Raw genomic sequence first — 72,089 nt, 5'->3', positions numbered from 1 at the left:
ATTGCATGAAACCACATAGTAAAAGAGAATTTACACAATTTTATGTGATTTAATATTTATTCATTAAACAAATAAACGTAGTTTGTTGCTTGCTCAGTAAGTTTTCTTTTGGATTTAGACGTCAGACACTTATTGACATGCAAAATGTGAAAATCCAAAACGTAACAACCTTACAAACAATATAAAATCTCGTATACTTTCCTTGGGTGATAACTGTAGTGAATTCTAGTTTTCCCTCTCCTGTCACATTCTTGTTTTATATTTTTTTAATCAAAAAATATTTTTACATTTTGTTGTTCAGGCGCAAGCAGAAAACATAGCTTTACAAGCCAGTTTAGAATGCTCAAATAGCTATAAACAAAAAATGAACAAGGTAATTTGAATTTTTTATTAAGTTGCTAAAACAGTTACTTCCTTATGCGTTCTTTGTAGTTTTGTAATGACCGATGTCACAACAAAACAGCCTTTAAAGAGAAACATAAAAGCTTAAAAGCAGAAGTTCTGAAAAACTTTGATAGCGAACCACATCTTGGTGACGCTGAGTTTCTTGCGAAGTACAGGAAACATTTGCGTGAATACGTGGACTTGGAGTTTGCGGTGTTCAAAAAAATTAACAAAACTAATCTGGTTTGTGGAAACTATGTAACTATCTGTAATTTTATGTTGATTAAGTTAACAAAACATTTACCGACTTTCACCTGGTATTCAGCTAAGCTTTCTTAGGGTAAACTTGACAATATTGTGCCGAATTTAGGATCTTACATATAATAATCTAAGATGCAAGTCAAAGTAATTTTTTAGTATTAAACTTATTACCTTAAAAAAATTAATATACAAACTTGGTTTAAAGAAACATTGGAAAATGACTGTTAACGAAGCTGTGAGGGAAGCCAAAGAAAAGTACAAAGTGGAAATGCAGAAAGTAAGAGTTTTTAATTTACCTTCATTTTGTTTGGCAAACAGTGATCCCAAATGCTTTTTATCGCTTTTTTATCGATGGGATATTTCCCACTAGAGGGAAATTAGTCGGCACCAAAATATACAAAAGTTTTTTTTTTTCATATTTAGAAAAAAAAATATCATGCTCTGTATTCACTGTGTGTCGCAAAATTCTTAGCAATTGGTCATCGCGACCGAAAAAGTTAAAAAAGGATGACAGATATGGTGCAAAAATTAATTTCTTACAAAGAAATCTAACAAGAAATAAGGATTCCATTATAACTGAAAGTGGGAAATAAGATAAAAACCTTTAATATTCAGGTTGTCAATGAACAGTGTTTAGAAGTGACTCAGCTTGAAGAGATTGAAAAAGGATGTCGAGAAGAAACGATTCAATCTTACGAGGTTTCTACACAAAATCTGCCCCATGAACCTGAGATTAAACCCGCAAGACAATTAGAAAATTTGTTGACTAAACTGCGTGAACATTTTAGGGAAGAAAACGCAAAAAATATTGTAAGTATTGTTGTTACACAGGTGACATTTTGTTCAGTTTGCATCAATAAGTCACAGTTTAAAGTGCATATGACACGGTGATGGCAACTTTGCGTAAAACTAAAGGTTCATCTACAACAAGCATACATCCAAAATTTTTCGGTTCTCCGTCAACTAAAAAATGTAAAAAACTGCACGAAAGGTAGCGGCGACCAAGAATCGTAAACCTTTTGCGCTGAGGAGAAAAGGACATCACACAATGCATTGTTTGCATAGGAGAAGGCGCCTTATATTGCAGATATCGAATAGTTTCAAACACAGGAGAATCCAAAAATTTCGTCACTTAATAGGTCTGGACATGGTATTACATAATACAAATATATGTCACTGTGACGTCACAAACCAAAGGCTTATTTGTCCATGATTTTCGAAAGACCATAGGGTGTAACAGAAACGACATTACTCGTACTTCGATAAGACGGGGTTGGTGCGTTTCTTTGTTCAGTGACATTACAAGACGTTGTTTTGGGTATGATGTCATAACTTTAATCTCACCTTTGTGTTAACTTTAATTTGATGTTTTCAACATTTCCAGTTACGAACTATATTGCGAAAAATGCATTAATGGTTGATTGTGCCTAGTTGATCAAATCATTTATGAAGCGAACGCGTAGGCAACGGTACTGCCAGGCAAAAAGTGGCAATATAAACTGTGTTGCATAATCAGCTAATTTGGTCGGGTTTTCTCGGCGGTGTTTGGCAGCCTCAAAGTTCAATTACTTACATCTTTTGCTGTGAGTGAACAAAACGGCAATGCTTAATTGACGGTTTGTGTCTGTCGTGTTTACAAAAGTTCATGCATCACGTTGGCGATCATAAAAGCTTTAAAGTGCATATGACACGTAAAAATAAAACATGTTAATAATCAAACTAAGAGATGTTCATAACTTTAAAACATTTTTGGCGAAAAACGTAGGTTGATACGGCGACTGGTTTCTGAGAAACAGCTGATCAAAGTCGCACTTTGGCGTCATGACATCCCACCCAAAATGGCGTCATGTAATGTCAATGGCGTCATGTAATGAAAGAAACGCACCATTCCCGTCTTATCGAAGTACAGAGTAATGTCGTTTCTGCTATACCCTATGGTCTTCCGTTAATTAGGGACAAATAAGCCTTTGGTTTGTGACGTCACAATGACATATTTTTGTGTGAAGCAAAACCCTGTCCTGACCTTTCAGTAACGTAATCTGTGGATTCTCCTATGTTTGAAACTATTCGATATCTGCAAAAAAAGGCGCCTTCTCCTATCTAAACATTGCATTTTTTCAACGCAAGCGCCTCCTTTTCTCCTCAGCGCACAAGGTTTACGATTTTTGGTCGCCGCTACTTTTCGTGCAGTTTTCTACATTTTTTAGTTGACGTAGAACTGAAAAACTTTGGATATATGTTTGTTGTAGATGTGCCTTTAGTTTTACGCAAAGTTGTCATGGCCGTGTCATATGTACATTAACCACAAGAACCACCTGACCCAGTAATTGTTTTATTATTACCCAACTCTATAAGACTTGATAGGCCGACACAGCGGTCATCTGTCTTCAACTTATATTAACATCAAAATCCGTTTGTTTCACTTGTTCACTTGTTGTGTCCAGTATAATGCAAAACTATATTAAACCAGCTGCATGGTGTACACACTGTTTCGACCTATAAGGTCTCACCAGTGCAGCTTTTGAAGTGACACTGTGCTAGCTTTTACACTAGCGGGCACACTGATTTCCAAGTACCTTTCGCTCTCAATTATTATGGCTTTTTTTGCTTATATGCTAAACCAGTTTTACAATGTTTTCATTGCTGCCAGTACTCGCACGACTAAAGCGCCTTCTATGATGTCACGGAACAATAATCTCGTTTCCGCACCATTTCGTTCGCAACCTTTTAAACGCGACTTTGATCAGCTGTATCTCAGAAACCAAGTCGCCATATCAAGCCACATTTTTCGTCAAACATGTTTAAAAATTATGACCATCTTTTAGTGTATTCATTAATATGTTTTATTTTTCCGTGTCACATGCACTTTAAAATGTAAACTGTAAGGATAGCTCATCTCGAACAAGTTTTAGCGGCACTAGCCAACAACGCGGGGGTCAACAACTGATCACAACATGAACATAAATTTTGCAATGATTGTGTTTTAGGAAACACTGAAACTAAAGCTTGAAACTGAAGCACAAATTTCCCTTGAGATTTACAGAGAATTTATGAACGAGGTAAGTCAACGCGAAAAACAAAATTAAAGTAAAACATAATCAATTGTTCTGTGTCGCAATCAAACATGAAACACTTCTTAATTTTGTCACAGAAATGGAACAAAGAGTTGCTCAATGGTGATCTTCTTGATGAAGCCCACGAATGTGCAAAAAGAAAAGCAGTCTCAAAGTTTGATGAATTAAATGCTGACAACAACACAAAATGGATTAACATGGAACGCGAAATCCTCCAAACAAAAATTGAAGAAAATAAAAAAATATACCATCAAGTTAGCGCACTAAATAAAATATATCTCTTTATTAGTGCGGATGAAATAAAATTACTTTTGTCTTTTAAATAAGCTGAGGATGGAGCAAAAGAAAATATGTGATGCTCTGCATGCAGCAAAGCAACGTTATAGACAAAATATGGATATGGTTAGACACAAAATTTAATTTTTAATATCTTCAACACAAATAAATAAAGGTATCTTACTAGTATGTGTAATGTTTGAAGGTATGTGGCACCGGTTACAAAACACCGGAAACTCTGAAACAACATCATAAAACCAGCAAAAAGTATGCAAGGGATGCTCTAACTGGAATGGAACTCAAGGACAAACAATTTAAAACAATGATCAAGAAGGAACTTACTCGTATTGAAATGAGAAACAAAGAATTTAAGGTTGATTAAAAATTGGCAATTTTTATAATTTGTTGGTATAACAAGACAGGATCAATAATGATCGAACTATAAGCGCCCAAAGAAGAAATTTAAGGGGGTGGGAAGGTGCGAATTTTTCTTTGTGAATTTTTGTTTATAATTCCCTGCCCTGCTAGCAGTTATCTTTTTTTTAAATGCTTCTAACCTTTTTGTATTTAACTAAATTTAGGAACAAACGATTCGAGAATTTCGAAAGAAAAAGTCAGAAATATACCGCAGATATCAACAAAGAATGGACGAGGTAAATACGCCATGAAACCTATTTTGTAAGCAGTTTGATGTTAACAAAACAAAAACAAATTATTACTAGAATATGGCGAAGTGTATGACGCGAGACTCATTACGTGAAGTTCATTCAAATAACAACTCACTTGCAATGAAAGAATTCGGAAAACTTTCTGCAGGAGATTTGTTCGACGATTACAATTCTATACAACTTGAATTGCAGGAAGGCATAAAAAAATACTATGAAGTAGTTCAGAAAATGAACCAAGAACGCAAGGCAAGTGTAACAAAATCATACATAGATTATATTTTCAGTAAATATGCGAAAACAGTAGCGCTTGTTTTTATTTCATATGATGGTTCCTGAAAAATAACTTTATTGTCCTATAAATTAAAAAAGGTTACATTAAATTTCATACATCAAAAATTGCTCTCGGTAATTCTATTTCGGTTGTAAGTATGTTGGTGGATGGATCCCCCAACACGTTTAGCACTTTTGAAAGGGCACTGAACGTTTTTTTTGCTTCGAGTAAAGGGTTAATTACACTGTACAGCAAGTTTGTAACCGTATACCTTTTATTATCAATATATTGCCTACCACTTAATCTCAACACAAGTTCGGCAAATCATACATAGCCAAGAACATAGGGATGACATAGAACTTTTTGGTTACATTCCTTGTGAGTAACACAAATAACCCGTACATAAAAACAGTCATGTCGAAGCAAATGCACTCTAGTGGTTTGTTATCAAATGTATTTCAAAACGCAGAAAAAGTTGAAGGAAAAATATGATGTTGAGCTGCAGAGACAAATTGGCATTTACATGGGATCAATAAAGGACGTAAGTGTTTTTTTTGAAACCAGGATAAGCCTACAGCGGATGCTAATGAACGTTTATCAAGGCCCAGTGGCACGATCTGCTGAAAAATATGTTCGTTTTTGACTTAATTTTAACTTCCATCCTCATTTTATTTGGATGACCGGCGAAGCTGGGTTTTGAGTTCTATTTTTGGGGAATGGAACAGAAAGTTTTAATACCACTGACAAACGCAAGACCACATTCATATGGACAAGACATAAAGGAAACTTATATTAAAAAACAGCTTTGCATTAAAACGACGCAAATGTCAAATTGTAGAGTCATTCTCATAGCGGATGTCCGGTCATAAAAATGCAAATAGGAAAGTTTTTAATTTTTTTTTATTTGTAGTTGTGTGAGGGAAAATATGTGAAACCAGCGGCTTTAGAAGAAGAACATCTTAGACGCATGAAAATGGGAAAAGATCAATTATCCGCAGTGTTCACAACAGAATCTTCACTCATAAATGATAAGTTTGTTGAGAAGTTCAACAAAGAAGTCGAGGACTTTTACGAGAAAGTGAAGAAATACAACGAACACAACAAATCTATATTTCTAAGAGTTCTTATAAGCGGTGCAAACTATGGTGTAAATGCAGCAATAAAGGGGGCTGATATTGGGGCAGCGATTGGAAAAAAATTTGGTGATACGGGCCGGGTTATTGGGACTGGCGTTGGTGCAGGGTTAGGTGGTGTTGTCGGGTTTTCAACGGGGGTTGCAGTAAAAATCAGATCATCAAAGTTATCGTTGGACGAATACTTCAATCAAAAAACTACTGGACCCAAATAGAAAAATATTAAACATACCAACATTTTTAGGAACGAGAAAAAGTTTTTTCGCAAAGAATATCTGTATGGAGCATTACTTAAAATAAAATTGAAATGTTTATTATTTACCTTGCATGTTGCATTGTGTTAAAGTAATATGGTCGGGTCGTATTATGTATATAATAGCCGGTTATCTTGATCTTTTTATTTGTGTTGCATCCGCTCACCCAATGAATTCTGTATACATTGTTGTTCGATCTGCTTGAAGTTTCTTTAATCACCCGCTAGTGATACATGTGTGTTTCGTATCAGTTGTATATTTTTTGGTTCGTTGTCAGTTAATTTTGTGTTGAATACAAATAAGTAATGGACTTTCGAGAAGTTGCGTAACCTAAAAATATGCTCTTGGTTGGATGCAGGGTTGTTTGAACCAGTTGGTAGTTTTAACGGTAGATTACGGAATCTCAACAAATTGAACAAAGATGTGAAATGTCTGTAGGATTTGAAATGTTTATGTTGTGTTGGTCGTGAGTTTATATTGGATGACCTCGTCCTTGCAGGAGCGAATAAGTCAATTGACAACCAACGCGACGTCCATTGTTGAGAGTCTATCAATCTAAGAGTTGAATTGCTCGGAAACGCTTACCTTAAAGGCTTTAAATAAACCGAAGCAATCTTTTAATACAAAATCACAAGTACGAAACAAAAATTTTCTGTATTAAAGAGCAAGCTTCTGTGAATTCGTGTTGTGCGACCTTGTTTTAACTTTCAAAGTTTGCTGCTTGCTGTTCTATTAGATACTGGTTGACGGTTAAGATTTCAGAAGTTTTCGCAAGTTAAGGAAAAAACACACCAGCAGAATCAACAAATGTTGCTCTCGGGTTTCCATTTAATACGAAGTGGATTCGAAATACAAAGAATTTAGTTTGTCTATAATGTCCTAGAAACTAAAACACATGTTGAATTTTGCAATATACCTCTGATCTTTATTCTATCCACATCACTTTCAAACGTGTTTTCTTTTAAACGCAACAACAAAATGAAAAAAAAATTGTCGTGGGACATTAACTATTATAATTCAAATAATAATTGGAATGTGTTTGAGGTGCAAAAGAGCATAAACTGTTGAAAGAGTATACATATTTAAACGTTACTTTCTTTCGTGTTTGATGTATTTATAAAAATAGTTCGTTTCGAAATTGCGTGTGTCTCTCGTCACAACCTCGCCATACAATGATGTTTTAATGTGCCAGAAGAACAGAATATTAAATTACAATATGCCTGGCAGCAACAGAACCAGACGGAAGCTAGATAACAAAAGCAATCGCCAGTTAACAAAATTTTGGACGCGGGTTACTCGGCCACCTTACGAGGTAGCGGAACCACTTTTTACACGTAAAAGTTCATAGGCTGACCTAATTAACGGTTCCATAATTAAATAAAAGGATATTCATTATCGGTTATGAATATGATTTGCGTGTTATGTCATAAGCTGCGATATGCGTATTATGTCAAACAACATTCGCCCGCTTAAATTTAAAGCACAGCGTTTTACCCTTAACCTTTTAGAAATATCAAAATATTTGAACAGTTCGTTTGGAAAAGAGCAAAAATTAGATGAGTAATGTCGAGGTTCATTATGATAAATGTCATGTAACAGACAACCACCAAATCCTTAGAAACCTTACAATAACTGATAAAAATATTTCTTCCAGCAAGAGAAATATATCGTTCGCACAAAAATATACCAGGAACCACGTGATGTGTTTTGCACAGGATGGGTGGTGGTGGGGGACGTTGAGTTTCGACAACAAACTACTGTGCGATGGGAGGCAGCATTGCAGTCGTTGGTTCAAACATCTTGATACACATCAATATTTCGGCCGCGACGAAGATTCTTAACTTTGCCATCATCGGATACGCTGCTACACAAAGGACAGACTTGTATTCCCCAATCAAAAGAGCATTACACGGAACTAAGTTAAAGTAATTTTTTTCCAAAAAAAGTTAAAGAGACGTTAATTGCAATAGTTAACTACGATTTTAAATCACTTCAAAGCTGTATTTTAACTATAACAGGCAAATAGATATCGTTTTTTAGAATCTTTTGCGCACAATTGACCAGAAAGACAGTTTTAGTTCCGACAGATTTTGTAACAGTCAACGAATGTCAACGAATCGAATGTTTGTGACCTCACAATCAACTGCGATGATTAAAGTGACGAAATAACTGCACAAGGGACAAATGGCATGGACACTGATAAAACCAACGGTAATCGAGTCTGGAATCCCACGTGAATTGTGCCAAACTCGACGCTGCTCAGTTTGGATCATGGAACATATTTATCATTGCTTTATTTACTCATAATCATTCCATGCGCGAGTTCCTATACCCAACACACGTTTAATCGTGACGAACAAGAAAAGAAAATTCAAAAAGTTTGGTGATGCGTGAGACCATAAAAGTTAACACTGAATCCCTATGTCTAAGTTGTCCGCTCGTAATTGGCTAAGTTTTAAACATAACCAACTCACAGATAACTTTTAGTGTCACGCATGGCACGCATCGTTATTATTGCTTGTCTTCAAGATTGATACCTTAATTATGCTAGAATCCCGCCCTCTACTGAACATGGTCTTTCAATCACCGACGCCAATTTATTGGGATAGGAAGTTGATAATTTGAAAACAGAACGTTTCCGATGTCGACCCGCTAAATTTTCCAGTTGACGAGCTGACTTTAATCGGAAACTTTTCCTTTTAAATTATTGTGTTTCAGAGTTGTTGGATAAAACACGAGTGTTTTTAGCAGTGTTTGATGCGTGCGTCCAATGTGTCAATATTACAACATTGTGGCATACGAGCAAGGTGGGCTTCACCATTAAAATATTCGTTTTTTCAACATAAAAATCCTTCAACTGACAAACATAAAAATCCTTAAATTGACAGATGATGAGGAAAACCTTTTCAACGTTGGTAATGATTGTGAATTTTTGATGCATCTAATAATCCTTTGACAAAACGACGTCTTTGCCAGGATGTTGACCAGCCGTGGTAAGAAAATGGATCAGGAAATGCCAGTTATATATGTCAGGCAGTAAAAGAAATCCATGTCATTTGTATAAAAATGTCTGTCTATGTTTGGTTGCTGTCGAGATTTTGGAAATCATATCCAAACCCTAATTTGGAATCAATTGGAATTTGCTCTTCTGGCACTAAGATTTCTAAAATGTTTATTAAAACCGGCGTTTCAACTAGCATCCGGTAACTCTTCCTCACAGTTATCTCAATAATAAAGCATCAAACGCATAAACTCTAAGAACTCAAGAAAACCGTAAGAAAAACACAAGAAAAAAAGGGAATGGATAACATTGACACCGCTTGTATCGTCACGTGGATGGTTGCTTCTTTCCCATTTTCCTTTGAATGAACATGTTCCTATATAACATATACATATAAATGCGTTGTTGGGTTTGTCGTGATTTGTACTAAATGATCCTTTGACTGTTGTGCAAGAGACAGGGGTATGAGATGGTAAGTGTTTTACCAGCTTCACGTAAATCTTTCGCCAACCGACATGTACTATATTTGGGATATGTTGTAATACTGACAAGACGTAGACATATTAGAATGCATCCTTGTCGAAGGGAAGAAGTCAACACCATTACCTTACATTCTGCGACTATCTCATCCTTTATTTACTCATAATCATTCAATGCGCGAGTTCTACCCAACACACGATTAATCGTGACGAACAAGAAAATTCATAAAGTTTGGTGATGAGTGAGACCATAAAAATTAACACTGAATCCCTATGTCTAAGTTGTCCGTTTGTAATTGGCTAAGTTTTAAACATAAACAACTCACAGATAACCTTTAGTGTCAAGCATGGCACGCATCATAATCATTGCTTGCCTTTGATTCCTTAATTTTGCTGAAATCCCGCCCTCTACTGAACATGGTCTTTCAATTACCGACACCAATTTATTAGGATAGGAAGTTGATAATTGAAAACAGAACGTTTCCGATGTCGACCCGTTTAATTTTCCAGTTGACCAGCTGACTTCAATCGGAAACTTTCCCTATTAAATTATGGCGTTTCAGCGTTGTTGGATAGAACACGAGTGTTTTTAGCAGTGTTTGATGCGTGCGTTCAATGTGTCAATATTACAACATTCTGGCATACGAGCGAGGTGGACTTCACCATTAAAATATTCGGTTTTCCAACATAAAAATCCTTAAATTGACAGATGATGAGGAAAACCTTTTCAACCTTGGTAATGATTGTGAATTTTTAATGCATCTGATAATCCTTTGACACAACGACGTCTAAATTTGCCAGGATGTTGACCAGACGTGGGCAAGAAAATGGAATAGGAAATGCCAGTTATATATGTCAGGCGGTATAAGAAATCCATGTCATTTGTATAAAAATGTCTGTCTATGTTTGGTTGCTGTCGAGATTTTGGAAATCATATCCAAACCCTAATTTGGAATCAATGGGAATTTGCTCTTCTGGCACTAAGATTTCTGAAATGTTGATTAAAACCGACGTTTCAACTAGCATCCGGTAACTCTTCCTCACAGTTATCTCAATAATAAAGCATCAAACGCATAAACTCTAAAAACTCAAGAAAAACGTAAGAAAAACACCAGAAAAAAAGGGAATGGAAAACATTGGCACGCTTGTATCGTCACGTGGATGGTTGCTTCTTTCCCATTTTCCTTTGAATGAACATGTTCCTATATAACATATACATATAAATGCGTTGTTGGGTTTGTCGTGATTTGTACTAAATGATCCTTTGACTGTTGTGCAAGAGACAGGGGTATGAGATGGTAAGTGTTTTACCAGCTTCACGTAAATCTTTCGCCAACCGACATGTACTATATTTGGGATATGTTGTAATACTGACAAGACGTAGACATATTAGAATGCATCCTTGTCGAAAGGAAGAAGTCAACACCATTACCTTACATTCTGCGACTATCTCATCCTTTATTTACTCATAATCATTCAATGCGTGATTTCCACCCAACACACGTTTAATCGTGACAAACAAGAAAATTCATAAAGTTTGGTGATGAGTGAGACCATAAAAATTAACACTGAATCCCTATGTCTAAGTTGTCCGTTTGTAATTGGCTAAGTTTTAAACATAAACAACTCACAGATAACTTTTAGTGTCAAGCATGGCACGCATCATAATCATTGCTTGCCTTTGATTCCTTAATTTTGCTGGAATCCCGCCCTATACGGGACATGGTCTTTTAATTATAATTTGAAAACAGAACGTTTCCGATGTCGACCCGTTTAATTTTCCAGTTGACCAGCTGACTTCAATCGGAAACTTTCCCTTTTAAATTATGGCGTTTCAGAGTTGTTGGATAGAACAAGAATGTTTTTAGCAGTGTTTGATGCGTGCGTCCAATGTGTCAATATTACAACATTCTGGCATACGAGCGATGTGGGCTTCACCATTACAATATTCGTTTTTCCAACATAAAAATCCTTTAATTGACAAATGATGAGGAAAACCTTTTCAACCTTGGTAATGATTGTGAATTTTTAATGCATCTGATAATCCTTTGAGACAACGACGTCTAAATTTGCCAGGATGTTGAACAGACGTGGGGAAGAAAATGAATTAGGAAATGCCAGTTATAAATGTCAGGCGGTAAAAAAAATCCATATTATTTGTATAAAAATGTCTGTCTATTTTTGGTTGCTGCCGAGATTTATATTTTGGAAATCGCATCCAAACCCTAAAGTTGGAAGATTGCTTACGTAGAGAAAGTGGTTTTAAATCATTTCCGAAAAGCATTGGTGGGATTGACAAATATTTTTGATGTAGGGTTAGAATATTTTATTAGTTAGGGTTCGAGCAGGTACGAGAGTAAAATAAAATGCAGGATTCCTTATTAATTGTTTTTGAGACAAAATGTCCCTTTAAGATATGGTTTATAAAGAAAGCTGGTTTTGTGAATAATTACGCAAATTAAAAACATTTGGTGTGAAATTGTTGGTTGATCAGCGGGAGGATTTGAGACAGGGTTGGATTCGCCTTGTTGACTTCAGACTAAACATGGAAGCAAGGTTTGTGGGACCAAAGACAATATAGAAACATGACAATGTAAGATATAAACTCTTTGTGTTTTATCAGGTATTGGTTGAAGGTAGTTGTTGCTGGAATCCTGATCTCACTCACTTCAGCTAGAAGTAGGCATTTTGTTGTTACATGAGTTTTTAATAAACTACCGTTTAGAGGTTACCCAATGGTAATCTCTCTTAATCTATTAAAAGAGGTTCGGGTGAAAACACTTAGAATCCTGCAGCTTTGGACTGCGGCACTGATCTCTACCAGTAAAATCAAATAAATTTTGCACGAGAATTTCTATGCACACGGACAGTATGGCGAACGAGGGCAAAATCCACCAGCTTTAAACCAGGAATTTCCTCCGATCCTTAAGGCATTTGTTATCGGTTCGTGTAGGAAGAACAGAATATTCATTTACATAAAAAAAACAATTTAGGAATTTCCCACGTTTTATTCACGCAACAACGAACACAGGTTGCAGACGCACTTCAGCTAGCGATATTTGTTGTTATTCCACTTTGTATTGGGGATGCAAGGAAAGCTCCCGGGTTTTAACCTTTACTTGCCGCGCTCATATAGCAATAATTACAGGTGTGTTGCTAATTACTGTCACCGAGTTTAACCGTCTATAACTTTATTTCTATAGACGCTAGACGAAAACCTAAAACACAAAAGTTGTTTGAAACAGCCCACTCGTTTTATTAAGTTTTTCGCTAAAGTTAGAATTTAAATATCATTTACTTGGGTTTATAAATGTTAGCGAATGATTTCAAATCGATTTACGTTCATGTGTTTTGTGCAGATTTCACTTGCGATGATGGGAGGGAGGTGTGGCCTGATTAGTTTTGTGATGGTTACACCCATTGCATGGACGGAAGTGATGAAAAACCGGCCAACTTTTCCACTTATCCTGAAAACTTCACCAGTCCTTACATGAGGTGAAAGTACTTGAAAGGAATAGTTTGACATTAATGTGATTTATTTAAACCAAACCTACAACATTTACAGATTATTAGCTTTGACGGCTCTTTATGTTTAAACATTTACAAACACAAATCTCGCGAAACTATTGTTATATGACGTAATACATTACTTTTGTTACAGTTGCGACAACAAGTATGACTACAACGGAAACAAAGTATGCGCTCTAAGAGTAAAGGAGTTTTGCAAAGGAATAATCCAATGTGTGAACAAAAGCCTCTGTGACTTTAGCTGCCCCTCCCACTTCCAGTGTCCGAAATCAGCTTGTTGGAAACGTTCGACTGTTTGTGATGGCGATCCTTGCAATGACTGTCCAGCTTTCCAACACTGGAATAATGGACATGGATTCAAATGTGTTCGGAATGGCAGGAATTGCAATCTTCCGCAGATGTTTCTATGGGACGGCATTGGCGATTGTGATGATAAATCTGATTTGTGTTACACCTCGGAGAATGGAGATGTCAGGTAAAAACATTTTTGAACATATGCGTTATCTTTGTATTTTGATATATTTGTCGGTTAATTCTGTCGTGGTATTACGAATTAATAAATATATAGTACAAGACATGGAATATGTTTTTCTACAGGGATGTTCGTAGTTCTCACACATTTAATCATCGGTTATGTTTCCAATGTACAAACGACCCCATGATCATCTCAAGGTCAAGTGTATGTGATGACGTCATTGATTGCCCTGATAAAAGTAACGAATGTTTTTGTCAATCTGGGAAAATCGAGTGTGGCAAATTTCATTAGTAAGTAAAGAGAGATTTGTTTAATCTTGGCGTTGCAAAAATCAACATTTAATTAGTGGGAACTTCGTGTTGCGCAACCGACACAAGCAATACATGTCAAGGGGTCAACAACTGCCACAATAAATTACGTTTTATCGACATGTAGGGAATTCCCGAGGTAAATTGTGAGGACTTGTTAGTCATAAGGCACTTTATCGCGCTTGCCGTTTGTATCAAGAGTGCATATCTTAACGAGTAAGGCATGGGGCTAAGGAGTTGCAGGATTAAGAATGCAGCCACAATTTGGGCAGAAAGTCACGTAAATAGAATTCCATGTTGACAGTAATGCCTGCGACACGTGATATTGCTTCGTCAGCTTGAATGATACAACATGTTATTACAGGGAGTTGATGGTTACATACGATAACCTGGAAGCGGCTGACCGTTGTAGTAATGTCCCCAGTTTTTAACCATCTGGCCTGGATGATTAAAAACTTTGTTACTTTTCGTTAGAAGCAAAGGAACAACAGCACTGGGTGGGACAAGTTGTAGTAACAGAACCAGTGTGAGTTGTTTTGCTTCAGTGGAGAACACGCAGGTGTTGCAGAATTCCGAGTCCTGAGTAAAATTCCCATATATAGGTTTTAAAAACTTTTGTTTAGAGTAAAACCCATCTGCACTCAATTGGAATATTTAGTCATAAGATAAACGCGAAACATTCAAATATTTGTAGTGTTGATGAGGAAGTGAAGAATGACTGCTCAACAACAACAACAACAACCAACTACATTCAGGGGAGGTGGGAGTGTTACGTAAGTGAGAATGCATAACTTATATTGTTTAGACGAAAGTCAGTTAATATGAAAAAATGTCTAAACGAAAAGCACAAATATTCCAGCGTATTTGTCAAATGATTCAATGCACAACACTTTTAGGCCTGGGGCGGTCAAAGTTTTGCCCGCATAATTTTTGCGGCTCACAACAAAAATGCGTCAAAAACACAGTTATTTTATTTAGGTCGTAAATCAGAGGGTACATCTATGAGTACCGTATTTACTCATTAGCAAGTTTTACCGTTTGTGAGGTATACATTCGTGGGTGGCGTATATTATTTAATGTCACGCCGATATTTTGGCTGCGGCTCTGAGTTTCAATGAAATTTACCTGTAACTCGGTCTGCCGTACCAATACGTTTTATCGAACACAGTTATCAGCGTACCTGACTATTTTAAACGACAGATTTGTTGACAATTATTGTTGCAGGGCACCTAAGTTTTGCCTTTAACATTTACGTGCGCTTGCATTCGAGTAAATGCGGTACAGAGTTTCGCGATTTCTATAGAAATTTTGAGCATCACAAACCATCTCTATCTGTTTTACTTATTCTGAACTTTCATTTTTATTTCGATTGTGATTTTAATTAGTTGATCTTTTTAACATCTTTACTGTGTAATCTATGCTGAAGTTTTGATTAGTAAAGCCTTTAAGTTTAGGGTAAAGAAAATATATGAGGTTGGAAACGTGATTACTAGGACTGACCCATAGCGCAATCATCAAAAACACGTAATTGTGAGAAAACATATAGTTCGTACTTACAACATCATCAGTATTCTAAAAACAACAAACATACAACAAGTGAAAACATTCAAACACACACATCCAGCAGGCAGTAGAATGTACTTAATTTCCAGCACGAAAGAATGACAGAAGCAGAGCATCAGTCGGCGTTGTTAACGAAACCTCATGTAACAACCACGGAATCCTGACAAGCCTTACAATAACTAATAAAAAAAATTTCGTTTAAAATAATAACAAAGTAATATTTCCAGCATGAGCAACAAATCGTTCGCTCAAAAACATACCAGGAACCACGTGATGTGTTTTACACAGGGTTACTGGAGGAGGTTGTGGAAGAGGTTCGACAACAAACTACTGTGCGATGGGAGGCGGGATTGCGGTGGTCAGATCTACACTCCTGACACACGTCGAGGATTCGCCCATGATGAAGATTCTCAACTTTGCAAACATCGGAAACACTGCGGCACAAAAGACGGATTTCTCAATATTCCTATGTCCAAAGTATGCGACGGTTTCATCGATTGCTTCGATGAAAGTGACGAATATCCAGAAGAATTGTGCACAAAGGAAGGAAGATTCTACTGCCCAACGTTAAATGGAGCCAAAGTAAAGTTATTTCTTGTCGACACATTCACAAAAAGCGTTGCACGGAATCAAAGTAAAAATATCCGTTGCTGACAACATTTGTAGTTTCTAACTACTGTTCTAGTATTTTAATAAAAACTAATCGATTGCTACTTATAGCTAAAAAGATTTGTTTATTTTTATTTTCTTTGCCATTATCTATTGACAATTTTGTTTTGTTGCCCACAATACCTATTATTTATTCACATTGATGTCAAAAAACGTCAGGTAAATACATGCTTTAATAATAACTTGTACAAGTTTATATCATTCATAAAATTTAGATTTCTGTCAACGCATCGGATGTTTGTGATCTCACAATTAACTGCGATGATCAAAGTGACGAAATAAACTGCACAAATGACGGAAGGTTTTATTGCGAAAACAAACAACCATTGTTCGTTAGGAAGGAGACGGTAAACACATGTTAACAAATTAAGTGTTTTTTGTAAAGATTTTTTTCTAAAAGATTTTTGTAAGTCTGCCAGCTAATTAAATATCAAACAATCATTTCGAAACCTGATTTTTATGCCAAATAATGCTGGGCGCCGCTGATGTCAGATACTCCGGAAATTTGTCTGCCAATGACCTTATCCGGAGATCAAGCGGAAGTTGCACCGCAATGGGGGTATTGGTTTTGCTTTCAAGCGAAACATCGGTGTTTACTATGGTTCTGTTGACCATATTCCGACTTTATGCTGTGAAAAATGTAAGTGAAACAGTTGTATTTGGTTAAGTAAGCCATTGCCAACTTCGTTAAACCGGTGCCGGGCCTCCCAAAAATTTTATGACAACTTTCTCTCCGGAAATCTTTTATTACTGCCACAACTATAGCTAGATTCTCAGCCTCACATGTTAAACTAAAAGCTTAGCAAACCCCACAATAGTTGAAATTACGCAGTTTTGCTCAATTTTGTAACAGCTGGGTAGAGAAGAGGGGACAATTTTAAGTCGGATGGGAATGCAATAAATATCAATGTTTTCTTGTGTTTCAGCCATTCGATGCATCCTTGAAACCGGAATTGAAAACTGTCATCATTTCCATTATCCTCTCCTGGGCATTCTCGTTTACAATTGCTTTTATTCCACTCACAACTCAACTTCAACATTTGTTTGAAACCAAAGCTTGGATGAATGAGAATCCATTTTTCGACAATGTAGCAGTCGACTTTTCTAGTAAGAAATTGTCGTTGGTGGTGATACCAGTTTCGAATCACTCTATAGCGTTGCGTATACAGGTATGAATAACTTCATGGAGCGATTTGTAACTTTCCAACACAACTTCACAAGCAACGATTCCCAAGAACTCAACACTGCCCTCATGCGAGTGAATGATGCTAATTCCTGGATGGATTTTATGGATATTCTTGAGGATTACAATTACACAGAGCTATTTGATATTTCTGGATATTTGGGGTTCGTTTTTATTCGCGAGAAATCTTCAATTTTATCGCCACAAAATTGTTTGTATGTAGATATTACAGCAGCAGCAGTGTTTGCATCAGCAAACTGTATGTAACAACCAAGGATAAGGCATGGGGATATTCAATCGCCATCATTACTCTTAGCTTCCTGGCCTTTATGTTCGTGGCAATAACGTATTTTTGGATATACAAGAAGTCAACTGCCAGTGCCAGGCAAGTGAACAAGACACCTAGAAATGAAAGGGCGGAAACACAAAACAAAAGTACGAACACTCGTATTTGCAGATATATTGTACCATTAATGTGGTTTGTTTGGGCAGATATGCAAAAGAAAATCCTCCGACTGATAATTACCGATTTTCTCTGCTGGGTTCCAATTTCCATTATGGCATTTGTAAACTTCAGTGGAGTCCCTATGCCACCAGTGATATACGCTGTGTCAGCAATTATCCTGCTCCCCATCAACAGCTCTCTAAATCCCCTCATCTACTCCAACGCCCCGAAGCTGCTTTATGATAAAGTCTGGGATGGCTTAAAGGCCGTTTTAAGGCTTCCACCACAGGAAGAGCCACAGGAAAATGTGGTTGTGGTTACTAACCGAGAAAATTTACATGTGGTTTAAGCAGAAACCGCTCTGTAAATAAAATTTGCATTCACATTAATTTTCGTAAACTACTCTTGTTTTTGACTTCACGGCCCCTTCTGCGTGCAGAATCCAATTTAGTGTGAGATGGCAAAGTAATTCGAACACAAAGTTGATATATCAAAGTAACATATTTGACACCAGATCTGTGCTGTCGAAACTAAAGAATAAAAATACGTGAAATTTAGTTCGTGTACGCACTTTGTTTTGTTGTTTCCTTGTTAGTAATGCTTTTCGGTTGCATTTTATGTGTCATCATTTTATGTACCATAGTATGAGTCACGTGATGAGTTGGTCGGACTCGTCGTCCACGTCACACGTCATCCAACACATGGACACTCTTATTATTTGTGAGTGTTGGAACGCTTGATATCAACTTGGGTAGAATCATTTTGGACATTAAAATGATTCCCCTTGCTTCCAGTGACTTCCCCACTTTATTTTGCTTTCTTTCGAATTAGAGAAAAAATTTTGGTGCTTTTGTGGCGTGCATCGTATGAGATGAAATATGATGAAGTTGAAACATAATGGGGATGAAATCAGGTAATTTAACGATGGGTACCATAGGGTACGGCATACATAAACTTATCGTGTTGCTTGATGATCGTTTACTTGTAAGTATGATGTTATGATGTCGGAAACATTCCATGCAATCAACTCATGGAATAAAAACTATCGGCAGAGGGAAATATATTCTGCCACCTTCTTTTGGTTGCGGTCTGTCGAATATTATTTGCATGGAGAAAGACGATTTACACAATAAATTGTATATTATTAAAGCTCATGTATTTGGTGTTGGATTTCCATGATAAGTACATTAATTACATCAAAAACATTACCGTGAAATGAACACGACACTGATATTTACCAAATAAAATTCAGGTGTTTTGACCCAAATCCAATAAAAAAACTTGTAAATTTAATTATAACAAGCAAATTGAATACTTAAGCAAATTGAATACTTAGTAGTCTCGAAGACAGTTGTCAATACTGTGTAGCAAACACTGTTGCTTATTGCATGGAGTAAATCGGTTCGCATGGTGTGACCTACAGGAAGCAAGCCACATGAATGTGAGTGGTTTGATTCTTCCACATGGAGAACGCAACACTACCCACGATTTTTATTCTTCGACGTCTTGTACTTATCACCAACAATAGGGTTATTGCAAACAAACCATAAATGTTTGGTGTAAAATTAAAACAGTATAACTGAAAATATACCGCAGTTAAAAATTTAAATAGAAAAGCTATGTAAAGGGCGCCTAGTAAAGTGTATATTATTTAAATTAATTTGTTTTGCGTTACATTTCCATAATAAATAGGTTACATCAAAAACATCAGCGAGCAATTAACGCGACACTGATGTTTACCAATTAATATTTTAGTGTTTAGATCCAAATCCAATAATATTTTTTGCAGCAAATTACATGGGGTTGGAACTTGTGGACGGATATGACATTATTGTGTTGCAAATACGGTTGTTTATTGCATGGAGTAAATCGCTTCGAATTGTGTGTCGTACAGGAAGCAAGTCACATGTTTGTGGGTGTTGTGATTCTTCCACATGGAGAACGCAACACTACCCACCATTTTTAATCTTCGACGTCTATTAATTTACTAACTATGCGTTGTAACAGTAATAGTTGCACGGACTATTAACAATGTTTTGTGATTGTGATTTATTATGTGATTTGTTGAGCATTTGTATGTTAAGCACTAGTGATTGTGATTAATTACAGTAATCAGTGAATTAGTTGAGCATTTTTTTGTTGCTTGAAGTTATAGGACATGTAATTACTGATAACGTAAACTACCGCTCACGCCTATGGGCGTTGCCATTTTTTAGACTCATGGAGGAAAAGGTGGGTTTTGGTCGCATTTCAGCGAAGGATCTTACGCAGGACAAACCTTCGACAGGTGCAATTTACCACTAGATAAGAAACGTCATAACCGGATTTTTTGTCGCTTGTTGTAAATTCAATGATTGGGTAAAGTTTTTCCTTAGAATTGGATTGTGATTTCGACTCGAGTTTTCACGAATGATTCGGTAATTTTAAATTAAGATCCGTGACGTAAACGTCACGTCATAGAAAGAAGACAAGAAGTATAAAATGTTGGTATGACTTGTGATTCCCATAGTTTTTGCAAACAGCACGATGTCCGCAAGGACGTGAATAAGCTGATTTTCTCTCCACACAGTGCATTACACCGTGCTTTGCGAGTAAGCGAGCGAAAGTGGGTGGACGATTATTCACTCTTGTGGTGTGTGGATTCAGGGTTTTTTATTATTCTGTTAGTTTGCTTGCGCTCACGAAACTCGTCGCCCTACGCTTGTGTGGATTGCGCATTATGCGAGGTCTAAACGTTGATCAAGTCGCTTCTTGCGGAAGCGTGATCGCAAGATTTTGGACTTAAGCTTCTCTAGACTACCATGAAAGTCTGAATCACATAAGAAGAAGTGCAAAATACTTTGGAAAACTGTTGGTTGGATGGGAATACCCGTCTAGAAAACGTCGATGGTAGTTTTATTGTGAACGATTGTCTTAAAATCAAGTCTATAAAGGGTGGCAAAAGACGCGTTCTACGTCCACAGGTATAACCGTTATACCTTGGTGGACGTGTTGTTTTTTTTAGAAAGTTTCAAGTTGTTCTTTAAAATGTACTGTTCAGTCCATCACTTATGCATGTGATTGTCTTTTCTTCAAAATATATAAAAATGATGTCAATATTCTGTGAATTGTTTATGTGTGTTGTATCTGTTTACGCTGCGTTTTTTCGTGACTGTGCCATTTATTTGGCATACACACACTGTTTAAACTTTCAAAAAAGAATTGAGAACGTAGCAAGATCCCAATCCTGTGACACAACGTCAATTTCTTCGTCCTGCAAAGTATGGGCACCAACACTTGGTAATGCCAAAGCAATGTGATATTCATTGGGATTGAGGTGAACACTAAACAAATAAGTACAGCTACGACTATTTATTTTGTTATGTTTTTCCTTAATAGCGTTAATATAGATATTAATTAAATAATTTATTGGAAGATGACAAAGAAGATTATTGTTGGATTTGTGCCCACGCTCTTTGCATTTGCTCTTGTAGGCCAACAATCGTTAGATACGATTGATAAAGTATTTTAATAATTTAATGTACACTTGTTTGTCGACCCTTTCGAAACACGCTATTTTAATTTACGAAACTCCTGTTGCTGCCGGGCATATTGCAATTTAAAATGTACTGCTCTTCTGACATATATACTTGTTGTAGTTGACATAACTGAAAGTTAGTAAATTGGTTTGCCCACATTATTTACGATATGCGAGGTCCTTTTGACAGTTAGGTGTGGCACGTATATTTTTTTAATGAGAAATAGGCAACATTAATTGACTGTGTTTATCTTGCTCATATGATTTATTTACACATTGTGTTTGTTATCACTAATGACCATGAGATTACATAACTAAATTAGCGTTTAACAACATAACGCATGGCTTATATTAACAATATTGAACCGAGTGTGGTTGTATGCATCATTTTTGTCTATAATGTTGTTAAATTGTTTCACTATACCATTTTCTGATAATATAATGCAATATCGTGGCAATTAGTTAGTTCCAAAACGACGAGATTACCTAAATAAATAATCATATATGAAAATAAAAATCAGGCTAGGCGTTGTTGTACGGATGCAAGAAGTTGGCTTCTCTCGGGGTTAGCCCAGCCTCTCGCTTTCGGACCCTGTAAAGTTTAATTGTGTACTGTATCTGGCCACTAATCGAGGGTTGCTGAAGACTGGCCATAATTGGGTTGTTCATGTCGGGATAACAAAAACTCATATTTTATCGACACTTTACCAGGATTAAAAACTTACAAACTTCATTCAAATCAAGAAATGTCAAAACGTAAGAAGTGCATAATTATGTCGCAAGTTACTTTGTGTGCTTTAAACGACAAGCAGGGGTTTCAGAGCAAAACGCATTTAGATTTAGTTTCAGCAATTTCCAACGGCCCATATAGCCCAGAACGCCTCCACCAAATACCTTCACGCCTCAATTACAGCGTTTACGATCTACGGCATCACAATATTAGTTCCCTTTTTCACCGACGGCAAACATGACTTAAAGGTGGCTGCACACAGAATGCGTATTGCGTTAAAGTGCTAAAACGTTTTGGATGGAAGAAATATCAATATGTCATTTAGACAACAGAAATCAGACCGACTTGTTAAGTATCCAAATAACTCACAAAGTGTGATTGACGATTAGCTTCAGTGCGCTATTTTATTTCTAAATTCTCACTGAAATCTTAATTTTAACGTAACGGCAACGTCAGTTTAATTGTCAATCACTCTTTTCATCAGTAATTGATTTGGGGCGAGGAAGAAGGTACGTTGGGTCACAACCGAGCACAGCACAAACTAGTCATTAAAACAAGACAACAGTTCATCTATCATCAGCACTTGTGCTTTGTTTAACTGCAGTGTAGAGCTTTGTGTTAAAGATTTTCATTTTTTTTAAAGAATCAATGGTTTCTGAAAAAATCCTTTTGTGTTGGATTTATTATGGTTAGAATTTAACAGATTTGCTTTGGTATTGGAGTTGTGTAAAATATTTAGGTTAGAGAAGGTTAAAGTATACGCTCTTGCTCTCAGTGTGATAATTAGGATCGTGTTCTGAAGAGGTCTTCCTAAAAGAACATAGAAAAAACACTACAACTCGTGTTTCTGACCTAATGCAATGTTTGTTCACGCATTGTGCAAATTGTCTGTTACGGTACAAGCACAGAAATGGCGATTTCTCAACAGAGTCTGTGTTACCAAATTGCTGACACAGACTAGATGTAGTCATCTCCCGGCAGAAGATAAGTAATTAAATTTCGACATTTGCAAAGTTCATAACCTGGTTCAACAATGCGGTATTTTATCAGTTATTGTTCAAGTTCATTTTTGCAATCAACCACTGAGGCATTTTTCGCAATAAATTTTGTTAAGAAGTGTTAAAAACGTCAGATATAGTCACCACAAAGTTGAGGTTAAAGATATGACAACACTACCAAATCAACTTCAAGTTATGTCACTGAGTCCTTGAACGAGGAAGCACACGATCCCCGTCATATTGAAGCAGAGAATAATGTCGTGGCTGTTGTACCTCTTTTGGTTCTGAGCTAGTTAATATTAAAGTGCATTCTGTTAATTTTATGATTGCGTAGGACGCAAATTATGCACTGTATATGCATTAAAGAAAGGCGCAACTCCGTAAAAGAGTTACTTCGTGTTTGCCTCTGGGAGTCTTAATCAGAGGAAAAGCACATGTTACAACAGAAACTAACATTTCTTATCACTAAAATCTATGTGAAGGCAGTGAACAAGAAGTTGAATGCGGCGAAAAACGAAATACATAATGTTGTGATACATTGGCGCAATGCTAAAAATACATCACTGCAGTGCCACCTTCTTATATGACGCTATTTAACTAGATGAATTGCAAATGAATTAGTGACAGTAAGGAGAAATGGCAGGTATCTTGCGTCATCGGTCGCTAAATGTGGCAACAAAGTACGAGTAGTTCTTCCTCTTGCGACATCATTCGAAATTCTTTGCCTCCCCGTTTAAAATACTTTTGAAAATCGTCATTCACCCACCTCATCCATTATGCTTCTGTAAATATCAATGGAAGTTTGTACTTCAGTTTCAAGTTTCTGCTTCAGATTTTGCTCCTAAAACACAATCTTTTTGTAAATATTGCCATGTGGTGGCGCTGGGACGTTTTATCTGTGATAAATTCTGTTAGACAAAAACCAACTTACGATTTACCTTCATGAGGCAATATAGTCGTATAACTTAATGCACAACTTTTGATAGAGATTTTAAACAAACAGTCTTTTACACTGCAAGTGCATGTGGGATGAAAATTTGAAATCATCTAATTTTAGAAATTTGTGGCGAAAAAAGTAGCTTAAAACGGCCACAGGTTTCTGAGATACAGCTGATCAAATCATTTTTTCTTTGTTTATGTGCCACAACATTGTCCACATTGCTTGATTTACATTTCATACCTCCTGATGAAGGCTGCTGCATAACAACCGAAATGTCGAGAAACGTCGCTATGATGGTGGGGGTCTTATGTGTTGGAATGAAAATCAGTGTGAAGCTGCTTTGCTAGTTTTGTACTGTACAGAAGCACAACAAGTGAACAAGTGCAACAAACGGATTTTGATTGTATATTTGAGCTGCAGACAGATGGCCAGTGTTTCGACCTATTCGAGCTTATTCACGTAATAATAAAGCTTTACCAGGACAGGATATTTTCGTGGTAAGTCAAAGTATTTATGATTTGTAACACCATGCATAACCTTTACAAAAACACGACAGGTGAGCAAAAAGACAAACCGTTGCGGGTTTATTTAACGCGTCAATGTGTAATTATTGAAGCATTTTCGCTTTGCAAAAGATAAGTAATTATTTTTGAGGCGTAACCTACGGATTTAAGTTAATATATAAGTGATTCATAATTCATCCGCATATCTTTATGTTAGCTCCAAAGAACCATATAAGTCGTGCAAATTTTTTTTGAAAGTCTCTAGCTTGCTGATACTGAGCTAAATCATTCAACGAAAATATGCTGTCAGCTGGGGGAAATTGCATTTACATCGATTCGGGAAAGACCTACATTTGAAAACCACTCGGGAATTCAACATAGCTTGTATACTGGGCAATATAATCCATGTGACGGTTTTGCCTCGTGATGAAATAGCTCTTCATTGAGCGGAAAGCCTCAACTAAAGGTAAATGATCTGAGACAACATTAAAATTCAAACCTACGAGAACTTGCCATTGATCTGTGGATAATGAAGAAGGACCTGGTCACCAAATTTCTTTTTAATATCCCCAGATGCCTTGGCTGCCTCGGGTATTCATTCTAACATACTTTTCTATTCTTAGATTCGTTACCTAAGAAAGACCTGGTCACTGAACTTATTTTTAATATCCTCAGCCTCAGGCTTCCATTCTAACATCTTTTTGCTATTCTTTGATTCGTTACCTAAGATTACATTCAGATGACGTAGGGTGTCTGACGCATGAGGTATAAATCGCCTGCAAAAGTAAAAAATCCCAAAAAGTTGCCAACAATATCTACCCTATCTTTAAGAGGCTTTAAACCTGACCAAGGAAGTCCAACTCACTTTTGCCAAGATGCGTTTTCATAAACCGATAATCTCTTAAATAAGTGTCTGAGATGTCGCTCATGTTCTTCTGCATCTACACTTGCAACTAACAAGTCATCAATATTAGCAAAACAAAATTCCTCGTAACTACTTGGTACATGGTTGACGTACTTTTGGAACGACTGGCCAGCGCATGTTAGGCCAAAAGATAGTCGGTAAAACTCAAAGCTTCCAAAAGGCGTAGTTACCGCAGTTTTAGGGTTGGAATCGGGACGAACAGGAATTTGATAATATGCTGAGAGCAAATCCACGGAACTAAACACGGTTTTTCCACGCGAATTGTGTGGAAAAATCGCCCGAGTAAGGCAATGGATACGAATCGTTTTTGGAAACAGTTTTAAGTCTAGCTGTCTATAATCTCCCACAAACGAAGGGTTCTATCGTTTTTCGGGACAACATGCAAGGGAAAAGTCCAAGGACTACAAGAAGGGAGAACAATACCTTGTTTTTCTGGTTTAGCGAAATGCTCTCTGGCGACATGTAGCGTCTTCGGCGACAACCTTCTTACGACACGACACAGGTCGCCCGGATGTCTCTATTCTGTGCATCACGTTTTGTTTTGTGAGTCGATCACCTGAAATCTGTTGCGTGATAGCGAAAAACTGCGTCAAAATGTTTCGATATCGATCAATATCTAAACTGGTATCGTGTGCTGTGTTTTCTACGATAATAACATTTCCACGACTGAACATGACCTGGTCTGTCTGTTTGACAGGACTATTATCCGTACAGCGATTGAGTAGTTTTACCCATCGCCTTTACGCGGCGCAACAAGCGTTTGTGGTTTACATCAGTCAAAAACTTAAAATTACTCAAAAAATTGTTGTACAAGAATCCACGTCACAAACGAGGAATGTCCAGCATTAAAGTTGAAAGATAACTTTTCTTCCCCGTATGATTGTAATTCGTTTCCCAACGCGCACTTCATTTTTACAGGAAAACTGGGACAAAATTCACCCGCTAAATTACGGGGAATTAGTCTGTGGCCCTGCAGTTTCTACAAAGAAATTCAGCTTGTGATTTCTATCAAAAATGGTGAAAGTACGTGAATGTGTTTCGTACCCAATGTACGTTGTTTACCTTATTGAGAGGACTTTGCCCGTTTTTTTGACGATGAATGAACAGGGCGGAGTAGTTGCATGCGACCCATACCTGCTGTGGCAATAACACGTCCTCGGGCGTGGTCAAGCGTTATAATCTCGGCTAGGAGGGTGCCTATAATTACTGCTGCGCTCTGCGAAATTACGAGACCTGTAGTACCCGCCATTTTGCCCTCTTGGCGCTAGAAACCATAGGGTGACAGACGTAACGATTTGAATCGTTTTCAAGGTCTGCAGTTCTTCGATCACTTAGACGCCTTTCCATATTGTCATTTATGACCATTTGGGTGTTGGCCATAATGTTTCTCGCGTCCGAAGCACCTGCGTGTTGTTTGACCACTTTGTCTGGCTGAAACTTACCTGGATCACTGTTCAACGTTATGTGATCAGCAATAATCGGGTGCCAATATCATTCTGATGTGAGCGGGCAATCTATTAAAAAACAATGTTTTTGACAGTTTCTCTGCGTCTGACCAGAGGGAATATATAGTCAGAGAGATTGCAGTCAATTGGGTTTGGGGAATAGGAAGACTAATTTAAAAGTGACTTTGGTGTTAAAGGTTTATAAAAGATTGGTGTCGAACGTCTCATTGAGGTAGACGAGACGCTACTTATTGTCAGTTAGTATGAATGATGAATGTTCGTCCGTTCTAAACGAGTTGAGTCTGGGAAGCGCCCGTAGCTAATTGTGACATATTGATGTCGGGAAAAAGCAATTACGTGACAAAAAATAGAACCATAATACTGGGAACTGTTCTCTAATATGACGTGGTAGATGCACCAGACAGTGTTACAGCCTAAACTGCTTCCTCCGCGATGGCTCTTTTTGCAAGTTTTTCGCTGTATTTTGTCATTATGTTCTATTCTGTGATATTCGTTACCAGAAAACTCGATGTCGCGTCACCGTATGTTGTTGACAATTAATTGTGTTGCAATAGCTTAATGCAATAAACGTCCATTCTTAATCGTAAAAAAGACAAACAAGAATATCTGCATAAAGGAAGTCAAAGCGTTTATTTTTTCCCCGTAGCAATATAACTTTGTTCTGATGTTGTATAGTGTTAAATTTTCCTAACAAGCCGATCATTTTTTATTGTCATTATAAGGTAACGCAGTAAAAATATGAATGGAAAACAAAGTTCCGTAAAGAGCAGCCATTAAATAGTATTTTACATTATTTAAGCTCATGTATTTGAAGTTAGATTTACATGATAACTGCATTAATTACATGAAAAACATTACCGAGCAATGAACACGACAGTAATATTTACCAAATAGTGTTTTGACCGAAATCCATCAAAAATTGTGAATTACACAGGAAGTAAATTTGTGGAAAGGTGTCACAATGCTGTGTTGCAAAATCGATTCTTAATTACATGGAAAAAAAACGTATCGCATGGTGTGACGTACAGGAAGCAAGTCATATGCTTGTGGGTTATGCGATTCTTCTACATTGCGCAGTATTACCCATGTTGCGTTGATTTATCATTTTAATTTGAGATTCGTGAGATAAAGGTAAAGTCATAGAAAGAAGACAAGACAAATGACATGTTGGTACGCCCATAGACTTACTGTTTCCCAAAAAATAGTTTATAGTTTCTGCAAACAGCACGATGTCCGCAAGAACGCGAAACAACTGGATTTTTCTTCAACACAGTGCACTACACTGTGCCTTATGCGTAAGCGGGAGTGAGTGGGTGGACGATTATACACTACCACGGTGTGTGGGTTCAGGGTTTTCTATTATTCTGTTAGTTTCGTTGCGCTCACGAAGCTCGTCGACCATATATTACGCTTGAGTGGATTGCGCGTATAATGCGGGTTCTAAACTATTTTTCCAGTCCTTAGCTGGGTTGATTATGTCGCTGACCATGTTCTTGTGGGAAAGAGCGATCGCAAGACTATGGAGTTAAGGTTCTCTACACTACTATGGAAGTCTGAATCGCATTCGAAGTCTTTTTTGCGTCTCCGTGCAAAATACTTTTTGAAAATCGTTGCTGGGTGATTGGAATACCCGTCTAGTAAACAGCGATTAAACATGGTAGATTCAGTGAGATCGATTGTTCTAAAATCAAGTCTAGAAAGGGTGGAAAAGACGCGTTCTACGTCCAGAAAAGCTATACTCGTTATAACTTGGTGAACGTGTTGTTGTTTTCTAAAAATTAAGTTTCAAGTTGTAGTTTCGAAATCTACCGTCCAGTCCATCACTAATGTAAGTGACTGCCTTTTCTCCAAAACAAAAAAAAATGATGCCAATGTTCTGTGAATTGTTCATACGTATTGTACTTGTTTTACGTTGCGTGTTTTTCGAGACCAGCTCAGTGTGTCAAAATATTTGGCATACAGACACTGTTTAAACGACAGATTTTAAAAAGTAATTAAAAACGTAGGAGGATAATATTTAATCCTGTGACACAACATCAATTTCTTCGTCCTGCAAAGTGTTGGGTAACACTTCCCTGCGATGACAAAGAAGGTCATTGCAGCATTTCTGCTCACGTTTTTTGCACGTGGTCTTGCAGGCCAGCACTCACAAGGTAAGATTTTATGAAGTATTTTATTTTAATACGCACACTTGTAGGTCTGCCCTTTTTCAACGAGGGTCATTAATTTCGAATGATTTCTTCAGATAAATTGTTTCATATGTTCACCTCGTTAATTTTGAATGTTATTCTGTTATTTTCTCTAATGCTTGTGACGGAAGAATAAATTATGTCTGTCTGTATGTATGTAAGAACGCCCTCCGCGTTTACTGATGAGATGTTTTTAAAAATTCGAAACCACTTCCAGTGACATGTGACACACAGTTCTCCGATCTCGTACACTCGATCACGGTCGTGTTGTGTCCTGCCGGTTGTTGGAGGAAACTATCATCATTGTGTGGAAATAGGGTTTACACCAGGGGACCTATTTGCTTGGCAGCAATGCAAGATCAATGGATTGCAGGTGACATTAATCATAAAACAACTCTTTATTCTGTTTCTCCAAGTTAAATTGATCAAAACACCCTAAACTTAACCCGGTAATGATTTTTTTGCAAAGTGTTAAGATTTTATATTTCTGCTACAGACGACGGGGGACCGGTTACTGTTTATCGAAGTCAGAGTCAAGAAAACAATTTCTACAGTGGTGGGATGAGGAACGGAGTAAAGAGTCAATCGTGTTCTGCAAGTGGAGACACGTATTCGTTTGAAAGTAATTATATTGTTTGATTGTTTATTACTTTAAATGACATGTTTTATGCGGTAGTGACATGTGCCACACAAGGATACTCATCTCAGGAGATCACGGAAGTCGAATGTCCTTCCAGTTGTGGAAAGGATCCTGTGTTTGGTTCAGATATCTACAGCAGTCATTCGTCTCTGTGCAGTGCTGCCATACACGCTGGACTAATAACAGGTTATGAACCATTTTCTGCATGTTGTGTATGGCGCTGAAATGTGATCCCGCACATGAAACATGATCCCGCACATGAAATATGATCCCGCACATGAAACATGATCCCGCACATGAAGCATGATCCCGCACATTAAACATGATCCCGCACATGAAGCATGATCCCGCACATTAAACATGATCCCACACATGAAACATGATCCCGCACATGAAGCATGATCCCGCACATTAAACATGATCCCGCACACGAAGCATGATCCCGCACATGAAATATGATCCCGCACGTGAAATATGATCCCGCACGTGAAACACGATCCTGAACATGAAATATGATTCCACACATGAAACATGATTCCGCACATACAGCATGATCCCGCACATTAAACATGATCCCGCACATGAAGCATGATCCCGCACATTAAACATGATCCCCCACATGAAGCATGATCCTGCACCTGAGATATGATCCCTCACGTGAAACATAATCCTGCACATGAAACATAATCCCTAATGACGCCTGCTTGTCCATGGCTTGGTTTCTAAATTGTTTTAGTTCTGCGAAAACAAATTTCGCTGCGACCACTATTTGATAAGCCTGCATGTTGGTGCTTGAAACATAAAAGTAAAGAGCAAAATTTTATCAAAATTATATCTTGTATGCACAAACCCATATATTTGAGATCTATCGTACATATTTTCCTTTTTTATTTTAAATTACTTTTTATTTTAGATAAAGGAGGGGTGGTGAAGTTTTACATGAAAAAGGGTCAGCTTTCATACACTGGTTCCACCAACAACGGTCTCACAAGCAAATCTGCTTCTTCTTCAGATGCAACTTTCAGTTTTGAAAGCACGTAACAGTTGTTACTGTCAAATTTAACTTATAACTTTAGTCCTTTATATTATTATATTTCTAGGACTTAGCTGCCATGGCAACAGCTGCACTGCTGGCAGCACATGCATGGAACTGGTTGGTGATTACGCATGCATTTGCAAACCTGGATATTATGGAAAGTTCTGTGAATTAGGTGGGCAATCTTTTGTGTTAAAAATCTGTTTTTTCCTTACCCAGTTTGGTTAACATGTCATCCAAAAAAGAAACCTGATTATTTTATTAACGAAATTGATCAAGACTTTGAAATTTTTTACAGCAATATTTATATATTAAAAAAAAACAGTGCAATAAATGACTCGACAGCCCAACAAACAAGGCAATGTTGATTGAACAGCTTTTTCGTCCCTTAAAACTTGTGGCCTTATTTTCAGTTTTCTATAATCTTACTAAGATCAAAATTTTTCTTTACCACGAACCTGTTTTGAATCTTAACTTTTCAAAACAACTATTTTGTTTGCGCATGAGTAAATCTATGATAGTTGACCACAACTGAGGTAATTCCCCACCTATGTAACCATAATAATGTTTAGAATTTACTGAGTGTTGGAACGGAAATTTGAGCGGGTTGTATTCCTACAAATCAGGGTTACAAGTTATCTGTAGTAAAGGATGGACGGTATGTATAGATCAACTAAGTATTTTTCTGCTTATTTTCTAGTCCATTAAACCTAAATTCATTAAATTGAAAGCAATTGGTTCTGTACACCAATTTGATTGGCATTTACGTATGTTATTTCTGATAACAAGGTGTTTCAACGTCGCTTTGATGGAAGCGTTGACTTTCAGCGAAACTGGATCGAATACGAAAACGGGTTTGGGAGTTTGGATGGAGAGTTCTGGTGGAGTGAGTTAATTTAAAATATATGTAATTTGTTCAATATCTAGGCTATGTTTATTACGAAACGTAATTCTTACCATTTACTACTATCAGTATCCAAATATTTGTTTTCTTGTTCGTTTAGGTCTTGAGCATGTTTTCCAAATTGTTAGAAGTTTCACCTGTACTCAATGTCGCATTCGTGTCGAAATTGGAGATATCAAAGGAAATTCTGGATATGCCGAATACAGGTAAAAACTAATATTAATTTTATTGCAATTAATTGAAAACAATCTCCGTCTTACTTTAAAACCCATTTATGATGTTAAATTATAATAAGGTTATACGTGAATTTATGAGTTATGGATAGTAGGCCCATTGTTTGCTTTATAGACTTTTTTGATGAAACTACTTTGCAGTAACTTCCATGTGAACGGAGAGAGCGACAAATACAGAGTTTGTGTTGACGGATACAGTGGAGATATTGGCGACAGTATTAACCCGCCTGGATTAAAACATCTAGTGGCGAACGGCATTCAGTTCAGCAGTCAAGATCAAGATAATGACAAAGCCATCAAGTAAGCACAGCAATGAAAGTGTAGGAATTACACTCCTATTAAAAATTACAAATAAACGTTTTTTGTTCATTGATTTGCAGTTCAATGTTTTGCAATACCATTTGTATTGGAAAATTACTTCTGAATACCACTTACAATGACCTAATAATTTGCAGCGTTTCTTGTGCGAGTTCTGAACGCAAGCAAGGAGGGTGGTGGTTCAAAGGTTGTAGTCATGCTGTTTTAAATGGGTTGTGGACGGAAACATATTCTGGAAAATATGGTGCTTATGCGCACTGGAGGTCATTCCACGGTGGTGCACCACTAAAGAACACAGAGCTGAAATTTCGCTGTGGATGACGAGAATAAGAGAAACAAAGAAAAAGACTTCACGATCACCGACAAACTTTGGGAGATAGTTGTTTTAATTTTCATATTCACACATAATAATTTAGCTTTTTCTTTGCATTTTCGCTGTGCGTTTACGTGGACGCATCTTTTGTATATTTCTAAAGTACACGCAACGTTAATTAAAACCCCGTTCTCCGTTGCGAATTGTTAAGTGACGGTAACATCTTTCAGAAATCATTTGACCCTACCAACAGAACAAGATCGGTCAAACGCGCGACCTTTATAAAAAGAAAAAAAAACGTGTCTTGGAAACCTGGGTTCAAATCCCTGAGCTGTAAAAAATATATATAAAAGTTACGTTGAAGAAAACATTATTTCTTTTTGAACCGTTCAATTTCCCTTCAACGAATTCCGGTTAAGCAACTTGCGCCTGGTCCTTTCCTTCCTTCTTTTGTCACGCTTCGTTGGTTGTGTCTGCTTGAATCGTCGTAGCATTTCTGCGGTCTGTACAAGCGAACACTGCTTTAAGATGAAAGTATTAGGCTTGGCTAGGCTTGAACTGAAAACTAAAGCCATGGCAGCGGACCTAAGGTTGTGGTTTTAAAATGGAGGACGTGAGGCGAATGTTTGACTCTGTTGTCGGTAATCCGTGTAACTAGTACTCGGACGAAATATTTGATGTATTTTCCCACGTCTTCTTTCTATGACTTTACCTTTATCTCACGGATCTGAAATTAAAATGATAAATCAACGCATCGTGGGTAATACTGCGCAATGCAGAAGAATCGCATAACCCACAGAGACGTGACTTGCTTCCTGTAGGTCACACCATGCGATACGTTTTTTTCCATGAAATTAAGAATCGATTTTGCAACACAGCATTGTGACACCTGTCCACAAATTTCCATCCTATGTAATTCACTATGTAATGGCTTCTCTTTACGGAGCTTTGTTTTCCATTCATATTTTTACCGCGTTACCTTATAATGACAATAAAAAATTTTTGGTTTGATTGGAAAATTTAACTCATAACCAACGTCATTTTTAAAGTAGTCTTCCTTTTCCCCGAACCCAATTGACTGCAATCTCTATGACTACATATTCCGTTCAATTTATCAAGAGACCCTCTGGTCAAACGCAGAGAAACTGTCAAAAACATTGTTTTTTGATAGATTGCCCGCTCACATCAGAATGGTATTGGCACCCCATTATTGCTGATCACATAACGTTGAACAGTGAGCCAGGTAAGTTTCAGCCAGACAAAGTGGTCAAACAACACACAGGTGCTTCGGACGCGAAAAACATTATGGCCAACACGCAAATGGTCATAAATGACAATATGGAAAGGAGTCTAAGGGAAGTGATCGAAGAACTACATGCCTTGATAACGATTCAAACCGTTACGTCTGTCACCGTACGGTTTCAAGCGACAAGAAGGCAAAATGGTGGGTATTACAGGTCTCGTAATTTCACAGAGTGCAACAGTAATTATCGGCCGCCTCCTAGCCAAGATTATAACGCTTGACCACGCATTGGGCATCGAACTTTAATGGCAGACAGGACTACCAACGTCTTCGTTTCTCAATGGCGCCCCCTTCCGACTTGTGTTATTGCCACAGCAGGTATGGGTCGCATGCAACTACTCCGCCCTGTTCATTCATCGTCCAAAAACGGGCGAAGTCCCTCTCATTAAGGGTGAACAACGTACATAGGGTACGAAACACATTCACGCACTTTCACCATTTTTGATAGAAATTGTATTGTTGAAGTTTGTTACACAACACAAACGGAACGAAACAACAGTGCACAGTAACATAGGTTGCAATAGAATGCCCTTGACGGCACAGAGGAACACTTATACATGAGGTGGTCACGTGACACCACCACGTTGTGCAATCATTCAGGCGAAACACACTACATCCACCTTTCCTCAAAATGCGAATTCGGAATCGGAATTACCGGAATTACAAGTCCAGACGAACGGGTGGTTTTACCAACCGAACGGAACGCGTACGTAGTTCACATTGTTCTGGAATCGGCCGTATGTGTCGACGGTTACGTCGCAATGACCGGTTTGGGGTATCGACGATGTAAGAGCGTGGAAGTGAAGTTTGAAAACGTACAATGCCTTCCTCTCCACCGATCCAAGCGTACGTTTCCGGGGAAAGTTCAGGTAGAGACCGTACCCGATGTCGCTTGTCGTAATTTTGCTTTTGATTTTTCTTGATTTCGAGATCTTTAGCTCTGAAACTCGATAAATAAGACCAGTTAGGGACAAGAGACGACGTCCAACACGAAATTGTCGTCTTCCCATCAACAACTCCGTTGGGCTGTATCCGGAAGCCAACTTTGTAGCACGGTAAGAAAGTAACGCCAAATAAGGGTCTTCGGCTTTGCTCAGAAGACTTTTTACCGTATTTACAGCCCTTTCCGCTTCTCCATTGCTTTGTGGATACCGTGGGCTGCTAGTCTGGTGAATGAAGCCATATTCGTTGGCGAAACACTGAAAAAGATAGGAATTGTATTGTGGGCCGTTATCCGACATCACTATGTCTGGAATCTCATGACGGGAAAAAATAGACTTCAAGTGACTGATAATGATGAGCTCGTACCATGAGCGAGTAGGGACATCTCAATGAACCTCGAGAAGTAATTTACGACCAATAGATACATTTTACCTTGGAAATACAGCAAATCTGTTCCTACTCGTTCCCATGGTCTACTGGGCAGAAGAGAAGGAATCATTGGCTCTGGTGGCATTCTTCTATTCCACTGACACTTAACGCAGCTGGAAACAAATTGATTAATGTCGTTGGTAATACCTGGCCACCAAGACAGAATCTTGGGCTCTCCGTCTACACTTTTCCATCCCCTGATGTCCAACATGGATACTGCGCAAAATTTCATTTCGCAGAACTTCAGGAATGATAAGTCTGGAGCCTTTGAGAAGCAATCCGTCAACAACAGTTATATCGTGGCGCACTTGGAAATATGGCTGCAGCGAATCGATATACACTCGTTTAGGCCAACCGCCTTTAGTAAGTTGAATAACTTTTTGACTTAATACGTCACACTTCGTCGCGTCACGGATTTGCTGTAACCGTGTTTGAGATGCGGGAGTGTTAGCAATTACCGCAACAACGTTTTCTTCTATCTCATGTTGCAAAGTAATTTCAATTGCAGAGAGCGAGTTTAGAGAAGGCGATCTAGAGAGTACATCAGCAGCATGCAAAGATTTACCAGGTACATGAACTATATCAAAGTGATACCACAACAAACGCATTCTTAACCTTTGCAATCGAGGGGACAACTCATCAATATTCTTTTTTCCTAAGATGCTAATAAGGGGCTTATGATCAGTCCCCATAATAAACTTTAGCCCAATCAAATATTCACGAACCTTTTCACACGACCAAGCTACTGCCAAAGCTTCTTTCTCAATTTGAGCGTACCTCTGTTCTGTTTTCGTTAGTGCTTGTGATGCGTAGGCTACTGGACGAAAGTTACCGTTTCTTCGCTGTAATAAAACAGCTCCGAGTCCATACGATGATGAATCAGCAGAAACTACAGTTTCAGCCTGAGGATCATAATGTTGAAGATTGTCAGCGCTCGTGAGAAGATCTTTTATTGCCTTAAAAGATTCTTCATGTGGACGAAGCCACTGCCATGGTTCATCCTTCTGTAACAGTCCACACAACGGTTTAGATATGTCTGCCAAACGGGGAACAAATTTATCGATTTGATTTTCTCAACCCCTAAACCTTCGCAATCCCGTTAAATCGTTAGGAGGTTTCATGGACAACTGCTTCTATTTTTGAAGGATCTGGATAAATACCATTTTCATCAATGATATGACCTAAGAAACCGATTCGTTTCGCAGAAAAGATACACTTATCTGCATTTAACGTTACTCCAGCCTGCTGTAGGCGCGACAAGACTTCCATCAAACGCTCGTCGTGCTGTGTCTGAGTTTCTCCAAACACGAGAATGTCGTCCATGTGGCACAAAACTCCCTGAAGTGAGTCCAATATTTGTGACATTTGTCTTTGTAAATGTTCTGGAGCAGATGTTATACCGAAAGGTAATCTATTAAAACAGAACCTCCCCACTGGTGTTATGAAAGTGGTGAGCAATCGAGATTTTTTGAGAGTACAATTTGCCAAAATCCCGAATTAGCATCCAATTTAGAAAAATATTTAGAACCGGATAGGCGAGCAAGTGTTGCATCAACAGTAGGCAGCATCAGTCGTTCGCGACAAACACGTTTATTTAAGTGAGTGTAGTCCGCACATATTCTAACGGTTTTGTTTTTCTTTGGGACCACAACCATGCCGGCGCACCAATCAGTTGGTTTAAGTACACGAGAAATAACTCCAATTTCTTCCATTCTTTTTAGTTCGGTTATAACTTTATCATGTAAAGGAAGTGGCACTCTGCGGGGTGAAGTGAGACAAAATGGTTTTGTTGAATGTATGAGTTTTATATCATAAGTGGGTGTCAATTGTCCAAGTCCCGAAAAAATCTTGGGGTATAAATCGGTAAACTTACTTTCAGATTTTACTGCACAAAGAGACTTGAGAATATTCAGAGACTCTATAGCCGGCCAACCAAGTAGTGATTGCCGTAATCCTTTGACAACATAAATATCTTGTACCGACGAAATACCTTCATGTTCTAATTTGGCTGAGAATTTTCCTTTTAGCGAAAGTCGAACACCCTGAGGACCCCGCAACACTTCACTGCAAGGTAACAATTCCGGGGCATCCAAGAAGTTATGTAGTGGAACAGAAATAGCAGTTACATCCGCACCTGTGTCTATACGGAAGTTGATTGTTTTGCCATTAACAAAAACAGAAAAGTTATTTTTCTGTCTACCTGACATAGCGGTACAAATATACACCCGTCCCAAGTACAAAGGCAACTTATTTTCTTCTGTGAAATGAAGTGATTTGCTTTTACATACCGACTGGAAATGACCGCGCTTGTTGCACGTGTGACATGTAGCATTGCGCGCTCGGCAAAGTTGCCTTGGATGAGCCTTCGCATTTCCACACCACTGGCATCTTCCCTCGGGCTTCATTCCAGTGCTTGATTGGCGCTTGCGTTGAACGCGCTCAACGTCGGCATAAGAATGAGATGTGCGACGCATTTCCACCTGCTGCTTTTTCACAATCTCAGTGTTTCTGGCCATATTCACTGCTTTATTCAAAGTTAGATTAGGATCTAGTTGCAATCGCTCAGACAAACTTTTATCAAGCAACCCAACCACAATACGATCTCTTATCATTTCTTCTTTTAGTTCGCCATAATTGCAGCTTTCGACTAGTGAAAATAGTGAAGTTATAAATTCATCAATAGTTTCTCCAGGTCTTTGCGCACGTGAATTAAACTGGCATCGTTCATAAATTACATTCTTACGAACATCAAAGTATTCATCAAACTTTCTTTTTACAATATCGTACGTTTTAACTTCGTCAGCAGATAAACCGAAAGAGTTTAGAATATCATCGGGCTTATCGCCGAGAAGGTATATTAGTGTATCAGTTTGCTTTTTCTTTGATTCGTCAGACAATTTAGACGCTGATCTGTAGCGATCAAACCTGCGAATCCATGTCCTCCAGCTTTCCGGCTTGTTGAAATCAAAGCATTCCGGCGGCTATATCTGGAAAGCCATACTCTTCTATCACTTAGGTAGTGGACAAGGCAAATATCTTGAGGTCCAGCTTCTGACACCATGTATTGTTGTAGTTTGTTACACAACATAAACGGAACGAAACAGCAGTGCACAGTAACATAGGTTGCAATAGAATGCCCTTGACGGCACAGAGGAACACTTATATATGAGGTGGTCACGTGACACCACCACGTTGTGCAATCATTCAGGCGAAACACACTACAGAAGTCACAAGCTGAATTTCTTTGTAGATACTGCAGTGCTCTCAATCTAATTCCCCGTAATTTAGAGCGTGAATTTTGTCCCAGTTTTCCTGTAAAAATGAAATGCGCGCTGGGAAACGAATTACAATCATACGGGGAAGAAGAGTTATCTCTCAACTTTAATGCTGGCCGTTTTACGTGGACAATCCTCGTTTGTGACGTGAATTCTTGTAATATAGGTGCTGATTTGTTGAGTAATTTTAAGTTTTTGATTGATGTAAACCACAAACGTTTGTTGCGCATCGTAAAGGCGATGGGTAAAACCACTTAAACGCTGTACGGACCATGTCATGCCCAGGCGTGCAAATGTTATTAGCGTAGAAAGCACAGCTCACGATACGTTTAGAAATTGATCGATATCGAAACATTTTGACGCAGTTTCCCGCTATCACGCAACAGATTTCAGGTGATCGACCCCAAAACATAACGTGATGCACAGAATAGAGACTGCCTGGCGGCCAGTGTCGTGTCGTCCAAGAAGCTTGTCGCCAGAGACGCTACATGTCGCCAGAGAGCATTTCGCGAAACCGTAAAAACGAGGTATTGTTCGCACTTCTTGTAGTGCAATGTTGTCCCGAAAAACGATAAAACCATTGGTTTTGTGGGAGTTTAAAGAGTGCTAAGCTTATTTACTACGACGATTCGTATCCATTGCCTTACTTGTGCGATTTTACAAATAATTTGCATTAAAAAAACGTGTTTAGTTCCGTGGATTTGCTCTCAGCATATTATTAAATTCCTGTTCATCCCGATTCCATCCCTACGCTCTTTGAAGGCTTTGAGTTTTGCCGATTAAATTTTGGCCTAAAATGTGCAAGCCAGTCGTTCCTAAGGTACATCAACCGAGTAGCAATAGGTTACCAGGGATTTTGTTTTGCTAATGTTGATGACTTGTTAGTTGCAAGTGTAGATGCAGAAGAACATGAGCGACATCTCAAACACTCATTTCAGAGATTATCGGATAACGGAATTTTGATTAATAAAAAGAAAACGCATCCTGGTATAAGCAAGACTTCCTTGGTCAGGATTAAGCCTCTTAAAGACACGGTAGAGATTATTTGCAATATCCTCAGACCCGAGACAATCACGCAGTTGAGATCATTTTCGGGAATTTTGACTTTTGCAGGCGATTTAAACCTATGAATGTAATGTTAGGAAACGAATCAACGAATAGCAAAAATTGTTAGAACGGAAGCCTGAGGCAGCCAAGGCATCTGGGGATATTAAAAAAAGTTCAGTGATCAGATCTTTCTTCATTATCCTCAGATCAATGGCAAGTTCTCGTAGGTTTGAACTTTAATGTTGTCTCAAATCATTCACCTTTAGTTAAGGCTTTCCGCTTGATGAAAAGCAATTTCACCCGAGGCTAAACCGTAATATGGATTACATTGTTCAGTATACAAGCTTTGTTCAGGAAGCTTTAGACGTATTGTTCCTCAAGCATTGCGGAAACGCGCTTTCGTGACGTTGCACGGATTATCTCATCCCGGTGTAAAAGCGACGAGCCGCTTGATGTTTGGTCGTTTTGTTTGGCACGGTCGTAATCGAGACCTTAATGAATGGAGCCAAACTTGTTTAGAATGCCAGCGTTCCAAAGTTAGACGGCATGTGCGGGCACGTTTGGGCAAATATATTGAACCCAAAGATAGATTTCAAGTTGTCAACCTTTATCTGATCTCAAAATCAGTAGAAAGGATCATTTTCTGCCCAATGGCTTAGTTTTGCCTTTGAGGGTCAAGGACAATTAAACTATAAAGTGAATTCACTGAGGCACTCTGCGACTAACAATAGAGGTTAAGAACCGCCCACGTCCATCGCTTCAGCTCCATAACATTTGTGTCGAAGTTCAAGCCTTTCAGGCGAGTAGATGAAACTCATCCAATAGATATTGTTGCAAATGTGAATTTGGCCAGTCTTGAAGCAAAGACAGTACCCAAACTCTTGACAAATATTAACTAATTTTAATATAAAATTTATCAAACACTGGCACACAAATGTGACAAAAGTTCGTTAAACTTGAAGGTTGATGATTTTTCGTGAAGTTGAAAATGATTTACGTGGCTCGCGTGTCAGTAGTTATAGGTTGATAGCATAGAGACAGTTGTAATTTTAAGGGTTGTGTGAGAGTAATTCGGTATTATCAAACTGTACGCTAAAACAACTATTGTCTGTCAATATTTGAGGTTGATCAGGAAGTCTTTTTTTGTTTCTCTTAATCTCGATATCCACAGCGAAATTTCAGCTCTGTGTTTTTTAGTAGTGCACGACCATGGAACGACTTCCAGTGCGCATAAGGCCCATGATCTTCAGAATATACCTCCGTCCAAAACCCATTTAAAAAAGCATAGCTACAACCTCTGAACCACCACCCTCCTTGCTTGCGGTTAGAGCTTGCACAAAATACACTGCAAATTAATATCAATGAAACTAAATATAATTTTGTCTTTGCATGTATTTCCAATCAATATGTATGTGTTTTATTTTGATGTATATTTTGTTTTAATTTTTTGTTTTAATCGAAAATCGGAAGTCGTTATTTTGTCACGTTATATGCTGTAACCCATATGAGTTGTCATTATCTCGATCTTGGGTGCTGAACTTAACGTCATTGGACCAAAAACCAGGGTGTCCAGACGGGTTAAAGCTGTTTCCAATATTTCCACTGTATCCGTCAACAAAAATTCTGTATTTGTCGCTCTCTCCGTTCACATGGAAATGACTGCAAAGTTTTTTCATTAAACTATTTTTTTTGCCATGACAAACAATGAAGCCATACATACGTAAACAACGAATGTTAAAAAGCATAAACAATAATAATAACAGCATATTGTTCGTGTTATTTCCTTCACTTAACAATTCGCAACGGTCAACGGGGTTTTAATCAACGTTGTGTGTACGTTAGAAATATACAAAGCATGCGTCCACATAAACGCACAGCGAAAATAAAAAAAAGCTGAATAATTATGTGTGATTATGAAAATTAAAACAACTATTGTCTGTCAATATTTGAGAGTGACCAGGAAGTCTTTTTCTTTGTTTCTCTTAATCTCGATATCCACAGCGAAATTTCAGCTCTGTGTTTTTTAGTGGTACACGACCGTGGAACGACTTCCAGTGCGCATAAGGCCCATGATCTTCAGAATATACGTCCGTCCACAACCCATTTAAAACAGCATAGCTACAATCTCTGAACCACGACCCTCCTTGCTTGCGTTCAGAACTGGCACAAAAAACTCTGCAAATTATTTGGTCATTGTTAGTGGTATTCAGAAGTAATTTTCCAATACAAATGGTATTGCAAAACATTGAACTGCAAATCAATGAACAAAACACCTTTAATTGTAATTTTTAATTGCAGTGTAATTCCTACACTTTCATTGCTGTGCTTACTTGTTGATTTTGTCATTAACTTGATCTTGAGTGCTGAACTCAACGCCGTTCGCCCCGAGATATTTAGACCCAGGCGGGTTAATACTGTCGCCAATATTTCCTCTGTATCCGTCAACACAAACTCTGTATTTGTCGCTCTCTCCGTTCACATGGAAGTTACTGCAAAGTACTTTTATCAAATAAGTCTAAGCAATCAATAGGCCTACTATCCATAATCCACAAATTCACGTATAACCGTATTATAATTTAACATCATAAAGTAAGACTGAGATTAGTTTCTATTAATTTCTCACCTATATTCGGCATATCCAGAATTTCCGTTGAAATCTCCAATTTCGACACGAATGCGACATTGAGTACAGGTGAAACCTCTGACAATTTGGAAAACATGCTCAAGACCTAAACGAACAAGAAAACAAATATTTGGATACTGATAATACTAAATGGTATGAATTGCGTTTGGTGATAAACATAGCCTAGATATTGAACAAAACACATATATTTTAAATTAACTCACCCCACCAGAACTCTCCATCCAAACTTCCAAACCCGTTCTTGTATTCGATCCAGTTTTGTTGAAAGTCAACGCTTCCATCAAAGCGACGTTGAAACACCTTTTTATCGGAAATAACATACGTAAAGGCCAATCAATTTTCTGAAGGTTTACCAAACCAGTTGTATTAAATTGCATACAATTAGTTTTATGGACTAGAAATTAAGCACAGCATTACTTAGTCTTGTATGCATACCGTCCATCCGTTATTACAGATAACTTGTAACCCTGATTTGTAGGAATACAACCCGCTCAAATTTCCGTTCCAACACTCAGTGAATTCTAAACATTATTATGGTTACATAGGTGGGGAATTATCTCAGTTGTGGTCAACTATCGTAAATTTACTCATGCGTAAACAAAATAGTTGTTTTGAAAAGTTAAGATTCAAAACAGGTTGGTGGTAAAGAAGAACTTTGATCTCAGTAAAATTATACAAAAAATGAAAATAAGGCCACAAGTGTTAAGTGACCAAAAAGCTTTTCAATCAACATTGCCTTGTTTGTTGGGCTGTCAATCATTTTCTGCACTGTTTTTCTGCTACTATGAAGATATCGTTGCAATTTTTTCCCAAAGTCGTGATCAGTTTCGTTATTAAAGTAATCAGGTGTTTCTTTCGATGACGTGTTAACCAAACTGAGTAAAACACAGTGTTTTTTACATAAAAATTTGCCCACCGAATTCACAGAACCTTCCATAATATCCTGGTGGACAAATGCATGCGTAATCACCAACCAGTTCTATGCATGTGCTGCCAGTAGTGCAGTTGTTGGCAGGGCAGCTATGTCCTTGAAATATAATAATATAAAGTACTTAAGTTATAAGTTCAATTTGACAGTATCATAGGCGTCGATTTTTAAAGGTTTGTAAAATATTAAGGGTGACATTTCCAGGTTTTAGAAACACGCAAAAAAAATTTCGTCGGTCGTATCGCTCTAAACGTAGGGAAACGACGCAAATTCCGTTTCGTGTCACTTTTGATTTTACACCGAATCATGTATTTGTAGCACTAAGTTTTAAACATTTTAATTATGGACCCCCTTAATGAAAACGGCACATTTTTGTTTCACTCGGTCTATTGCAGATTAAGTAATTATGAAATAATAAAGAAATCTATTACATAACAATGCCGATTCTTACAATTATGCTACAACAATGGCTAACAAGACACTTGTGTTTGTCATGATTGTGACGGTGATAATACAGGTCGTTTGAAACTAGCTTAACGCATAGTATAATATATTTGTTTTTTTGGCAATAATTTTAAATTTAAACGAAATCCAGGGGTGACAATGCATACGTTGTCACCCCTGTTTGTTTGTGAGGGGTGACATGTCACCCCAGTCACCCCTAAATCGACGCCTATGGACAGTATCAACTGTTACGTGCTTCCAAAAGTGAAAGCTGCATCCGAAGAAGAAGAAGCAGATTTGCTTGTGAGGCCGTTGTTGGTGGAACCAGTGTATGAAGGCTGACTCTTTTTCATGTAAAACTTCAAAACCCCTCCTTTATCTAAAATAAAAAGCAATTCAAAATAAAAAAGGAAAGTTTGTACGATAGATCTCAAATATATGGGTTTGTGCATACAAGATATAATTTTGAAACAATTTTGCTCTTTACTTTCTTGTTTCAAGCACCAACATGTAGGGTTATCAAAAGGTGGCCGCAGCGAAATTTCGCAGAACAAAAACGTTTAAGAAACCAAGCCATGAACAAGCATGCATCATGTGCGATATCATGTTTCATGAGCAGGATCCTGCTTGTTGTGCGGGATCATATTTCACGTGCGGGATCATGTTTCACGAGCGGGATCATGCTTCATGTGTGGGATCATGCTTCATGTGCGGGATCATGTTTCATGTGTGGGATCATGCTTCATGTGTGGGATCATATTTCACGTGCGGGATCATGTTACACGTGAGGGATCATGCTTCATGTGTGGGATCATGTTTCATGTGCGGGATCATGTTTCATGTATGGGATCATGCTTCATGTGTGGGATCATATTTCACGTGCGGGATCATGTTTCACGTGAGGGATCATGCTTCATGTGTGGGATCATGCTTCATGTGTGGGTTCATGCTTCATGTGCGGGATCATGTTTCATGTGTAGGATCATGCTTCATGTGCGGGATCATGTTTCATGTGTGGGATCATGCTTCATGTGGGGGATCATATTTCACGTGCGGGATCATGTTTCACGTGAGGAATCATGCTTCATGTGTGGGATCATGCTTCATGTGTGGGATCATATTTCACGTGCGGGATCATGTTTCACGTGAGGGATCATGTTTCATGTGTGGGATCATGCTTCATGTGTGGGATCACATTTCCACACCATACACAACATGCAGAAAATGGTTCCTAACCTGTTATTAGTCCAGCGTGTATGGCAGCACTGCACACAGACGAATGACTGCTGTAGATATCTGAACCAAACACTGGATCCTTTCCACAACCTGGAGGACATTCGACTTCCGTGATCTCCTGAGATGAGTATCCTTGTGTGGCACATGTCACTGCCACATAAAACATGTCTTGCAAAGTAATAAACAATCAAACAATGTAATTACTTTCAAATGAAAACTTGTCTCCACTTGCGGAACACGATTGACTCTTTACTCCGTTCCTCATCCCACCACTGTAGAAATTGTTGTCTTGCATCGGACTTCGATAAACAGTAACCGGTCTCCCGTCGACTGTAGAGAAATATAAAACTTAACACTTTGCAAAAAAATAATTACCGGGTTATGTTTAGGGTGTTTTGATCAATTTAACTTGGAGAAATAGAATTAGGATTTTATTATAATTAATGTCACCTGCAATCCATTGATCTTGCATTGCTGCCAAACAAATAGGTCCCCTGGTGTAAACCCTATTTCCACACAATGATGATTGTTTCCTCCAACAACCGGCAGGACACAACACGACCGTGATCGAGTGTACGAGATCGGAGAACTGTGTGTCACATGTCACTGAAAGTGGTTTCGAATTTTTAAAAACCTCTTATCAGTAAACGCGGCGGGCGTTCTTACATACATACAGACAGACATAATTTAAGCAAAGTGAGCCAATAGTATGAATTGCGTAAGATGCAGACAGATGGCCACTGTTTCGACCTTAAAGGTCTCATCAGTGCAGCTGGTGTGACTATAAGACGACTTTGCTGACCAAACGGCCAAGCAAAGACTTCTACTTTGTGGTGACTATACAATCACCGTCATCCGAAACTAGGTGCAACCTTACGAAGAAAACAAGGTGGAAACACTATGGCCAAGCAAAGCTCAACCAATAGTGCTGTCAGGCCCCTAAGATAAGCATGACCTTTTAGGTCGAAACAGCGGCCATTTGTGTGCAGCTTACACAGCATGACATAATTTATTCTTCCGTCACAAACATTAGAGAAAAAAACAGGATAAAATTTAAAATAAACGAGGTGAATCTTAGAACCAATTTATCTGAAGAAATCATTCCAAATAAATGACCCACGTTGGAAAACAAATAAACGTACGAACAGTAAAGTGCCTGCATACAAGTGAGAGTATTAAAATAAAATACTTACATTTTAAATGCTTAACTGCAAGACCACGTGCAAAAAGCGTGAGCAGAAATGCTGCAATTACCTTCTTTGTCATCGCAGGGAAGTGTTACGCAATACTTTACAGGACGAAGAAATCGTACAATAAGCAGAACCAGTTTCTTTCACCCTTTCTAAACTTTGTTATGAAACAATCGATCTCATTAAAACTACCATGTTAAATCGATGGACGACGAGTTTCGTGAACGCACCGAAACTAACAGAAAAAGTGAAAGTCCTGAATCCACAGACCATGGTGGTGTATAAGCGTCCACCCACTCTCGCTCGCTTACGTGTGGAAGAAAAGTCTAAGGTCGTACCAACATGTCATTTGTCTTGTCTTCTTTCTATGACTTTACCTTTATCTCACGGACCTCAAATTAAAATTATAAATAATCTATGTAGAATAGTTTGTTGCTAACGCTGCCAATACTACTTAGTAATGAAAAGCCTGTCTGGCAAAAGATAAACTTGTTTGTTCGACGTTTCGGTTGTTATACAACACACCTTCATCAGGATAATGAAGTGAAAACGCCCACACGGCGATAAATAGTCACGCGCGCATAAAGCAAAAAAGGCGAAAAAGGGCGAAAGAAACGACACAAGCTAAGAAGCGGGGAGGGGGGTAACACCATTAATAGAAGATGCGCGCCAACCGGACGATACCGAGGTCTAAAGCATAGCGCCTCGAGGTGAGCAAGACCATCACGTTCAACCAGGGGGCATGTCGTGCAGACCGTTTATCAAATTGCGATAAATGATAAACGGTCTGCACGATATCAGAACAAAGTTATGTTGCTACAGCGAAACTATAAACGGCCAATATGCAAGTTTATGACGTCACTAAGGCCGAATCCGAATTTTTTCTGTTTAATCGCATCGCTACGCGATTTTCTCTTGTGTGATAATAGTCTTGTTATTGCTAGTTTGTCTTTGTTGTCTCAACTCGAGGACGTAAAGGCGGAATATTGAACTTGTCGTCTTCCTTATTGGACAGCCAAGATTTGAATAGAACCCCCAAAAATTTGATAGTAATTCGTAGTTGTTGCTATAAGCAGTGATCGCACAAGCATTATCCAACACAGCATAGTAATAATGAAAAGGGCTAGGAAGATATCATTCGGCTTTGGCTACCTTCGTTTTCAGTTGATGCCTAGCCAAGCCTAACACTTTTATCTTCAAGCAGTTTTCGCTGATAAAGACTGCAGAAATGCGATGACGATTCAAGCATACTGACAAGCAGAATCACGCGACACATGATTATTTGTATGCTACGTGAAGAAATAAAACCGTTGATTTATAAATAATGTCGCAGGAGGTAGAACTAATCGTGCCTTGTTGTAATAGTTATTTGCGGCCGATGATGCACGGTGTGCCATTTCCTCTCTAATATCATTAGTTCAGTTTTAATCGGTCAGGTTCAATAGTTTTTGCTCTTGCGTTGTGGTTACTCTTTCTTCATGGCTCCTACTTTCTGTTACTCGGTATTTCAGTGCTACACGACTGTGGTACATCCTGTACCAGGAAGCCAACTGCCAGTACGTGACCACAATCACAAATACGCGTTGCTTATACTTCATACCCGAGTGTGTGTTGATGCAACAGTATTAGAAGAAAGTAACTTAATACAGGCAAAGGCCCGTTCTTATAATGGGCCGTCGGTATGACACATAAGAAAATCGCACTGCTGTCATGTACGATTTAGTATTTTACCACGCATTCCAACATTGCTTGTTTCGTTTTCGCCCTATTTAATTTCTTGTCCATTGGTTTTCATGTGGCTTTCAGTTCTCCGAACGTTTAGTTTAGGTCTACATAACGCATGCCTCATTTTCTGCACACGTGAGTCGATTCTGGCGCTTCCCTCACCAAAGTGGCATATGCAAAATAACTCTCAAATTATCTGAACCTATCCCAATGTTTCGCTCTTCCTTGGTCTGTATTTTCTGAGTAAATCTTTCCAAATTAAGACCCGTGTTGGAAAACAAATAACTATACGAACAGTAACGCCCCACAGCATTCGAGTATGAAAATACGAGTTCAATTGCATGTTCCCAAGGGGTCGGCATATACAAATGTACGTCAAAGTTAAAAAAATTTAAAAAATCCTACCTTGTAAATGCTGGCCTGCAAGAGAACATGCAAAAAGCGTGGGCACAAATGCCGCAATAATCTTCTTCGTCATCTTCCAATGATTTATTTTATTAATATCTATAACGTTATTATGAAACAACATCATTAAATGAATCAACGTGTGACTGTACCTATTTGTGCAGTGATACCACCACTAACCCTATGACTCTTATATTATTTTGGCAATATCACAAGGAAGTGTTTGGCTTATACCTTTCAGGAGGAAATAAAATGACCTTATGTTACAGGAGGAAGCATTACAACACAATGGTTCAGCGGCGTGAGTATTTTCCCCCATGAAAAAAATGTGATTTAACCAGTGTTTGTATGCAATATATATTCGCACTAAATCAGTATGCCTAACTTTGCACAACCGTTATTGATTTATCTGTTTTCATAGTTTTCTTTATGGCAGTTTACCGCGTACTCTACGTATATAACTGTTAAGTTGATCTGTTAGCTTGTTCTTTCTATAGAAACGAAAATAATCATAAAACTGCCGAAATAAAAAAACTCAATTCAAAAACTGTGAAACAAAGAATCGGATGTACTCGTATAAAGGTGCAAAGCAGACAACCATGATTATGATCTTCCATTCACGTTTCAAACAAATAGCAACAACAAGTATCGTATTAAGATAACAACTCGATTTCACCGTTGTACGAGATCGGAGAAATGTGTGTCACTTGTCACTGACAACAGTTTGAATTGTTGAATAACTCTTGTAATAAAAGAGGATGATTAGAGAAATTGAAAGATGAAATATAATTGGCGACACAGTATTGGTGTACAATGTTCAAAAGTAATAGAAATTACAGTTTATTGTTTGTGGTTTAGACAAACCCTAAATATCGCACAGATTAGTTTGCAACTTATCTTTTACTGGATGTAATCGAATCGCCAACGAACAACAAAACAAAGCAATAAACTACAAATAAATAATTTTAAGCAATGTGGAGCCAATAATATGAATTGTGTATAAGCTGTATACAGATGGCCACTGTTTCGATTTAAAAGGTCTCATCAGTGCAGCTGGTGTGACTATAAGACGAATTTGCTGACCAAACGGCCAAGCAAAGACTTTCACGGGGCCTGACGGCACTATTGGTTGAACAAGCAAAGACTTCCACTGTTGACTATACAATCACCGTCATCCGTTGGGCACCAAACTAGGTGCAACCTTACGGAGAAAACAAGGTGGAACCACAACGGCTAAGCAAGCTCAACCAATAGTGCCGTCAAGCCCTTTAAACAATTTTAAGTTTGTGAAAACGCTATAACATAAGCTGAACCACACGGTATACATGAACTCTTCCATCAGGCTGCGTCATACCACGGATGTATTAATATAAAACCACTTACATACTAATGATGTCGCAAGAGGAAGAACTACTCGTACTTTGTCGCCACATTTAGCGACCAATGACGCATGATTCCTGCCATTTTCTCCTGACTGTCACTAATTAATTTGCAATCAGTTACGTTAAAAAGCGTCACATAAGAAGGTGACACTGCAGTGATGTATTTTTTGCATTGCGCCAATGTATCACAACATTATGTATTTCGTTTTTTGCCGTATTTAATTTATTTAGTGATAAGAATTGTTAGTTTCTGTTGTGACACCTGCTTTTCCTCTAAATAAAACTCCCAGAGGCAAACATGAGGTAACTGTTATACGGTGTTGCGCCTTTCTTCAATACATATACAGTGCATAATTTGCGTCCTAAGCAATAAAAAATAACGGATTGCATTTTTAAATTAGCTCGCTCAGAACCAAACGTGGTTATCGAGAAGCTAACCCTATGAAATCTCGTTTACAGGAAGCCATCCAAAATAAATGACCGTTGTTGGAAGACAATAAACGCACGATTAGCAACGCCACGCCGCATTCGCCATTGTAAACATGGAATAATTTGCGTGTTTCAAAAGGGTCCACATATTCAAGTGTATACACGTATACGTTTTATATACCTCTTGTAATAGAACTCTTTATAAATGTAACCTTTTTAATGTGTGTTTGTGTGTTCCAGCACAAATGCTAAAATAATCTTCTTTCACATTTTCCAATGATTTATTTCATTATGATCTATATCAACGCTATTATGGAACAACATAATTAAATAAACAGACGTAGCTGTACCTGTTCCGTGATACTACTTCAAAAATTTACAGAACACTGACATTTTGATATGTATTGGAGAAAATACAGTCACTTAATTCAGTGATGAACTGGACAGTACACTTTGTACAATTTGACACTTACCTTCAAAAAAGCAACACGTTCACCAAGAAATGATGGATATATCTTTCCATCTGTTCTAAACTGAGTTTCAAAACGATGGATCTCATTAAAATTTCCATGTTAAATCGCTGTTTTCTAGACGGGTATTCCCATCACCCAGCAACGATTTTCAAAAGTATTTTGCACGGAGACGCAAAAAAGACTGCAAATGTGATTCAGACTTCCATAACACTCTAGAGTACCTGAAGTCCAAAGTCTTGCGATCACTCTTCCCCAAGAAAATGGTCAGCGACCCAACCCAGCTAAGGACTGGAAGACAGGAAAAATAGTTTAGACCTCTCATTACGCGCAATCCACACAAGCGTGATATATTATCTACGAGCTTCGTGAGGGTAACGAAATTACAAAAAGTGAAATTCCTGAATCCACACACCGTGGTAGTGTACATTCGTCCACCAACCCACTCTCGCTTACAAGGCACGGTGCAGTGCTGTGGAGGCAAAATCCAGCTTATTCACGTGCTCTTTGTAGGAACTATGGGAAACAACAAATCTATGGGCGTACCAACATGTTATTTCTTTTGTCTTCTTTCTATGACTTTAGCTTTACCTCACGGATCTCAAATTAAAATTATAAATTAACGAATCATGGGTAATATCGCACAACCCACAGACACATGACTTGCTTCCTATACGTCACACCATGTGATTCGCTTTTTTTTCTTGAAATTAAGAATCGATTTTGCAACACAGCATTGTGTCACCTGTCTACAAATTTCCTTCCTATGTAATTCTCAGTTTTGATGGATTTCGGTCAAAACACTTAAATACTATTTGGTAAATATTACTGTCGTGTTCATTGCTCGGTAATGTTTTTCATGTAATTAATGCAGTTGTCATGTAAATCTAACTTCAAATACATGAGCTTAAATAATATAAAATACTATGTAATGGCTGCCCTTTACGGAACTTTGTTCTCCAATCATATTTTTACTGCGCTACCTTATAATGACAATAAAAACGTTATTGGTTTGTTCGGCAAAATTAACGCTAAAATACGACGACAGAACAAAGTTATGTTGCTACAGCGAAAACATAAACGACCAATATGCAAATTTATGACGTCATTAAGGCTGAATCCGAAACTTTTCTGTTTTATCGCATCACTACGCGGTTTTCTCTTGTGTTGCAATAGCCTTGTTATTGTTAGTTTGGCTTCGTTATCTCAACTCGCAGACGTAAAGGCGAAATAATGAACTTGGCGTCTCATTTCCTCCAAAAAATTGATAGTAAGTCGTAGTAGTTCCTATAAGCAGTGATCGCACAAGCATCATCCAACACAGCATAGTAATAATGAAAAAGGACTAGGCACAAATCATTCGGCTATGACTTCCTTCATGTAGACGCATCTTTTGTATATTTCTAAAGTACACGCAACGTTAATTAAAACCCCGTTCTCCGTTGCGAATTGTTAAGTGACGGTAACATCTTTCAGAAATCATTTGACCCTACCAACAGAACAAGATCGGTCAAACGCGCGACCTTTATGAAAAGAAAAAAAACGTGTCCTGGATAACCTGGGTTCAAATCCCTGAGTTGTAAATAAATATATATAAAAGTTACCTAGAAGAACACATTATTTATTTTTAAACCGTTCAATTCCCCTTCGACGAATTCAGGTTGCGCAACTTGCGTCTGGTGCCTTTTTCCCTTCTTTCGTCACGCGTCGTTGGTTGTGTCTGCTTAAATTGTCATGACATTTCTGCGGTCCGCACAAGCGAAAACTGCTTTAAGATGAAAGTATTAGGCTTGGCTAGGCTTGAACTGAAAACTAAAGCCATGGCAGCGGACCTAAGGTTGTGGTTTTAAAATGGTGGACGTGAGGCGGATGTTTGAGAACGTTAACTCTGTTGTCAGTAATCCGTGTAACTAGTACTCTGGCGAAATATTTGATGTATTTTCCCACGTCTTCTTTCTATGACTTTACCTTTATCTCACGGATCTCAAATTAAAATGATAAATCAACGCAACATGGGTAATACTGCGCAATGTAGAAGAATCGCATAACCCACAGAGACGTGACTTGCTTCCTGTAGGTCACACCATGCGATACGTTTTTTTCCATGAAATTAAGAATCGATTTTGCAACACAGCATTGTGACACCTGTCCACAAATTGCCGTCCTATGTAATTCACTATGTAATGGCTTCTCTTTACGGAGCTTTGTTTTCCATTCATATTTTTACTGCGTTACCTTATAATGACAATAAAAAATTATTGGTTTGATTGGAAAATTTAACTCATGAACACGACATCAGAAGAAAGTTGTGTTGCTACAGCGAAAATATAAACGACAAATATGCAAGTTTATGACGTCATTAAGGCCGAATCCGAAACTTTTCTGTTTTATCGCATCACTACGCGGCTTTCTCTCGTGTGGCAGTAGCCTTGTTATTGTTAGTTTGGTTTTGTTGTCGCAACTCGCGCACGTATAAACGTGGAATACTGAACTTGGCGTTTCAAGTATTGGACAGCCAATATTTAAATATAACCTCCAAAAATTTAATGGAAAGTCTTAGTTGTTCCTGTAAGCAATGATCGCACAAGCATCATCCAACACAACATAGTAATAATGAAAAAGGACTAGGCAGAAATCAGACAGCTTTGACTTCCTTCATGCAGATATTCGTGTTTTATCTTTTTTTCGATTGAATGGACGTTTATTGCTTTAAGCTATGGAAACACAATTAATTGTCAGCAACATATGGTGACGTGACATCGAGTTTTCTGGTAACGAATATCACAGAATAGAACATAATGACAAAATACAACTGGCAAAAACAGCCAACCCGGCGAAAGCAGTATAAGCTGTAACACTATCTGGTGCATCTACCACGTCATAGTAGAGAACAGTTCCCAGTATTATGGTTCTATTTTTTAACATGCAATTGCTTTGTCCCGTCATCAACTTGTCACAATAAGCTACAGGCACTTCCCAGACTCAATTTGTAGCGCTCAGTTTATCTCATTAAGACGTTCGACACCAACCTTGTCGTAACCTTTAACACCAACGTCATTTTTAAAGTAGTCTTCCTTTTCCCCGAACCCGATTAACTGCAATCTCTCTGACTATATATTCTGTTCAGTTTATCAAGTGACCCTCTGTTCAGACGCAGAGAAACTGTCAAAAACATTGTTTTTTGATATATTACCCGCTCACATCACAATGATATTGGCACCCGATTATTGCTGATCACATAACGTTGAACAGTGATCCAGGTTAGTTTCAGCCAGACAAAGTGGTCAAACAACACACAGGTGCTTCGGACGCGAAAAACATTATGGCCAACACGCAAATGGTCATAAATGACATTATGGAGAGGCGTCTAAGGGAAGTGATCGAAGAACTACATGCCTTGATAACGATTCAAATCGTTACGTCTGTCACCGTACGGTTTCAAGCGACAAGAGGGCAAAATGGCGGGTATTACATGTCTCGTAATTTCGCAAAGTGCAACAGTAATTATCGGCCGCCTCCTAGCCGAGATTATAACGCTTGACCACGCATAGGGCATCGAAGTTTAATGGCAGACAGGACTACCAACGTCTTCGTTTCTCAATGGCTCCCCCTTCCGACTTGTGTTATTGCCACAGCAGGTATGGGTCGTATGCAACTACTCCGCCATGTTCATTCATCCTCCAAAAACGGGCGAAGTCCCCTCAATAAGGTAAACAACGTACATAGAGTACGAAACACATTCACGTACTTTCACCATTTTTGATAGAAATCACAAGCTGAATTTCTTTGTAGATACTGCAGTGCCATCAATCTAATTCCCTGTAATTTAGAGCGTGAATTTTGTTCCAGTTTTCCTGTAAAAATTAAATGCGCGCTGGGAAACGAATTACAATCATACAGGGAAGAAGAGTTATCTCTCAACTTTATTGCTGGCCGTTTTACGTGGACATTCCTCGTTTGTGACGTGAATTCTTGTAATATAGGTGCTGATTTGTTGAGTAATTTTAAGTTTTTGAATGATGTAAACCACAAACGTTTGTTGCGCAGCGTAATGGCGATGGGTAAAACCACTTAAACGCTGTACGGATAATAGTCCTGTCAAACTGAAAGACAAGGTCATGCTGAGTCGTGCAAATGTTATTATCGTAGAAAGCACAGCACTCGATACCAGTTTAGAAATTGATCGATATCGAAAAATTTTGACGCAGTTTCCCGCTATCACGCAACAGATTTCAGGTGATCGACTCACAAAACATAATGTGATGCACAGAATAAAGACTGCATGGCGGCCAGTGTCGTGTTGTCCTAGAAGCTTGTCGCCGGAGACGCTACATGTCGCCAGAGAGCATTTCGCGAAACCGTAAAAACAAGGTATTGTTCGGCTTTGAATGCTTTGAGTTTTGCCGATTACATTTTGGCCTAAAATGTGCAAGCCAGTCGTTCCTAAGGTACATCAACCGAGTAGCAATAGGTTACCAGGGATTTTGTTTGGCTAATGTTGATGACTTGTTAGTTGCAAGTGTAGATGCAGAAGAACATGAGGGACATCTCAAACACCCATTTCAGAGATTATCGGATTACGGAATTTTGATTAATGAAAAGAAAAATGCATCCTGGTAAAAGTAAGCCGGACTTCCTTGGTCAGGTTTAAGCCTCTTAAAGACAGGGTAGAGATTCTTTGCAATATCCTCAGACCCGAGACAATCACGCTGTTTAGATCATTTTCGGGAATTTTGACTTTTGCAGGCGATTTATACCTCATGCATCAGATACCCTATGAATGTAATGTTAGGAAACGAATCATCGAATAGCAAAAATTGTTAGAATGGAAGCCTGAGGCAGCCAAGGCATCTGGGGATATTAAAAAAAGTTCAGTGATCAGGTCCTTCTTCAATATCCTCAGACCAATGGCAAGTTTTCGTAGGTTTGAACTTTAATGTTGCCTGTAGCTTATTGTAATAAGTTGATGACGGGACAAAGCAATTGCATGTTAAAAAATAGAACCATAACACTGGGAACTGTTCTCTACTATGACGTGGTATATGAACCAGATAGTGTTACAGCTTATACTGCTTCCGCCGGGTTGACTGCTTTTGCCAGTTGTATTTTGTCATTATGATCTATTCTGTGATATTCGTTACCAGAAAACTCGATGCACGTCACCATATGTTGCTGACAATTGATTGTGTTTCCATAGCTTAAAGCAATAAACGTCCATTCTTAATCGAAAAAAAGATAACTATCTGCGGTGACTATCGCCGCCTACATCTGTCTACCCAGCCAGATCGCTACAGTATTCCGCATATTCAAATCGCGGTTGTCCGGCGCTAAGATATTTTCGAAGATCGACCTTGTTTGGGGCTATCACCAGGTCCCTGTTGCAGAGAAGGACATCCAAAAAACTGCTATCATGACTCTGTTTGGATTGTTTGATTCTTAACATTGCCTTTTGGCCTTAAAATGCTGCCCAGACTTTTAAACGGCTTATGGACCAGGTATGTCAATCTTTACCATTTGTTTTTGTTTACCTGGACGACATACTGGTGGCCAGCACTTCACCAAGTTAACATAAAATTACACCTAGAACAGCTTTTCCACCGCCTGCAGGAATGTGGCCTTCTTATCAACAAATGTGTTTTTGAAACAAACAAATCGAGTGTCTAGGTCATTTGGTTGATGCCGAAGGCGCAAAACCTTTGCCCAATAAAGTGGAAAAATTTCCTTGCCCCACCACTACTAAAGGTTTGCAAAATTTCCTGAAATGATAAACTTTTATTACTGATTTATTCCTTCTGCCACAAGTATCATGTCCCCCATTTATAATTCCATATCAAAAAGGAATGCTCAGCTGCAGTGGTCTCGTGATTTGCAATATGCTTTCAACGCAGCAAAACTTGCACTGGCAAATGCAACCAAACTTAACCACCCACATCATGATGCCACAGTCGCCCTGACTGTTGATGCATCCGATAGGGCTGTAGGAGCGGTGCTTGAACAGCATATAAACGGGGTTTGGAAACCTCATGCATTTTTTAGTCGTCATTGCAAATATTTGCGTGCTAACGAGATGAAGTACAGCGTATTCGACCGGGAGTTGTTGGTGGCTCATCTGGCTATTCGCCATTTCCGCTACTTTCTAGAGGGCCGTTTATTTACCTTCTACACGGACTACAAACCGTTGACTTTTACGTTACAAAGGTCATCGGTTCCATGGTCAGCAATACAACAGCCCACTTGTCCGCCATATCCGAATACGCAACGGACCTTTGGCATGTACAAGGACAGTAAAAAGTATGTGCGTCAATGCACATCAGCAACTTGAAACTGGACCAGAAAGCAAACTGATCTTTCCCTTATCTGTGATTACAAGATGTAAATCGGACGGCCGAACAGATAACAATCAACATAGTTAAATCAATCAATAAATACAGCTACGTCTATTAGGTTAGTTGATTATATTGTTCGATAACAGTGTAATAAATGTTGGTTGAATAAATTATAAGAAGATGGCAAAGAGGATGATTTTGACGATCTTTGGGCATCTTGATGCCAAAAGATCGTCAGAAACGAAATGCGGAAATGCGGAAATGCGGAAATGCGGAAATGCGGAAATGCGGAAATGCGGAAATGCGGAACCTCAAACAGGTTTTAACAGTAATATTCAAAATCGCCTGAAAAGAAATTTACAAAATGCGATGTCTTCAACTGGATTCCACACTTACATGGAAATTCTTATACGCCAAAAACTGTGTGAGGAAAATGCCGAACCTCCTTTGGTTGGATTTATCAGTAAATTTGTATATCGACTTAAAAGGAATTTGAAAAAAGGAATTTCTCCAGCAGGAGACAGATTGAAAAGTGATATTAAAAATCGCCAAAAAAAGAATGTTGAAAATTCTCGTCGACCACGTCTAACTACTGGATTTAATAATTTTAAAAAGATTTTGTACAAAATACAGGAAGACAACGATTCCTCAACATAAATTTCGTCCAAAGGTGAAGTTGACATATTTTTTTCCGGTTTCAAAACGTTTACTTAAAGGGAAACACGGTTCAATCGTTTGTTTTCACGGGCAAAGGTAAATATTGGATTATGTAAACACACCTGTACATAAAAGCAGCCAAGGATATCGGCATTATGCCATAAATTGTTTTATTGTTGAGTTGTAACCTGATCTTATATAAACTGGTTTGTAAACATGAGTTGTGTTAAATATTAATACACAACCAACGCGAAAAGATATATATTCCTTCTAAGGTGTACAGACATCTTTGTACTATCACAGTGATAAAATTTCCTTGCATATAGGCTAATGTATTGAATAAAATAAACGTGCACGTAAATCTCAACATCACGCGAAGGTTTATTTGCATGTAAGACCGCCACAGCGCTTTGCCAGCAGTTTTTGAGTGATTTGTGTGTGGTTTACGACCCTGTAGACCTCGTCACAAGGCTCGATTTTTCAGCTCATGTTTTAGTTATGCATTCAACTGTGACCATAAAGGCAGGTAATCCGGTCTGAGAAACCTCATGCTTAAGTTGAACAAAATAAAAGTCCGTGAACTAGTTCCGTTCGGTTGCTCGCAGATAAATCCGTCAAAAAATGTGCGAGACGAAATATTTGTTTTTGCGGTTGCTGACTTGGCGTTGACTAAGCAACCCCAGAAGGCCCAGTAGGCATATGTAGTTATGCATTTGACCGTATCATGAAACGCCTATAACTGATAGTTTGAAACCAGGAAAAAGATATGTTTTAAACCACCTAGTCTGAATCACAGTAATTTCACCAAACCTATAGTAAGTGTAAAGAACACGCTCTGACATAAGCATGTAATAGAAATTGGTTTGTTCACGTTCTCCAGTGTCATTCAATGTTTTGTTGTTCTAATTTTAATTGATTATCAAAAGACTTGAAGCCTTATATGCTGCATAAATTGTATGAAGCCTTATATGCCGCATAAAAGTAACATTTTTTGTCCAAAAAGATACATTTTAAATGCTAATTTGATTCTAGGTATTCGGCCTTGACATTTCCTATGTTTATTTTACAGAACTTCCACAAAAATTGGCAAAACTGAAAACTGAAAATAGGCTTTGACCACCAGGTATCATAAGGAATTATGAATCTGACGCTCTTCTGGTGGAGAACAACAAATATACACCTTTTGTTTAAAAAAGATTGTATTTTCTGACGTTTCGCCTGTACGTACGACTAGGCTTCTTCAGAGAATAAAACAAACACAGTAGCGAAGCGAACCAACAGGGCAAAGAAATTGAGCGACGAAAAAACAAAAGGGCGTAACAGCTAAAACACAGCGGGACATAATTCAATGGACAACATCGATCATGGGTCAAACGGCCAAACATGGGAAACAAAAGTCACGAAATGTTACGGGCGAAACTGCGGAACACGGGCGAAAGTACTTTTCCATCGTTCCGATTTAAAACATTCGGTAGCGAATTAATATAATAATTTTCCACAACCAACCGTTTTGCCAAAATTGTTTCTTGTTTTAATACTTTTGCTTCCTTCCAATTGATACGGTGGTCGGTGTCAAGCATGTGGGCACATAGGGCAGATTTATTGGGTTCCATATTGCGTATGGCTGCCTTGTGTTCTTTAATACGGGACGTTAAATTGCGCTTAGTCTGGCCAATATACACAGTGTTACAATCAAGACAAGGGATTAAGTAAACTACACCGGTCATTTGAAGCATGGGAATACGGTCTTTAGGTTTGGGAAACATGTTTTCTAAAGTGCATACCGGTTTCATGGCAACTTTTACGCCAGTGGCGTTGAGTATTCTTGATATCCGCTCAGAAACTCCCTGTACATATGGTATGGAAGTGAATGCTGTGTATGTTTGTGTGGGTTTGTTGTGTGTGTGGGGTGTGAGATTTAGGTTAGTGGGAAATTTGTTTAGTTTTAGAACGTTTCGAATGTGTTTGCGTTCAACCCTCCGAGTGTGTGGATCGGCAATATGTGTAATCGTTCTGTTATATAAGGTTCTGGCCACAGTGAGTTTTTGATGTTTCGGATGGTGTGAGGTGTATTGTAAGTAGCGGTTAGTGTGTGTAGGCTTGTAAAAAATGGAGGTGGTAAGTTTCCCGTCCGGGTTTGCAGTGACGTTTACGTCCAAAAATGACAGACTATGGTCATGTTGTGTTTCCCGGGTAAACTTAATGGAAGGTTCGATGCTGTTTATGTGGTTATGAAACCCTGCGACCTCGTCTTTTGCTATGATGACGTACGTGTCATCGACATAGCGGAGCCAAAGTCGCGGGGGTGTTTTGAAGGAAGCAAGAGCGGTTTGCTCTAGTTGTTCCATTATAATGTTGGCCAGAACCGGTGAAATGGGAGAGCCCATGGGGGTGCCAAAAATTTGTTGGTAAATGTCGTGTTTATATGTGAAAACAGTCGAGTCTAAGCACAACTGTAATGCCTCTTGGATGTGTGTTAACTTAAGATTGGTACGTTCATGTAGTGTTGTGTCTTGTTGTAGTTGGTCCAAGGATATTCTGAGCGCAACATCTGTCGGAATTGACGTAAACAGGCTAACGACATCAAACGATATTTGACACTCATGCGGAAGTAATTTATATTCAGAAATAATCTTTACAAACTCACTGGAATTTTTTACAGTAAAGTCAGTACTATTAACTAAAGGAAATAAAATTTGACTGATGAACTTAGATAGCTGGTAGGTTGGCGAGTTAACAAAAGAAACAATCGGTCTTAATGGAATACCTTCCTTATGGATTTTGGGTAACCCGTAGAACTTTGGGAGCACACCGTCGCTGCTGTGTAGTCTTCGATACTCCGGTTGGGATATGCAGTCTTCTGTCCGTAGTTTCCACACAAATTTGTTCAGTTTCGTCTCCAGTCTAGTACAAGGTGATTTGGCAAGTTTCTTGTAAGTTTCGTTGTCCGAGAGCATGGTAACAACTTTATTGTCATAATCTTGTCTGTCCATGACCACAGTGCAATTTCCTTTGTCAGCCTTGGATATGATGATGTTGGTGTCGTTCCTCAAACTCTTAGTTGCTTCCCATTCTTCTTTAGAAAAGTTTGAAGGTGGCAATTTGGCTTCTTTCAAAATCTTAGAAATTTTGCTACGGGCATGATCGGCTTCCGCTAGTTTATCTGTGCCCAGGCGTAGAAGAGCTGCTTCAGAGGCACTGATCAGATCAATGGTGGGTAATTTGTGTGGAGTGATGGCGAAATTTTGTCCCTTTTCTAACACTGTTGTTTCTGCTTTAGTTAAGACACGGGAAGAAATGTTTTTAATCCAAATTCCTTTTTGATCGGAACCCTGTTGTCTGTCTTTGTTTGAATTATCCAAAGATTTCATCTTGGCTTCATGTCTTGCTTCACATAAACTGGCTACTGCTTGTCGACGAAAATTTCCATACGAAACCAAGGATTCAAAAAGACTCGGGGAAAAATGTTCCTGGAGGTGTTTCTTCAGATTCTCCGAGGTCTTCTTAAGTTGCGAGATTTTTTGGTGAGAATTGGCAATGCGACATTTTAGCAATTGCCAACCGCAGTTTCTCACAAGTTTAAAAGCCTGTCTAGTCTTGTCCGGAGGAGTTAACCTTAAACTTTTTGGAAGAGTCCTGAGGTCTTTGCATCTATGATTGAACCGTAGGTGACTGTACTCCTTTTCAATCGTGCAAATTTCTTTGATGAACCTTCGAGCCGCTAAGAGCGTCGATTTACTGTTTTCTCTTCTGATAATACTGAAAACTGAAAATAGGCTTTGACCACCAGGTATCATAATGAATTATGAATCTGACGCTCTTCTGGTGGAGAACAACAAATATACACCTTTTGTTTAAAAAAGATTGTATTTTCTGACGTTTCGCCTGTACGTACGACTAGGCTTCTTCAGAGAATAAAACAAACACAGTAGCGAAGCGAACCAACAGGGCAAAGAAATTGAGCGACGAAAAAACAAAAGGGCGTAACAGCTAAAACACAGCGGGACATAATTCAATGGACAACATCGATCATGGGTCAAACGGCCAAACATGGGAAACAAAAGTCACGAAATGTTACGGGCGAAATTGCGGAACACGGGCGAAAGTACTTTTCCATCGTTCCGCCTAGACGTACGTACAGGCGAAACGTCAGAAAATACAATCTTTTTTAAACAAAAGGTGTATATTTGTTGTTCTCCACCAGAAGAGCGTCAGATTCATAATTCATTATGATACCTGGTGGTCAAAGCCTAATTTCAGTTTTCAGTATTATCAGAAGAGAAAACAGTAAATCGACGCTCTTAGCGGCTCGAAGGTTCATCAAAGAAATTTGCACGATTGAAAAGGAGTACAGTCACCTACGGTTCAATCATAGATGCAAAGACCTCAGGACTCTTCCAAAAAGTTTAAGGTTAACTCCTCCGGACAAGACTAGACAGGCTTTTAAACTTGTGAGAAACTGCGGTTGGCAATTGCTAAAATGTCGCATTGCCAATTCTCACCAAAAAATCTCGCAACTTAAGAAGACCTCGGAGAATCTGAAGAAACACCTCCAGGAACATCTTTCCCCGAGTCTTTTTGAATCCTTGGTTTCGTATGGAAATTTTCGTCGACAAGCAGTAGCCAGTTTATGTGAAGCAAGACATGAAGCCAAGATGAAATCTTTGGATAATTCAAACAAAGACAGACAACAGGGTTCCGATCAAAAAGGAATTTGGATTAAAAACATTTCTTCCCGTGTCTTAACTAAAGCAGAAACAACAGTGTTAGAAAAGGGACAAAATTTCGCCATCACTCCACACAAATTACCCACCATTGATCTGATCAGTGCCTCTGAAGCAGCTCTTCTACGCCTGGGCACAGATAAACTAGCGGAAGCCGATCATGCCCGTAGCAAAATTTCTAAGATTTTGAAAGAAGCCAAATTGCCACCTTCAAACTTTTCTAAAGAAGAATGGGAAGCAACTAAGAGTTTGAGGAACGACACCAACATCATCATATCCAAGGCTGACAAAGGAAATTGCACTGTGGTCATGGACAGACAAGATTATGACAATAAAGTTGTTACCATGCTCTCGGACAACGAAACTTACAAGAAACTTGCCAAATCACCTTGTACTAGACTGGAGACGAAACTGAACAAATTTGTGTGGAAACTACGGACAGAAGACTGCATATCCCAACCGGAGTATCGAAGACTACACAGCAGCGACGGTGTGCTCCCAAAGTTCTACGGGTTACCCAAAATCCATAAGGAAGGTATTTCATTAAGACCGATTGTTTCTTTTGTTAACTCGCCAACCTACCAGCTATCTAAGTTCATCAGTCAAATTTTATTTCCTTTAGTTAATAGTACTGACTTTACTGTAAAAAATTCCAGTGAGTTTGTAAAGATTATTTCTGAATATAAATTACTTCCGCATGAGTGTCAAATATCGTTTGATGTCGTTAGCCTGTTTACGTCAATTCCGACAGATGTTGCGCTCAGAATATCCTTGGACCAACTACAACAAGACACAACACTACATGAACGTACCAATCTTAAGTTAACACACATCCAAGAGGCATTACAGTTGTGCTTAGACTCGACTGTTTTCACATATAAACACGACATTTACCAACAAATTTTTGGCACCCCCATGGGCTCTCCCATTTCACCGGTTCTGGCCAACATTATAATGGAACAACTAGAGCAAACCGCTCTTGCTTCCTTCAAAACACCCCCGCGACTTTGGCTCCGCTATGTCGATGACACGTACGTCATCATAGCAAAAGACGAGGTCGCAGGGTTTCATAACCACATAAACAGCATCGAACCTTCCATTAAGTTTACCCGGGAAACACAACATGACCATAGTCTGTCATTTTTGGACGTAAACGTCACTGCAAACCCGGACGGGAAACTTACCACCTCCATTTTTTACAAGCCTACACACACTAACCGCTACTTACAATACACCTCACACCATCCGAAACATCAAAAACTCACTGTGGCCAGAACCTTATATAACAGAACGATTACACATATTGCCGATCCACACACTCGGAGGGTTGAACGCAAACACATTCGAAACGTTCTAAAACTAAACAAATTTCCCACTAACCTAAATCTCACACCCCACACACACAACAAACCCACACAAACATACACAGCATTCACTTCCATACCATATGTACAGGGAGTTTCTGAGCGGATATCAAGAATACTCAACGCCACTGGCGTAAAAGTTGCCATGAAACCGGTATGCACTTTAGAAAACATGTTTCCCAAACCTAAAGACCGTATTCCCATGCTTCAAATGACCGGTGTAGTTTACTTAATCCCTTGTCTTGATTGTAACACTGTGTATATTGGCCAGACTAAGCGCAATTTAACGTCCCGTATTAAAGAACACAAGGCAGCCATACGCAATATGGAACCCAATAAATCTGCCCTATGTGCCCACATGCTTGACACCGACCACCGTATCAATTGGAAGGAAGCAAAAGTATTAAAACAAGAAACAATTTTGGCAAAACGGTTGGTTGTGGAAAATTATTATATTAATTCGCTACCGAATGTTTTAAATCGGAACGATGGAAAAGTACTTTCGCCCGTGTTCCGCAATTTCGCCCGTAACATTTCGTGACTTTTGTTTCCCATGTTTGGCCGTTTGACCCATGATCGATGTTGTCCATTGAATTATGTCCCGCTGTGTTTTAGCTGTTACGCCCTTTTGTTTTTTCGTCGCTCAATTTCTTTGCCCTGTTGGTTCGCTTCGCTACTGTGTTTGTTTTATTCTCTGAAGAAGCCTAGTCGTACGTACAGGCGAAACGTCAGAAAATACAATCTTTTTTAAACAAAAGGTGTATATTTGTTGTTCTCCACCAGAAGAGCGTCAGATTCATAATTCAAAATTGGCAAATACAGAAAGATTGCGTCTGCTATAAATACCCGAACACATGTCGAAACGTTGTCAACACAAAAAAGTTAAAAAGACACAACAAAGAACGCTTGCACAAAATACGTACACAGAAAACATAAACATTATGCAATAAGGTTCAATGGCATCGTAGCCAACAAATATTTAGAACAAAACATTAACAATATGCAAAAACGCCGGGTGGAAACTAATTGAGATATACAAGATTATAGGATGAACATAGTTTTACGAGTGCCACTTTTCAATTAATGGCGTACCAAAATTGCCTACGTGCTTTGCTTTACGCATCCCTAAAGTAAAGGTTGGTTGTTTGCTTAAAACTTGAACGCAGTTTCGTGCTTTCGCATGATAGGACAGGATGGCCCCACTGCAAAGGACCTTACTTGGCAATTAGAGCATTCGTACCGAAATCATTAGGTACAAGGACATATCAGTCCAAATATTGCAACCAAGCTGGATCGGCCACTTTTGTGCCGAGATTTGAAAAATCAAGCACTCGCTGAGGTTTCAGCACAGCGCGACCCGCCTAGACTTTTCGGGAAAAAGTAGCTGATCTAGCTTGGCTGCGAAATTACAAAATGAAATATTGCAGCACCAACAATTAATATGAGGACAATAGATATCTGTTAAAATCGTTTTTCCGCCAATTTAGTTTATAAAGTTATTTATTCGAAGCCGACGTTTCGTCTGGAAGTTTTGCCGGATGGCAGACGAAACGTCGGTTTCGAATAAATAACTTCAGAAACTTAAGTGCCAGAAGAACGATTTTGATTAACCAGTATGCCTGGCAGCAAAAATAGCAGTATAACAGATATCTAAATTACAATAAGACCGCTTTAATCCAGAATATTTGGTTTCAAAACAAAATATTAGTTTTTTTTTGTGCCGGGTAGGGGTTCGGCTAAACGTGATCTGATTCTATTGGTGGCATCATTAGTGACTTCATACGGTTAGTAAATTGAAGTCTACAAAGTGCATATTTTCAATCAAAGAGTTGTCGTACTAGTGAAAGTACATAGCGTTATCACGCGCATTTATGTTGAAAATCGTCCGAGAAGGTTCCTTTGGTTCTACATACAAAAAATATAAAAGTCATAACCTGAAGTGTATGTTTGAAAGTAAACTAATATCCAACAAAACTGCGTACTTGGTAAATAGACAAGACATTCCTTTACTGGTCTTCCGTTTGATGACATTTTAATCTTGATTCGTTTGTTTGCGATGGAATGACCACGATTTGTAAATTTCAACTGGAACTCATTTCTTCCCAGATGGATTTCTGAAGCTTGTATAGTGTAACTATTGGGAACGTCGACTACAACTTCGTCGCTTGTAACCTCGATATGCAGTACCCTGCCAATTCTGCATCCAATACATTAAAACGTTAGGACGTACGTTAAGCTGAATGGAGAAACGTGCTGGGCAGGTTCCTTAAAAGACACAGTTGGGCAAAACAATTAGATAAAGGGAAGAGACATCATATCAGCATAAAGAGTTTTTCATCGTCCTACATTATGAAATTATATATAAATGATTTGTGTGCAATTAAACTTCAAATTTAGCGACACATCTATGTACTGATTCTTACGGTATTGTAGTAGTGGAATGGTAAAGTAATTCTCCATCTTCTGCAGTTTTGATGTAGGGTGTTGCGGTCACCAGCACGGAGATAACCAGTCCCGTCTCATTGCCGAAATGCGGGTCCCGGTATATCACTGCAATATCTCGTCTGTAACAAATAGTTTCTTTTTTAGAATGAATAAAATTTGTACAGTCACAGTTTCCAACCTCAAACAATCACTCATGGTTTCATCGTTTTGAGACTTCGAGACACAATTGCTAACAAAATACTACAATCTGCAAACATGGAACATGTGAGCTCAAAATCAGAATGTACAGAAAAATACATAGATTACAACAAAAACAAACAGCGCAAAAACGAGGAAGATATTCAACAGGGTGAGAATGAAAACAAAATGTTAAACGGATGACTTTTTTATATTAAACTATAAATATCAGCACACCAATACAAAATTTCACACCAATACAAAATTTCGGCCGCATTTTATCGTTGTTAGTTATACTACCGTAACTAGTATTTATGAATTTCTTTTCAAAAAACATTTGCATGAATTTCCAAAAGGATTTATCACTTTCCAATTACATTACACTACACATTTTGTTACAAATATACAATCAATGCAAACAACAATTAGTAAATATATACATATATAACTGTTGCAACTGGTATTTGGCGGTAAGAATTTACTTGTCACATACAGAACTGTACAAGGTTGGATAGCTTAACAAGAGATGTAGACTGCCTGGTTTCTCTTAAGCATCCCATCAACGCAGACTCGTAGCAAAATCTTTTTGTTTTTAATGCTTTTCCCGTTCTTGCTTCTTATTTCAATAAACCCATTTTCCAGGATGCAAACTTTTACCTCATCACTCCAAATGCTGATATCCAAGTCGAAATTGTCTTCTGGGCTGTAAAATAAAAGTTTGGAAAGGAATAAGCAAACAGTGTCCTTACAACCTGAAAGTTAATTCACACACATAGCCATGTATATTGCACAGAAAATAACACACTTATGCCGCATGTAATTGAATTCGTTTTGTTGCTGGGCCGGCTTTACAGTGTGATGGATGGTTTTAATCATTAACGCCGCCCTTTGCTTGTCACAAGATTTAAATTATTGAGTGAATTTCTTACTTCCACAATATTTCAGTTTTCAATAAGCGACGTGATTTGAATGCAATTGTCATCTGTCCAGATATGATTATCTCCATTCTTTGCGACAGGGAATTCAATTCAAGTAAAAGAATTAATTTTTTGAATATTTTTGGAGACTTTCTTGTTGGTGATTTGTCGAATATCTAAAAATACAGAGGGATTGGAAGAGGTAGGGTTTTTCAACCGCCAAACAAACTTTATCATCATAATGCACAGCAAAAAAATACAAATGTATTTGTCACTTTATTGTTTGCTAGGAGCAATACAAGGTAAATGTTATAATGCAGTCTAAATGTTAAAAATATGTAGAAATTGAGGTGGTGGAGATACTATATGAAGTACGCCTGGCAAGTTGTATATTAAGAAAGTTTCGTCGGCGATAAATGCCCTCAATACGAGAACGTCAGTCAGTAATTCATAGGGGCCAATTTTACGGTTGAAGGAGCACATATGCATGTAATGTTGCTAGGGCAAATTTGCGTCAGTTTGTGGAGTTTAGGGTGTTTTAAATCAGGTAGCTACTTGGTGTCGGTTGCTACAGAAAATTTAACCAAAAAGGTAACCCAAATTTTAGGTTATATTTACAGAAAAATGAGCCATCAAAGCGCCCAGTCATTTGTGGTTATGAAAGATCCCTCCCACATCTACACATTTTGGTCAAAATTGTTTCAGCAGCGCATTCGCCATTGCTTATGATCCAACCAATAAGCACTTGATGTAGTAGTTTTGCAGAAAACAAGAGCACAACAAGACGGATTTTTTATTGTTTATTTGAACTGCAGTCAGATGATGGCTGTTTCGACGTATTAGTTCTTATTTTTTGTGTAATACTAAAACTGTTCCTATATTGTTGATTATTGTTGATGTGCTTTAATTTTGCCAAAGTTGCCATGTCAGTGTCTTATTTACTTTAATTTTGCCCTAAAACATCCTGTCTGAAAATGTGAATATTTTTTACGTATTCTATAAACATCACCACGTTGAAATTCTTTCAGCTGTGTAAAAAATAGCTTTTAGGTACAAAAATTTGAAGTAAATTACTTGAATAGATAAAGGTAATACGCAAACTTAGCTCATAGCACTCATGATGAGCACAGTTGTGTTTAAAAGGATTGCTTGGCATTTAAGCTTTGCCTTTTTTATTTCTTATTTAATTGTATACAACCTGGCAATTTCAACTGAACGTGGTTTTACACTGACTTACGAGACTCTTCTCGTTTTCTTCTTGGAATTGTTCGCGCAGGTCATCCAACAAATCTTTTAACTCTCTGTCCAGTTTAATATCAAGGTCAGTTGGAAGGTTTAGTATCAATTCATTGTAGGATTTGAAAGCCTTGTTTGGACATGGTTTCGCAATTTCTGCAAACTGATCTTCATCTACAAATTGTCCATTCATCGCCTATAAGTTAAATTATTGAATGCTTTCTGTCACCAAACAACTAAAATAATTTAAACTTTTAAAATACCTATGATTTACTCCCAAATAAAATTAAAATTCATTAAACAAAAAACATTACTTTATGCATTTCCTTTTTGTAGTGTTCTTCGGCTTCGCTTATACCTTCGTAAACAGTCGTTTTCCAACGTTGCTTTATTAAAAAAAAATATTATTTTTAACTCTAGTTGAAAATAGCTTTAGAAACAAAAATTACGTCTAAACATTACAAATAACTTTCACACCAAGAAACAGGTTTAGCTATTGTTAAAATCACAACAAGCAGTCGTATAGTAGGTTGCACGCACCAAATTAGTTTTGTTAAGTTGTGTGAACACAACAAACTCCAAGTCTATGTTATCATTCAATTGTTTTCGGTACTTGGCTAGACACTCAGCGTCGCCAAAATTTGGTTGTCTATCAACGTACTCCAGAGCTTCTGTGTTAAAGGTTTCATGTTTATCGGCAAAGACAGGTTGGCTGTAGCATCGTTTGTCACAGAACTGCGGGAAATTTTGAGATTCAAGTCATTTACTTTTTAAAATTTTTTATAATTTTTCTACTCATACCTCGTTCATTTGTTTCTTATAGTTTTTCATGCATTCTTGTATGGCGTTTAGAGCATTGTTTTCTTCTGATGCCTTAGTAAATCATGTTAAGCTTTTTATATAATGGAAAAAAAATTTTAAATTTTGAAAAAAAACTTTTTTTGGAAACAACGTTCAGTTTCGCTTACAAAGAAATTAGTCCTAAAGAAACTTTACCTGAGCTATGGTAAAAACTTTGGGAATTTTCCCATCGTTAGGTGCATTACAGTAAGACAAGATTAAATCAAAGAGTTTATTTCCTGTAATCGTTTTCCCGATTTTTTCGACCGTGTCAAGAAACTCAGGTCCGGCATCTGGAAAAAACAACAAAAACAATAGCAGGAAAGCATCATAGACGATTCTTATTTCATTGCATTGTGGAGACATTTTATTAGCTTTCCATAGGTTGAAAATTTCACCTATTAATTGAAGTTGACTTCCTTCCTGAAAAAACTGAAATGATGTTTTATTGCTTTTCGGCTTGTTCCCATCTGTTTTTCTCCATTCATTAAAAGTCTGTTTTGGGTGCGAGACAATCTTTATTGGGTCCGAAACTATCTTTGTCAGGCTGTATAACTTTTCAGCATAAGCGCTTGTTGCGTATTGTGTAAATAGCTGTTAAAACAGTGGTGGTTAACCCATGGGGTTTTTTGGTTTCGCAAAAAAAGAAACAAATAAACAATATTTATGTACTTAACTCATTTTCGATCGCCACTGCGGTTTACCTGAAGATGTTGTAAATCGTTTCCTCCAATTTGTTTGGACACATTATAGATTTGAAGCGAGCTCATCAGAGTGCTGAGTCCAAATATGAAGGAACAACCTTTTACTGTGTCTTGATGATCAAAAGATCCTTGGGAGTCCATGAGAAATAAAGCAACCTAAAAATTAATGAATGTATTTAGGCTGCAAAGAGCATACAGTGTTGCAAAACTACGAATATCTCAATATATGGTTCTCAACCGGGGTAGCGTGGCATCCTGTGGGAATGTTTTAATGTTTTGCCAAATTTTTTAAGACCATGTTCCGCTGAGTGTAAAGCGAAGTCAAATACCTACATGTTTGGTTTTGATTAATCACGATTTGAATTTTGATCACAATCGCAGAAAGATACAACAAACAATACGAATGCTTTGGGTGTCACAAAAGATTTGCAAGCTCATATTATACATTTATTAAACGCCCCAAGGCACAACTTGAAAGCATTTCAACAAGTGTAAAGCATTATGACAAGTGTAAAGCATTATAAATCATCACTTTTATCATTACTTTTGTGTTTGAAATATCAAAGAAAAAAGGCTCATTCCAAATCCAAATGCCTTGTGTATGCCCATCGTTACCACCTCGCCATGGAAGTCCTGCCACCAATTCATCTTCTTTTGAATCAAGCCATGAATCTGACTGTTACGAACGGCATTTAAAACGGTTACCACTACTTTTTGATATATTTTTACTTTTTCATTTCTTTCTGCCCTCAGGTAACGGAGGAAGAAATTTAACATCAGTGATTTTCCACCCCTGAAAACTCCAGCAATTGAATAGATTGCAACCGGTGTGTTGGCCACACTTGGATGCCCAAATATTCGTTCAAGTTCATGATCATCGATTTCAAAAATGTTGTTTTGTTGGGAACTCGGTCGAACTATTTGTATAGCTTTGTGTTGTTTTCCAGTACCGCTGTATTCTTGAAAAAAAAAACATTTTCTTGAAATAAAATAAAACCTAAATTTAAACACTATTTGCTTCATTGAGATTAGGCAACAAATAAGAGAAATTACTTACCCTCGTCCACAGAAGACATTTTAACAGAAACAGACACAGATAATCCCTATAAATATTGTTACTTATTTCAAGGAAGATAATTTTTGGTGATTTTCTGGCAAACAACCCAAGTAATAGTTCATTAGTCTTCAGCAAGGAACAAAATTTCCGACAGAAAAGTATACCCTTACTGGGAAGAAATATTTCTCATTATCGCACAAAAAAATAGGGATATTCTTCCAAGTTTACACCTGTGTTGTGTTTTGTCAACAATATTTTTACTATAATTGAACAATCAATGTGTTGATCAACCGTTTCCGTCAAAAATGTAAGTGTACTAAAATCAAATACCAGTTACTATAATGCGTACGCTGTGGCGCAGTCAGCAGGTTAATCCAGCTTTGAATATTGGCCCGATAGAAATTTAATACATCTATCATGGAGAGCTTCTAGAGCATGTATCAAGTTGCAAAGTAGAAAACAATTTGAATTTAAAAGCCTTGGGTTCGTATTTGCTCTAGAAGCTCTACAATTACACCCGCTTATAAGATATATTGCAATGCTGGGATGCCACGACTTCGAGATTTTCACATCTTGTTAGGCTTTTTATTTTTATCAAATTGTTTATGCACTAATATTAAATACCAATTAAATTTGATTTAGGCTGTATTCAGACAAGTTGCAAAAACAGTTACAGTCCTGTGGCGCGTCCAACAGGTTCATCCAGCCTCGAATAGTGGCCCGATACATCTTTAATGCATCTATCATGGGGCATTATATATCAAACTACAAAGTGGACAACATTTTGAATTTAAAAGCCCTGGTTCGTATTTGCTCTAGATGCTCTCTAGAAGCAAATACATCTGCTTATAAGATATATTGTAATTTTGGGACGCCACGGCTTGGATAGTTTAACCTTTCGTTAGACTTTAAATTTATCATATTTTGTAAACAGGGATGAATAGTGGAAGAAAAAACGCGTTGTATCTGAGTTTGTTGGGTTGGCCTTTTACACGTGAAGGTCACGGCCGCTATGACTAAGTTGGTAAGGCAACGCTTGGTTAAACGCAAGAAACAAACTTTGAGGATCAAAATCAGCACAGTCGCCCTATGTAGAAGCCCTATGTAGC

At 38.1% G+C, this 72,089-nt stretch overlaps 4 protein-coding genes and 1 pseudogene across 4 annotated transcripts; 3 read left to right on the top strand and 2 right to left on the bottom strand.

Moving 5' to 3' along the window:
* The first annotated feature begins 29,077 nt into the window (after window positions 1–29,077).
* On the top strand, window positions 29,078–32,692 carry LOC145895939 (uncharacterized; annotated as a pseudogene).
* Window positions 32,693–41,662: 8,970 nt separating this feature from the next.
* Window positions 41,663–55,976, bottom strand: LOC145895938 (uncharacterized). Its single transcript, XM_082984710.1, has 12 exons — window positions 55,810–55,976; window positions 55,675–55,730; window positions 45,383–45,568; window positions 45,137–45,262; window positions 44,933–45,082; window positions 43,953–44,075; window positions 43,241–43,351; window positions 42,760–42,845; window positions 42,528–42,624; window positions 42,304–42,409; window positions 42,011–42,169; window positions 41,663–41,855 (listed from the first exon to the last, which is right to left on the bottom strand). The coding sequence occupies exons 1-12, from the start codon at window positions 55,974–55,976 to the stop codon at window positions 41,663–41,665; spliced, it is 1,560 nt and encodes a 519-aa protein (XP_082840836.1).
* Window positions 55,977–58,913: 2,937 nt separating this feature from the next.
* Window positions 58,914–59,903, bottom strand: LOC145895937 (uncharacterized). The gene has a single exon (XM_082984709.1). It carries the CDS (start codon window positions 59,901–59,903, stop codon window positions 58,914–58,916), a length of 990 nt encoding a protein of 329 aa, XP_082840835.1.
* Window positions 59,904–61,745: 1,842 nt separating this feature from the next.
* Window positions 61,746–62,907, top strand: LOC145895936 (uncharacterized). The gene is made up of 2 exons (XM_082984708.1): window positions 61,746–62,775; window positions 62,897–62,907. Exons 1-2 carry the CDS (start codon window positions 61,746–61,748, stop codon window positions 62,905–62,907), a joined length of 1,041 nt encoding a protein of 346 aa, XP_082840834.1.
* A 248-nt stretch (window positions 62,908–63,155) lies between these two features.
* LOC145895934 (uncharacterized) lies at window positions 63,156–64,145 on the top strand. The gene has a single exon (XM_082984707.1). The coding sequence runs from the start codon at window positions 63,156–63,158 to the stop codon at window positions 64,143–64,145; it is 990 nt and encodes a 329-aa protein (XP_082840833.1).
* The last annotated feature ends 7,944 nt before the right edge of the window (window positions 64,146–72,089 follow it).

This window comes from Ascidia mentula, chromosome 3 (assembly GCF_947561715.1).
Source record: "Ascidia mentula chromosome 3, kaAscMent1.1, whole genome shotgun sequence".
Classification (NCBI taxonomy): domain Eukaryota; kingdom Metazoa; phylum Chordata; class Ascidiacea; order Phlebobranchia; family Ascidiidae; genus Ascidia; species Ascidia mentula.
This window is presented reverse-complemented; position numbering and strand designations above follow the sequence as displayed.

What these genes read in the sequence shown, in the direction of transcription:
- LOC145895938 (XM_082984710.1), bottom strand. Translation starts at nt 55,976, where the DNA reads ATGTTAAGAATCAAACAATCCAAACAGAGTCATGATAGCAGTTTTTTG. An exon ending in TACTGTAGCGATCTGGCTGG is followed by an intron (nt 55,731 to 55,809) that starts GTAGACAGATGT and finishes TATTGCTTTAAG; the next exon opens with CTATGGAAACACAATCAATT. An exon ending in GGATGGAGAGTTCTGGTGGG is followed by an intron (nt 42,410 to 42,527) that starts GTGAGTTAATTT and finishes TTGTTCGTTTAG; the next exon opens with GTCTTGAGCATGTTTTCCAA.
- LOC145895937 (XM_082984709.1), bottom strand. Translation starts at nt 59,903, where the DNA reads ATGGGCTCTCCCATTTCACCGGTTCTGGCCAACATTATAATGGAACAA.
- LOC145895934 (XM_082984707.1), top strand. Translation starts at nt 63,156, where the DNA reads ATGGGCTCTCCCATTTCACCGGTTCTGGCCAACATTATAATGGAACAA.
- LOC145895936 (XM_082984708.1), top strand. Translation starts at nt 61,746, where the DNA reads ATGATACCTGGTGGTCAAAGCCTAATTTCAGTTTTCAGTATTATCAGA.